This window comes from Narcine bancroftii, chromosome 7 (assembly GCF_036971445.1).
Source record: "Narcine bancroftii isolate sNarBan1 chromosome 7, sNarBan1.hap1, whole genome shotgun sequence".
Classification (NCBI taxonomy): Eukaryota; Metazoa; Chordata; class Chondrichthyes; order Torpediniformes; family Narcinidae; genus Narcine; species Narcine bancroftii.
Window position 1 is genome coordinate 12,355,757 of NC_091475.1, and position 72,089 is coordinate 12,427,845.

General features: G+C 43.7%; 1 protein-coding gene across 1 annotated transcript; it reads right to left on the bottom strand.

Moving 5' to 3' along the window:
* Window positions 1-8,662: 8,662 nt before the first annotated feature.
* Window positions 8,663-54,152, bottom strand: bace2 (beta-secretase 2). Its single transcript, XM_069888855.1, has 9 exons — window positions 53,783-54,152; window positions 43,911-43,999; window positions 30,067-30,283; window positions 29,699-29,836; window positions 26,042-26,176; window positions 22,721-22,822; window positions 16,668-16,817; window positions 15,595-15,763; window positions 8,663-11,019 (listed from the first exon to the last, which is right to left on the bottom strand). Exons 1-9 carry the CDS (start codon window positions 54,038-54,040, stop codon window positions 10,778-10,780), a joined length of 1,500 nt encoding a protein of 499 aa, XP_069744956.1. The 5' UTR covers window positions 54,041-54,152; the 3' UTR covers window positions 8,663-10,777.
* Between the last annotated feature and the right edge of the window lie 17,937 nt (window positions 54,153-72,089).

Consider the following 72,089-nt stretch of genomic DNA (forward strand, 5'->3'; position numbering starts at 1 on the left):
TCAGATAGAAAGTACGGAAGCCTGAAGTCCAGCGCTTCCAGGGTTAAGAATAGTTTCTTTCCGACAGTTGTTGAGCTCCTGAACATCACTGTACTACCCTAACCTCATCCGTCAACTACCCCAGGACCACCAAAACATCTATCTACACTAATGAAACATTTTTTTTGCACAAACTGCAACTATGATTTTGTTTTAAATTCACGTGTCCTTTTATATTTACTGTCTATTTTTCTGTCTCATGGCATTTTGTGGTCATTTACCTTGTTCTACTGCTGTTCCCGTGGGACTCCAATAAGTAAGTTTCCATTGTAATTATGGATATTACAATAAACTATCATCAATCCCTCTGTGGATCAAGGCAGAGCTGTGATAAACTTGCCTTGATCACAGCATATGACTTCTCTGAATCTACCCCAACAGATCTACTCTTTTAACATCACAATAGGGTCCTGTTTTGCGGAAACTGCCAAAATGTTTGGCCTGGAAGTCAGCCTGAAGAAAACTGAGGTCCTCCATCAGCCAGCTCCCCACCATGACCACCAGCCCCCCCACATCTCCATCAGGCACACTGAACTCAAAACGGTCAACCAGTTTACCTACCTCGGCTGCACCATTTCATCTGATGCAAGGATCGACAATGAGATAGACAACAGACTCGCTAAGGAAAATAGCACCTTTGGAAGACTACACAAGAGTCTGGAAAAACAACTACCTGAAGAAACACACAGATCAGCGTGTAGAGAGCCGTTGTCATACCCACGCTCCTGTTCGGCTCCGAATCATGGGTCCTCTACCAGCATCACCTACGGCTCCTAGAACGCTTCCATCAGCGCTGTCTCCGCTCCATCCTCAACATTCATTGGAATGACTTCATCACCAACATCGAAGTACTCGAGCTGGCAGAGTCTGCAAGCATCGTATCCATGCTGCTGAAGACCCAACTGCGCTGGGTGGGTCACGTCTCCAGAATGGAGGACCATCGCCTTCCCAAGATCGTGTTCTATGGCGAGCTCTCCACTGGCCACCGAGACAGAGGTGCACCAAAGAGGTACAAGGACTACTTAAAGAAATGTGCCTGCCAGATCTCGCCTCCAACCGTGCATCTTGGCGCCTCACAGTTCGGCGGGCAGCAACCGCCTTTGAAGAAGACCGCAGAGCCCACCTCACTGACAAAAGACAAAGGAGGAAAAACCCAACAGCCAACCCCAACCAACCAATTTTCCCTTGCAACAGCTGCAACTGGGCCTGCCTGTCCCGCATCGGACTTGTCAGTCACCAGCGAGCCTACAGCAGACGTGGACATACCCCTCCATAAATCTTCATTCGCGAAGCCAAGCCAAAGAAGAAAGGGTGCCTTCAAATCTCATGTACTCAAGTGAATACCAGCTGATGCTTCTTAAGACTTTGTTGAATGTGTGCTCATTTGCTCCAAGGTTGATTTATCCTTCATGAGCCAGTGTGTAAATCTGACTGGGTTTACTCCCGTCAATGGGGACAAGGCTTTTTCTCTTTTGCAAAACAGGTCACCTGCTGCATCCCCATCACACCCTGAGCTGAAAGTAGATGTCTTACTCGGAAGAAGACAGAAAAGAAAGAGCCTGCCTTTGTCACCATTGTAGAAAATTCCAAAACTGCATCATACTCAATAAATATTTTTCCAATCCCAACGGGTCGAGTTTAGAAATTAGGCCTTGAGTTGTTTGCACAAAATGAATATGCTTATTATTCCATGCCGTGGCCTTTACTGCAGTCTCTGCTCCTTGTATTGTGCCAAATATTGGCAAAATGAAAGCTGACATCAGGAGCACTCTGGATTTACTCCTGTAATGCACGTTCAGTGAATATACGGAGGATGATTTTCTAACCTTGGTCTCGTTGTTCAGCCAGAAACATCCATCTCACCTGTCCCCAAACCCAGAAACTTTCTAATCACTTGTGATCCCTTCAATCGGAAAACACACCTGACAGCTGTTGTTATAAGTTTCAGTTCTGCCAAGTAAAACTAGCATTTTGTGCCTTGCACAATCCTCACCCACCCACAGAGATAAGCATCTCAATTAAAGCTGTAAATATAGAAGTGGGCGTATAGATCTGCCTCTCCTGCTGCTAGGTGATGCCATGTGTAAATATAGACGTATAATTCCCTAACTAAATAGAAGATCAACTTCAAAAACCTGTGGCTGAGTTTTTAAAAAATTGTGGAAGGATAAATGACTTTAATTATTTGTTGGAAATGGCAATTTCAGATTTTTATATCGCAGAAAAGGCCCTTCAGCCCAATTCATCCATGCTGACCCATTTATCTACCTGAGCCAATACCACTTGCCCGAGCTTGGCCCATAGCTCTCTAAAACATCAGAAGGCATGTGCATTTCTGGGTGGGAAATTGCTTAAATGATGTGAAGATTTCTTTAATTTTATGAACACCTTTCTATCAGTGATGTTCCTTTCCGTACCCAACTGTTTTTTTTTGCTTTACCATATACATTGCTGAGAACCCTGAAATTCATTACTCCAATTCAGTAAGGTGACTTAATATTGAATTTCAAGCAACTGTATTTTCATTCCACAGATATATTTGCCAGTTATTATTACGTTGACACTCTATCATACAGCATTTTAACTGAAGTGGCCGCAAGAACGGGAATAAGTCACAATCTGGCCAACCATGGCAGAGGCTTGCTATTGTGGATTACCACAGTGTTACAGTCGAAATGAGGAGAGGAGGCCTGGGTTAGGGAGGAGAAAAGACATCAGGGCAGCAGAAGGTTAAAAGACATCAGGGCAGTTCTGGTGTACGCTGGGATGGAGGCATGCAGAATACTGGAATCCAGAAATACAGTAAAATCCCCAGTAATCAGCACCTGTGGATGCCAGATATGCAAATTTTCCACTTGCCTGAGATAAATACCATTAAAAATAAAAAGCCTTGAAGACAAAATATAAAGTAATTTGAAAAAAAATTGTTATTGTACCCCTTAATTATGTGAAGTTCACTTTAATCAGGTAGTTCCCGTAATTAACAAAATTTAAATACAAACCCTGGTCGTTGGCGCTGTAACTGCATTACACTAAACGCCACACTAGCCGTGCCACCATCATAATTCTCCTATTGATCCATTATGTGGATAATGTAACATTATTGAAGCTTCTCTTTTCCACGTGTTTTGGTAATGCCCAAACTTAGAGAGATTCTGAAAAGACATTTTCCAAAGTTTATCAAGGATTCTTAAGATCAATTTGGATCCTTGTCCGTTAATTGCTTTGCTTGGTTTTTCTCATGAGTCAGATAAACTTATAATCGGCGTCTCAGGAAAACAGTTTTAGCTGATACCACCTTAATAGCCAGACAAGCAATTTTATTGAAATGGAAAGATGATTCATCCCTTACTCATACACAGTGGTTATATGATATAATGCCCTATTTAAGTTCAGAGAAAAGTTCAGATATAAAAGACAGAAAGTTTCAATTTATGAAATGGTGGGGCCCATTTTTAGAATTTAAAAAATAATTAAAAGAATTAACAATTACTGTATGTTCCGGTCATTCAATGCCTGTTCTCTGAGGGTCACCAGTGGTTCCACATTACTGATTTTTAAAAATAAAGTAACCTTAATTAGAGGGAGGGGATTATATTAGATTTAGTTTTATTTTTTCCCCCTTATTTTATACAAGTTATTTCAATAAATGGGTTTAACATGATTGAATAGATCATTTCAATTAAATGTTTTTGCGGTGTTATCAGCAATTATTGATGTAGTTTTATCTACTTTTTATTGGCTTTTTGTGTGTGCTTCCTTATATACAAATGAATTATTATGTAATTGTCAATTTATGCTTTTATGTTAAACTCAATAAAAATATTTTAAAAAGAAAAATAGACAGGTAAAGATGAAGACTCTTACCAGGTAGGGAGAGGGAAAACTTTTGGGAGTCGCCCCAGCCGTGAGCGGCATTGACCAGCTCTTCATCCTGGGCGCTGCCATTTTATTCAAATATAACTTTATTGAAACAGCTGTTGCGAGCGGGACCCAACTGGGGAGCTCTGCTGTCTGAAATGTTTGCTCCCACCTTTACAATGTGGTTGGGTGCTGCTTTGGAGAACATTTACAATTTTAAACTTTTATTTTTATTTATTTATTCATTTCCTCAAATTTTTTTTGCTGGTTGCTTAAATTCCAGATACTGGGGATTGTACCGTAAAGGTGCTTTCTAAATTCACTTTGGTTTCTGGACATCTCCAGCAAAGCCAGCATTTATTGTTCATCCCTAATTGTCCTTGAGGAGATTGTCATGGGCTGTCTTATCATGCACCTCATCTCACCACCATTCGGGGGCCCCAAAACAGTCCTTCCATGTAAAGCAACACCTCACTTGGGAACATGCATTTGGTGCTCCCGCTATGGACTCCTATTCATCTGCCTGCTGCATCAACCATCCTCTTCAATTCCACGAGCTGGAAGTTGAAGGAAAAACACCTATTCCATCTCAGCAATCTCTAAACAGATGGCATCCGATTCTAGTTAACACCCCCCCCCCCCCCCCGCCCCCTGCCCTGGCCTTTCTTGTTCCTCATCTTTCTGCCTCCCTTACTCCAGTGTCCAAGCCCCATTCCCTTCCTTCTATCAGAGAGCTATCTTTCTTAGTCCTCTGATCCCTCCCCATCGCCTCCTAGTTCTTCTTCCCCTCCCTCCCATCTGAATCCACCTAGTACCTGCTTATTCTGTGCTCCCTCCCCACCGACCCCCACCGACCCCCGATGCATCTGCCTGATTTTAATCACTTCCAAAGAAGGGCTCAGGTGTGAAACGTCAACTGCCTTTTGCAGGAGGATGTCTCCAGCACTTTTGTGCACAACTTCTTGAACTGTTGCAGCCCCACAATGTCATTGGGAAGTTCCAGGATTGATGAAGGACCAGCAGTATTTTTTTCAAATTATGATGATGTGTCACTCGAAGGGGAACTTACAGGTGATGGTCTCCTTTTTGGTGGAATAGGTGACGAGTTTGGGAAGTGCAGTCAGAGATGTGCATTGCCTCCCGCAGACTGACATCTAAAGTGAGGACTGGTCTGTGAGAGGTAACAGAATTGTTTTGTAATCCAACCTCTTGGTTTGAATGGGGACACCAATACCCCTGAGTGTAAAGCCCTGCAAAAGGTAGTGGAGACAGTCCAGGACAAAATTACTGAGAATAGCCACAGGGAACACTGTAGGAGAGGAGCAGCAATCATCAAAGATCCACACCACTCAGCACATGCTCTGCTACCATCTGGAAAAGGTATAGGGGCCAGAGGACTCACACCACCAGGTTCAGGAACAGCTGTTTAACTGGGAAAGGGTCCAGTGGAAAAGGACGTCATTTCACGCCGGGGATTAACCATTTTTACCCCTACACATATCGCCCGCATTTTCTGATGCCGGCCTGCTGATAAAACCAGTGGAAAAGCGACAGCAGAAAGTCACCAGTTTCCATTTGAAGATCACGCTGATCCCCGGGGATGAGTGTTTTCAGTGGAAAAGAATGTGTCCCAGCTCAAGGTGGCCCAGTGAAAATGGCACAAAGGACTTCCTATCCCGGGACACTGCATGGCCAATTAACCGGGATGCCAGTGGAAATGGGGCTAAGGGACTCATTTAAGGACTCTTATATTTACACGTTATTGATTTTTTTCCCTCTCTGTATCGCACAGATTATTTATTTATTTACAGTATACTCACCTTCCTGAGGACAGTTTTTTTTGGGTACTACAAGTGATAATTCTGCCTCACCTGAAGAAAAAAAAATCTCAGGGTTGTATGTGATGCCCTATCAATAAATCTGAAATCTGGAAAGGCAATGGATATTTCTTGTGGCAACAAATACAGGAAACACTAATAAACCAACAATCAGAAGTAAACTATAACCCTGTCCTTGGCCACATTGCACACAATCTAAAATCGAAGGAAGAATATGAATTTACTGAGACTCCCATCCCCAATGACCAAAGGGCATAGTGCTGACAAAGTAAATCAGTTTCAATGGTGGCAACTTTCCAAGAAATCTTTATTGAGTATGTTGCAGGGTTACTTAATCAACAAGGGTAGGTCACATTTCAGTCCATTGGTTGATCAAGTCAACTGAGCCAAGACTACGTGGATGATGAGAGACTTATTTCCAACAGCAAACATTGAAATAACCTTCAAACTGCTCAGATCTTTGATTATATCAGGATTGCCCAATGATTGGTTGAAATATAAATAGGTGGCAGTGAACTATTCCTCGCAAAGGTGCAGAGATGTCAGGATGGACATGTTGAACTCCAAGAGCTAATTAAAAATATGCCTTGTTCAACCCTTCGATATGTGTGGTTGTGGTGAAGAGTCAAGGTTTTTTTTGTCAAAGTACGGTGACTCAGATTTCCGATTTATTATCAGCGTACTTACATGACATCACATATGACCCTGAGGTTCTTTTTACCTGCGGGCACGGCCGAATTACCACTAATTGGTAGTGCAAAAAATAAACTGTAGATATTACCAACATGTAAACAAATAAAATAACTAAACAAATAACAAATGTAAACAAACTGACTGTGCAATACAGACAAAACAAAAAGAATCAATAAAGTGCACAAGTAAGAGTCCTTAAATGAGTCCCTGATTGAGTTGGTCATTGAGGAGTCTGATGGTGGAGGGGGAGCAGCTGTTCCTGAACCTGGTGGTAAGAGTCTTGTTGCACCTCCACCTCTTTCCTGATGGCATTGGCATGTTGGGTTCAGGAAAGATCATCCGAGATAGTGACTCCCAAATTTGCTCACCCTCTCCACCTCTGATCCCCCAATGATCACTGGATTGTACACCTCTGGTTTTCCCTTCCTGAAGTCAACAATCAGCTCCTTAATTTTGGTGACATTGAGTGCAAAGTTGTTGTTGGTGCACCATTCAGCCACATTTTCAATTTCCATCGTGTACACTGACTCATCCCCTTCCTTTATACAACCCACTATCGTGGCATCGTCAGCATTCAACCTCAGAATTTCTTCTAATTTGGACTGACAATTTTCTGTTGCTATACTGGTTGCCTTTGACTTCTGAATTTGGGGCAGGATTGAGCTATATTTACATTTTTCACTTCAATACCCCAAGGAGTCATACTTTGGATGAAACAGTGGAATGACTGCTATTCTGGAAAAAAAAACATTCTACACATTGCAATGCAATCTAAAATAGTGTGAAGGCAGTAAGTGCAATAGTTTAAGATCTTATCTAAAAGGGGCAACTTCTGCCCAGCGTTCCTTACATCGCACACTGGGGTGCCAATTTCATTCACGTGCTGAAGACTTGACGGACTTGAACATGCAACAAAAATGCTGCCCTAGTTGACGCCCTCTATTAACTTCTACATTTACTTCACAAAATCTTACATCAGTCCTTATCTTATTTCCATTAGTGGTTGACTCTTTGAAGGCCCTTTGTCAGTTCTGAGCCACCCCCCCACCACCCCAACTGCGGCCACTTGGCCAGCAGATAATTTCTGGCATTTTCTTTTTTAAAAATAATCAAATTTTAATGAGTTAGTGCAAGAATCGTGGAACAGATCCCATAAGGGATGGCAGAATAGATACCATTTGTACAATAGATTTCTTTCCAAAAATAACATTTAGAATGCAGCATGCAGTTACTTTAACACAGAATGTAGTGATCAAGGCTGGCTCCAGAGAAATTGGTGATTTCATACAAGACCCTCAAAGATTCCCTGGACATCAGAACCAAGGGTATCTCAAAATCAGCTGTTGTACTTTCTGGTTGCTCCAGTTAGCTGATAGTTCCATGCCTTTGGAAACCCTACTGTCCCTCTCTCACAGATCATCCTGGCTGACTCTTAACTGCTTTTCTTGGGTTCACCAATCCAGTCAATCACAGGCCAAGTGTTAAAGTCTCCCCCCACCCCACCAACTCAGAGAGGTAAAAGATCAGTTAAATGATGGAGCAGACACTGAGGGCTGACTGTCCCATTCCTCCCTCTTCATGTTGTGATAATCAAGATCAGGAATGTGAACTTACCACTGCTCATCTGAACCCCAATCCTCACTTCCATCCTCAAGAGAGGGAGGAAAGCAGCAAATTTGCATTTCATGTTCTTGGGACTTAATGATGAATGCAGACCACCTGCCTAAGGTAGGAGAGCTACCAGCCAGAGTTAACACTGCAAGATTCTTTGTTACAGAGCCACCAACAAATCTGCATTTTAATTTAAAGAAAGACTCCAATGTCAGTGCATTCCCACTCCATATAACCATATTTCTTTGGCTTGGCTTCGCGGACGAAGATTTATGGAGGGGGTAAAAAGTCCACGTCAGCTGCAGGCTCGTTTGTGGCTGACCAGTCCGATGCGGGACAGGCAGACACGATTGCAGCGGTTGCAAGGGAAAATTGGTGGGTTGGGGTTGGGTGTTGGGTTTTTCCTCCTTTGCCTTTTGTCAGTGAGGTGGGCTCTGCGGTCTTCTTCAAAGGAGGCTGCTGCCCGCCAAACTGTGAGGCGCCAAGATAAATTAATAACAAATCTCCCATTGCTGTAAAATAGAAATCGTGTGTCCACACAATTACATTTCATACTTGTCTCAACCACTACCACTCTAGTCTCCAAAAGTGGTTTGCAAATACAAAATAATTCAAACAAGTTCTTCTACTTAGGAATTCCACCTTAAATTTAATTCAAACAAAAATCACCAACAGCTTTTTTTAATTTAATGTTTCTTAAACCCTTGGGCCACATCTTGAACTTGATTGTTATCATGTTAAAGTGACTGTTTTGCCTCTTGCAGACACCCACAATGGCTGGAAATTTAAAAAAAAGATTTACAATGTACCACAACAACCCATGGGGGAAAAAAATTCAGAGGTTTCTTTAAGAATGAGGTTACCACAGTCTGCTGTGCTATACTGAATAATTAAATCCTTCATATATCAAAAGCATTTTAAGACACCGCCTTATTTCTCATTTTAGAAGCACTTCAAGATTGTATTCATTAATGGATCAGTCAGAAAGATAGTTATTAAAATATATATTTGGCTTCATATTTGATGAGCTCCTTGATTTCCACAGAACGAAGATCTGGGGTCCCAAATGAAACAAGTGGCATAAGTTTTGTAATTTATTTAATTTTGGAAGGCATAGATCAACTGGTGTTACCAAATGAAAATATAATGGAGGAGTGCACGTCTAGAGTTTGGCACAGTACAGAGAGAGGTTTCCTGCCTGCGTGTTTCTATACTACAGGCAGGTCTGGGAGAGGACAGATTACCCGAGGAATCATGAGGAATGCTGAGCAGGCGCCAGGTGGGGGGAAGGTGGAGTGAGGAGATAGAGGTGGGTGATGGGTGGAAGAAGACAAGGGAAGTGAGAAAGGAGGAGGAAGGAGCCAAGTGAGACGGGGGATTCGGAGGGGGATGTTTGGTAGTAGGTGGATGGACAGGGGTGGGGAGAGGGACAAAAATGAGTTGGAGGGGTGGTACAGACTGAAAACAAACAGGTAAATTAGAAGGACAGTGTGAGATGAGAACATGAACAAAAGAGGTCTCCATCTGCCCTTCATCTCATCCTTAAATATTTCTCATTATCACCTTCCATAATTATCAGATTCAAGCTTTGTGCTCCATCTTGTCATGCTCTACTGCCTCCACCGTCACCTTCCCTGCTCAACTCCAACTGCTTTTATTTTACTATTGCTTCCACCCATCACCCACCCACCTGTCTCCCCATTCCACGTCATTCCTTCTACCCACCAAGCCTCAGTCCATCTATCTACTGGCCCTGCCTCACCGCTTCTTTATACCAGCAATCTTCCGTCTGCAGTGCAGGGTCTCAACCAAAAACATTGATGATTCCTACCTTCCCAAATTACGAGGCTACAATTTCACTTGCTGGCTTTAGATGGCACCAGAACCCAAGGACTGCTCTTAAAGTGTCCCACCAGCTGAAGAACTGCATGACTAATTTCCAGCATTAATCCACTCGGGGTTAGTACAGGAACAGGTTTAGTGCAAATGTAGGATTTAAAAACAATGCAGTCCTTGGAACATTGCAAATAGTTCTGGGCAGCTGAAAAAAAACCACACACTAGGTGGAAACGCCAAGCAAGACAGTTTTAAAGTATCAAGAGTTTAGCATTGGCTTAACCTTGGCGATTGACAGTAAAGAGAAAAAAAATAACTTTCAATTATGTGGAAGAATAAAAACATTCAATTGAATTCTTGTGATCCAAAAATGGAAAATGGATGCATAATCGAGCAATATTACCCATTTTTCCTTGATTCAAAATGGCCACGGACAGGAATTCTGTGACACTGACACTCTTTGCAGCTCGAGCTGTTGTGATGTCATTGGACAAGGGACAAGATTCCACTTTGAAAATCCACCCACAAGGGCTCATCACGCAACTCCTGGCCCCACAACCCCAACTCATATTCTTTAGAGCATAAGGGGATAGGAAAACACCATTAAAACTGACAGAAAATGCCTGCTTTCAGCATTATTCAGTCCAGTCTAAGGATGGTTTGGACAACTGATGATTGCCAATTGGTGTAGAGAAAGGTTACTCCTCTGCAGTCTGCATCATGGGAGAATACATTTTAAGATTTAAGGTTCAGTTTCCACCACTGGCTGACATAATCATCTATATAACATTTTAAAATCACCATCATCGTTTGTCAGACACCAAGGTACACTGGTGCCATTAGTGCAAATACCGCAGCATCTGCTCCAATGTGCTCTGGGGGAAATAAAGCGCATGGCGCTACTTCCAGCGATGCCTAATCAGTGACGAGTCATCAGTGAGACCATTGCTGTGGCGCTGGCCGCAGGGGACCACCAGCAGGATGATGGAAATGAGGAGGGTGATGCCACATAATGCAATGAGAGAGTAGGAAATAATCCAGAGTGCAGGCTCTGTCCTTGTCCGCTCCCTGAAGCAGTTGGTTGAAACGTCAGTCGCCGAGAATGGACCGGCAACTTCAGAGACCGCGAAGCCATCAAAGACTGCAAGTAGACAAGAAACAAAATTGGCTTTAGCGTTCAATGACTGAACTCAGTTGTCTAAAGAGCCTACCAAGTTTCCCAATAACAAATTCCTGAAACAATTCCCCCAGGAAGCATACCAGCACTTCAAATATTAGATTATATGGTCCCTGTTATATCCTCATCTTAATTACAAGAAAAGAACACTACAGCACACTACAGGCACTTTGGCTCTCGATGAGGTTCCAACCCATACATTTCTAAAAGAAAATAAACCCATCCTACTTCATAAACCTCTATATTTCTTCCATCTATGTAGTTATCCAAGAGTCTCTTAAATGCCCCTAATGTTTCAGCCTCCACCACCATTCCTGGCAAGGCATTCCAACCACCCACAGCTCTCTGTGGAAAAAAAAAACTTATCTCTGATGCTTCCCCTAAACTTACCTCCCTTAATTTTGTGCATATATCCTCTGGTGTTTGCCATTCCTGCCCTGGGAAACAGGTGCTGGGTGTCCACCCCTCTAATAATCTTGTAGACCTCTATTAAGTCTCCTCTCATCAGCCTAAGATCCAAAGAGAAAAGTCCCAGCTCTGCTAACCTTGCCTCATAGACCTGGTTTTCAAATCCAGGCAACATCTTGGTAAATCTCCTCTGCACCATATTTTTCCTTTAATGAGGTCACCAGAACTGAACACAATACTTTAAGTGTGGACTTACCAGAGATCTGTAGAGTTGCAACATGACCTCTTTACTCCTGAATTCAATCCCCTAATTAATGAAGCCCAGCATCCCATTGGCTTTCTTAACTCTCCTATCAACCTTGAGAAATGTATAGATTTGAACCCCAAGCTCCCCCTGTTCATCCTCAATCGTAAGTAACCAAGCTTCTGGTTTGTCCTTCCAAAATGCATCACCTCACACTTATCTGGATTGAACTCCATCTGCCACTTCTCTGCCCAATTCTGCATCCTGTCTATATCTTCTTGTAACCTTTGACAATCTTCAGCTCCATCCACAATTCCTCCAACCTTTATGTCATCCACAAACTTATTGACACATCCTTCCGCATCTTCATCCAGATCATTTATAAAAATTACAAAGAGCAGGGATCCCAATACAGAATCCTACGGCACTCCACTAGTCATCGACCTCCAGGCAGAATATTTTCCTTCCTCTACTACTCTCTGCTTTCTTTTTGCCAATGCACTACATTAGGCCTTGCTCCATGTTGTGGTTACTGGTAATTAAGTTTCAATGGCCCCTTTCCACTGGCACCCTGTCCCAGGAAATAACTGGGAATTTACTGTGACAGGGTCCAGTGGAAAGGGAGCATTGTCTGAACATCAGCGTCAAATGACCTTATTTCATGCCTCTACCCCTATTCATACCTACGGCGTGCTGATAAAACCAGTGGAAAAGGGACAGCAGAAAGTCACCCGTTTTCAGTTGAAGGTTAAACACTCCGATCCCCGGCAATGAGTGTGTTCAGTGGAAAAACAATTAGTGTCTGAGTTGAGGGTGGCCCAGTGGAAACTGCACAAAGGGCTTCCTATCCCTGGACACTGAACAGCCAATTAACTGGGATGCCCAGTGGAAAAGAGGCTAATAAGAGTAGAACACAATCAGATATTTTGGTGACCTGTGAGAAACCCCTTTTGAAAAAAAAATTAAATCTTTGCAGAAATTGATCTTCTGATTGAGTGTGTACAGACATGCTCACTGAAAATCCCATATGATTTGGATTCAGGAAGCAAATTTTGGTGCATATAACAATATTACATGGATAGCACATTTGACAAGGATTGAAAAGACATTTACAGTAATAGCCAAGTAGCTGAGTTAGTCAGAAGCGGGTGGGGTAGATTTGAAGGACACGTCAGGACGTTATGATAGAATGAGTCTCCAAGCTGCCGCAAACCAAGGGAAAGGAAAATGCAAATACTAAAAACAGACCAGTTATTTGGACATTGTTCCATTTACAAAACCTGTTTGAGAAATTTATTCTGAGATAATCAGCCAAGCATGATTACCCCATTTAGTTAATATGCCTTGAACGACTTCCTCTCCAGTTTTGTGGGTTCCAAGGTGACTGGTGAGGCCAATATAGGAACCACATACACAGATTGAGCAAGAGGTATAATACATAATACTTCATTATATAATTTACCCTTTGGTGAATGGTCCTCCCATTTCACTTTTCATTAAAGTCAGGAAAAGTATTGGAGCTTTCTCCTACCAGCTGTTATGCTCCAGAAACAATGTTAACCTGGGCTGAGGGAGTCTAATTTTTCTACAACAGCCCAAAGTGGATGCATCATTAGCACTGCCTCACACACCAGGCCAGAAGCAGCAGTGGGAGTGCTACAAGAGCTGGGGCAAGTTCCTCGACCTAAGCCTTGGGATGACGTCAAGTCAATTTTGTTGTCATCCAATTGCACAAGTACAGCCCTGATGATGCAGCGTTCTCTGGATCTCTGTGCAAAACCCACAGGCACACTTACAGACAAACAACACTTATGTGGGGCAAGTACAGACAGTCCCTGGGTTACCTATGTCTGTCTTTAACACAAATTTGTATCTAAGTCAGAACAAGGACATATGGTTCTTATTTAGTGTCAGTTAAATGTTTATCTTAGTATATAGTTAATATTTTACCTTCCTATGTATATAACACTTCCCAACACTAATAGACCATAAACATAATACAGCACATAATAATACAGGTAATAATACAGTACTGAATGCAATAAAAGTAACTGCGTATGGTCACAAAGTCCTGAAGTATTAACTATTATTCCCTTCTTTGCTTGGCCTGACCCATTTCATGCATCGTAGGTAAAATGACAGCATACATGCTCACTGACTGTGGTTTTTGTGTTCCCCCTCCCTCTCACTGACTCCCCTTCCCGACCCTCTCCCCTCCTGCTTGCTTCCTCCTCCTTCCCACTCGCTCTTTCCTGCTCACTTGCTCCACTTGTCTGGGGGCGGGGGAACCGGATTAGAGTGAGCAGTTGGGGGGGGGGGGGGGGGGACACTGCATCAGAGTGAGGGGGAGGGTGGCCATAATCGGTGTTTTGGGGGGGGGGGGATGGGGGAAGGAGTCACTTTTGAAAAAAGAGGTTGAAATCAGATTGTTTACTCTTTAAGAAAAAAATTTAAATTAGACTCAACCACGCTCGAACCGGAAGTTGACACCATTCTACTTCCAGTCAGTTTGTAGGTTTGTAAGTACAGGCTGCTAGTAAATTGGATGTTTTCAACCCGGGAACTGCTTGTATTCATATATACAAACAAACAAATAAATAACTAGATATTGGTTTGTATATATGAGAGCCTGGGATGGTTAGTGTGAGCAGTTCCTTTTGTCGTTCAGCATTCTCACTGGCTGTGGGAAGAAGCTGTTCCTCAGCCTGGTGGTGCCGGCTCTGATCCTCCTGTATCTCTTCCCTGATGAGATCAGCTGAAAGATGCTGTGTGCAGGGTGGAAGGGATCCTCAATGATTTTGCACACTCTCTTCAGACAATGATCCCGGTAGATTACGTCGATGGGGGGGGGGGGAATTGACCTCCAATCCAATTCTCTATAGTCTCTGTATCACACTGCGATGTAGCATGCCAGGATGCTCTTGACAGAGCTTCTATAGAAGGTTGACATGATGGTGGCTGGTGGCCTTGCCCGCTTCAGTCTTCTCAGGAAGTGCAGTCGCCGTTGTGCCTTCCTGACAAGTGAGGAGATGTTGAGTGCCCACAACAAGTCACTAGTTACGTGAACTAGTTACGTGTACTACAGGTAGTACAGGTGGAGGGTGGCTGCTCCTGGCCCTTTTGAAGTCCACAATCATCTCCTTCATCTTGGCCACGTTGAGACTCAGGTTGCTACTCTCACACCATTTCGTAGGATTTTCCACCTCTTCTATGACACTGAGAATGGTCAATGAATGGAAATGGGGTAATATCAAAAAGGATCCATGATAATACAGCAAAACCCCTCGTATCTGGCACCTATGGGGATTGGTAGATGCCGGATAAGTGAATTTTCTGGTTGCGTGTTGTTTGATTGGCGAACTAACGGTGAGGTGTGCTAATTGTAAACCTGTATTTTTTTTTAAACCAATCGGTATTTATTCTCACAATTTTTTTTTGCTGGTTGCTTGAATTCTGGATAACGGGGGTTTACTGTATTTGGTGCCCTTTCTATAATCATTCAAAAGCAGTTATCAGTTTGCAAACACATCTTTCCAATGAGAAATGAGCTCAATTATGCCATTCAATTTTAATTGCTCCTCTGTTCCATTGTCCTTTATGCATTGCTAATAGTTATAGCATTACAGAGAAGGCCCAGTTATACCATATAACAAAAGGAATGTAATAAGAGGCTTTCAGCCAATTCCTCAAATAGAGGGTAGTGTTGCAAAAACAAGCATCATATTCTTTTTAACAAAACCAAGGGCCTTTCAGCTCTGTTTTAAGGACTACACACCGTTGTCGTTGAAACACCACGGCCTGCTGCAACTTGATGCAGGGCTCGTCAAACCAATGGGAAATGTTTAGCATGCCAATGTATCGAAAACTAACCAATGGCAAGCACCTACCTGCACAAGAGCTGATAGCAAATCCAACACGTTTCTGTGCTCGATCAAAGATTACATAGAAACCTTCCATCACTGTGGCACCCAAAACCAATCCATTGGATGATGAAGAGATTCCAAATCTATAGCACTCTACCAGAGTACCAATATCTGCCATTGGCTGGATATACAACTGCAAGATAACGTATGCAAGCTCAGCATGAACAGAATACACAGAGAAGGAACATTAAATAAATAAATGAGCAGCAAACATAATAAATTGGTATTTATTATTTTGGACCAGTGGCCTGTGAAGATCAAGTCAAGTTTACTGTCACTGGATTGCACAAGTACAACCCAACGAAACAGGTTTTTCCAGACCACAGTGGAAAACACAACCAGGCAGACAACGCTGTTGCTAGAAAACGTACAGCGATTACAAGGAAAATTAGATTGATCTGAGTTTTCGTAGATGGCTCATGGAATTGAGATCTTGTATTCCGTTGGAAAAAGTAAGGTATAATTCATGTGATAATTATATTTTTTTTAAAAATTGGAATGTTTGGAGCCCTTATTTGGGTTTAAAATTGTGATTTCTCTGGCCATGCTGTGGTGGTGGTGGTGTTCTATTACCTAATTATGTTATTGTGGGCTATATCTCCTTTTCTTTCTTTCTTTAGGTTATATGCAGGTGGGGTGTATGGGATTGGTATGGGGAGGTTAGGGTGGTAGGGAGGGATTTATATATATATATTTTTACTAAGTTTGTAATGTTTATCTTTTTTGATTATATGCATCATGGTTTTCATTTTAAATAAAATATTTAAAAAACACACACATAAGTACGACAATTATTCATTCCTACAAATAAATAAATGAAAATTGTTTTGTGAATATGAGAGTCTTGGATGGTTACCGTGAGACAATAAACAGTTCTTTAATTCTTCTCTGTAACTTTTGCATCCACTTGGAAACCAGACTTGACTCATTTGTGAACTCTCTCCACACAGTGGCAGCATTTACCTCTGGTTGAATGAATGGAAAGGGGACAGAGTGGATGAAGATGTTAGAGATGCCTGCTAACTCAGCTGTCTTACCTGTGGCAAGATAGTGATGCGGAAAGACTGGGTAGAATTCTCTCCTCGTAGGTAGATGGAGATTTTCGGGAAGAAAGACCAAGGCTTGGTTCCTTGTGGCCAACAGGCCAGCTGACTTCCTGACCAAAACCCATCAGCAAATGCATCAATCTGCCAAAAGGAACAAGTTGCGAGAGGAATTAAAGGCTGCAATCTTTGGTCACACTGATCAAACAGTCTGCTAAGTGAAGGTGGCCCAGGTAAACCCAATTTTAGTCTTCACTCACTCTTCAATCAAGTCATCTAACTGCACATTTTTTTCTCCCACAGTGGTAAACGCAGAGGTAATAAAACTCAAGGAAAGAGTCATTGCATTAAACCTTTTTCAATTCAGTTACATCCTACACGGCAATACCCAATTCTGAAAGTCAATATTTGGATAAGTCAACAAGTATTTTGCAACATATTATAATTTAATGTATGGAGGGACTTGCCTGCAACCTCTCAGAGTTGTCGAACATTTTACAATCTATAATCTGGAGTCACCATCAACTTCCCAAAATTACACCACCCAGAACATTACAGCGTCAGAGATGAAACAGGTAAAAATAAATAATTGGGAGCCATGTTGAACAAGGAGGTAAGGGGCCTTCAAGTGAGGTGTGGTGGGTAAGTGGGCGGTGTTGCGGGAGGAAATTTCAGTGGAGTTACTGCGGCAAGATGGAAAGATGGATAGAGAGATCCAGAGTTTGAGGGCTGGAACAGACCATGGAGTACAAAAGTTGAGCCCCGTTTTACAGCTGGTACACATTGGTGAGACTATATTGGGGTATGCCCAGCTTTACAAAGGGTATCGATAAGAATATAGAACACAGCACATGAAAGGCTCTTCAGCCACAATGTTGTGCTGACCAATATTAACCTACAAACTAAACCTTCACTACCTCACACCCATCACCCTGCATTCCAGGCACCCACTCTTCTTTCTTCTTTGGCTTGGCTTCGCGGACGAAGATTTATGGAGGGGGTAAAAAGTCCACGTCAGCTGCAGGCTCGTTTGTGGCTGACAAGTCCGATGTGGGACAGGCAGACACGGTTGCAGCGGTTGCAGGGGAAAATTGGTTGGTTGGGGTTGGGTGTTGGGTTTTTCCTCCTTTGCCTTTTGTCAGTGAGGTGGGCTCTGCGGTCTTCTTCAAAGGAGGTTGCTGCCCGCCAAACTGTGAGGCGCCAAGATGCACGGTTTGAGGCGTTATCAGCCCACTGGCGGTGGTCAATGTGACAGGCACCAAGAGATTTCTTTAGGCAGTCCTTGTACCTTTTCTTTGGTGCACCTCTGTCACGGTGGCCAGTGGAGAGCTCGCCATATAACACGATCTTGGGAAGGCGATGATCCTCCATTCTGGAGACGTGACCCATCCAGCGCAGCTGGATCTTCAGCAGCGTGGAGTCGATGCTGTCACCCACTACTCCCTGTGTAAAAAGAACCTACCCCTGACGTTTCCCCTAAACTTTCCTTCCCTCACCTTGTGCAGATGTCCTCTGGTGTTTTCTTGTTTTGCCTGAGGGAAAAATTGCTAGTTGTCCACCCGATCTATACCTCTTATAATAATCTTGTGTAAGAGCCATGGATAAGTTGGAATGATCACAGAGGAGATGGGAGTCGGATGTTCCAGGTTCCGGAGAGGGTGAATTATAGTAGGAGGTTGGATACGTTGGGTTTTTAATTTCACGAAGCCTTAGTGATGAAATAGTTAAACTGAATGCTCAAAGTCTTTTTCCCAGGGTAGTTGAATTTGTAACTGGAAGGCATAGGTTTAAGGAGAGAGGGACTTGAGGACCAACTGTTTCCACTCAGTGGAAATGAGCTATAGAAATGGCTACAATTACAAAGCTCAACCAACATTTGGACAGATGTATGGTAAGGAAGGGCTCAGAAGGATATGGAACAAATGCAGGCAAATGGGACTAATCCTGGATGCCAACTTGATTGGGATGCGCGAGTTGGACTGAAGGGTTCAATATTTTAATTTTTTTTTTGATTTTTCATTAAAAAAAAGATACACGCCCTTCCTGCCCACAAGCCTGTTCCGCCCAAATATACGAATTAATCTTCAAGCCAGTACATTTTTGGAAGGTGCGAGGAAACCCATGCAGACATGGGAAGAACGCACAAACTCCTTAAAGACGGTGCTGGATTCAAACTTGGGTCGCTGGCGCTGTGATAGCGTCGTGTTAACTGGTGTGCTAAGCGCCCTGCCACTTGCTCTGTGCGGCATGACTCTGCAGAGATTTAAATCGGAGATGTGCAATTTTAATTTGGAAGTGTTGGTGAATGTACATCAAACGTTGGGGCAACCTGCTTGCAGAACTCAATGTGGGATAGTGCAATGAGTAGAGATTAGGATGAGCCCTGTCGTTAACAGACTGGATGTCTGCCTGAAGCAGCTGTCAACCCCCATTTCAAAAGCCTTCATTAAACCAAATTGCAAAGCCATTCTCTGACTGCTAACTACAGTCTGAGAACCATTTCAAAATATGGAATGTTTAAGCTTTTGCAGGCATCACTGCAGAAACAAGTGAATACATAATGCACTTTATGCTAATGAGAAAATGACTCCTGGAAGGTTGAAAGGTCACATTTGCATAATATGCTAATTATATACATTGCAGTTGACCCAGCACTCAACCAAAGGAGTCATTCTGCTAATGAGGCAAACATCACATAAGCAGCTGGCTTTCAGAAATGTAGTGCTTTAGGAATGGTTTGCTGCAAAGATACGATATTACTGAAAGCTACACTGTAAATATCCCGATTAAAATGCTGGCACATTTAACCAGTGCAATTTACAAAAGGGCTGGAGAAACTCAGCAGGTCCTGAAGCATCTGTAGGACGTAAAGGGTAACTAACGTTTCAGGCGAACCTCAACAACACTATTTTCAGTTGTCAACCTAAAATTTGGTCTCGCGTATGGATTGGACGGTGAAGCAATCATGTCAAGCAATAACGAAGAGTGTGAACTGGAAACTTGTTGCAACACGTTGAACACGCAATGTTATTTCAACGAATAATTACTTAATTACGATGGGGGTCAGGAGGGGTGGTGGTTCTTCTCAATCCCATTCCCATGGCAACCACTCTTGGGCAACAAAAATACAACATTGAAGAGATTAGTGCAGTTCTATCACACAGTGACCCGTGTTCAAATCTGCCGCTGTCTGCAAGACGCTTGTATGTTCTCCCCATGACCTGTGGGTTTTCCCAGCCACTCCAATTTCCTCCCACTCTCCAAAAAGTATGGGGCTCGAAGGTTAAAGGGGCAGAAAGGGTCGGGATCAGTTTCTACCATATTGTAAATAATTTTTTTAAAACTGCTCACAGTGGAAATGAAGTTAAGAAACCCTCCACTTGGTCCCAAACTGATTCCTCATCTCAAACCTTGGTTGGGTTCTTTCCACTTTTCTGTTGGGTGTTAATTTCCAAAACATGGAATATCACATTTTTTTCGTCCTTGTTCTGATCAAAGGAGAGCCACTCAAGAGGTTAACAATCCTAGTTTTCATCAGAACTGGCCAATTTTGATGAGAGGTCATCAACCAGTAACATTCACACTCCATGGATGTGGACTGACCAACTGAATATTTGATGCCTTCTTTAGAATTTCAGACTTCCTGCAACTGCAATGTGTCGCATCTCTCAGTTTCAACATTGATGTGATCATTGCTTGTCTTGAGGAAGGGTACCAACCAAAGATGTTGGCCATTCTTTGTCTCCCAATGACGTTGCTGAGCTCCTCCAGCAGATTGTTTCGTTTTAGCTCTTGATTCCAGCATCTGCTCGAATGTTGTTTTTTGCTTTATCCTCCACTGTTCTCGTTCATCACCTATTTACACCTCCTCCAGGCAGATGAGCTGGAATTCTAAACAGCTTCCCTGCTCTCTTCCATCAGACATCATCATTTATGGTTTTTAGACTGCAGGCACAATCAACGAAATTTGCCGTTCTGTGGGCAGTCTAAAAAGGGAAGTGCAGGAATTTTTAGTCAATTCCTGCACCACAATTTGTCCTGCAGGACCCCTACTACTTTTTGGGGGAAGCCTGCAGTCTAAATAGGCACGGCAAAACTCACCTCACGAATTCAACGTCCAGCTGGTGACGTGGGCCATGTTGCTCCATGTAAAAACATCGGGACTAATACACATGGGAACTTAAGGCTGGCAGTGTAAACAACCATAAGGCGAGTAATTATGTTAATTTATGTTAGATTTTTCTGACACTGGCACATGTCACTCCATCTTTGGTCTCCAGTCGATCACAAACAGTTCTCTATTCTCTAAATGCCTCCCGCTTTTAATTAAAAAAAGTACACATACAGCATGGTAACAGGCCATTTCAGCCCACGAGCCCATGCCGCCCAATTACACCCAATTAACCTACACCCCCGGTTCTTTTTGAACGGTGGGAGGAAACCAGAGCCCCCCGGGAAAACCCACGCAGACACAGGGAAACTGTACAAACACTTTACAGACAATGCCATTCAGGAAGCCAGATAATAGATACTGTTGTGTACTGTGAGCAACCCTGCTAGACTTCGGTTTTTTTTATATATACCAGAAGGATGTTGTTAATTATAACTGGTACACAAGATTAAATGACCAACAACAAATAATTTCCCTGTCTTTAGGAAGAGGATATGCAAAATGTAAAACATAAGCTGTAGCTTATGCAGGGAAAAGCCTTAAATATTGTACCCTGCAACTGTGTTCTTTGAATGAGACCAAACAGTCTTCGTGAGGTGACCTTGTCTACATAACACTAGACTGCTCATTCCTGCTCATTCAATTAGGGACGATTAAAACAGTAATTTTCAACCTTTTTCTTTTCCACCCACATTACACCTTAAGCAATCCCTTACCAATCACAGAGCACCTATGGCATAGGGAATACTTAAAGTGGAATGTGAGTGGAAAGACAAAGGTTGAGAACCACTGCTGTAGTTTTTATTTCCAGGAGCTGGGTACCACTGGCAAGGTCAGCTTTTTTGCCAGTTCCTAGATGTCCAAGATATAGCAAGCTGTCCTCTTTAACTGGTGCTTGGGAATTTCAGGATTTAGATTCCTTTTGGAGGCCTTTTATTTTCTTTACCTGCTTCTGTACATCACCTACCAGCCTCTGTAAACCCCCACTTCCCATTTTGACCCCATTTGTCCATCATTAATCACCAATCAGCCTCCATCTCATCCCTCCCTCCTTTACCCCAGCTCCTCTTTACTCTGCACTCCATTCTGAAACAGGGTTTCAACCCAAACCTTTGAAGATCCCCCTGCCTTCCCAGATGCTGCTCGACCCACTGAGTTCCAACAGCAACTTATTTCTTTTGCTCCAGATTCTACCATCTTCAGTCTCATGTCTCCATGGTGATGGAGCAGTCTGTATACCTCCAAGTCTGGTGGATGTTGAGGTTCGAGAGGTGTTGCTGCTACAATCATCCAGGAAAGCAGAGATTATTCCATCTCAAAATGGAATGTTCTTCTCAAAGTCTCCTTGTAAACGTGGAATGTACCGACACGTAGGAACGACTGGCCAAAGATTACTCCAAATGGAGCAGAAGCAACGTTTAAATTTAGCCATTCAACGTGGTAACGGGCTCCACCATCCCCTGACCCCTAGATACACAAATTAACTACAATCCTGGCATGGTTTTGAAGGGTGGGAGGAAACCGGAACACCTGGTGGAAACCAAGCAGACACGGAGAGATCATACTAACTCCTTATAGACAGTGTTGGATTTGAACCTGGGTCACTGGCGCGTTGCACTAACCACTACGCTAACCCTGCTGACCAATGTGAACTCAAGTCCTTTTACCAGGAAACCCAATGTAAAATAGATAGAATACAGTGCCCAAACTGCCCACCCACCTGCCCCATGAAAGTGTCTTGAATCCAGCTAATTAAATGTTGTCCCTACAGCAGGGCCAGGGGCTTGAGTGGCCAGGTACGTGATGACGGAGGAACAGACTTATTTGGATACAAGCGGCACCTTCTCAACTGCCAGGACTTGGGTGAGCCTCTTACCTGTGAGGTTTCTTTAATGGCCATCACGACTGCAAGAAAGACGTTCACTGGCAGGCGCAGGAGGGTGGTCCCACTGTCCACAATGGCCTTGTCAGTGTTATACTAGGGGGAGAGAGAGAATAAACAGATAAACCAATGTTAGCTCATACTATTACCTCCATGAGCAATAACAGGTCCTAATGAATATAAAAAATGAGACCTAAAATGGTAGTCTCACATCATCTGATATATCGACAACAAGCCAATACAAAGTCTGGAGATCCACACACCCTTTGCTTTTCATTTATGCCAATGGAACCAAACCCTAATCCAAGAATGATACTGATCAATCTAACATTTGCAAAGCTCTGCCCATAAGACTCCCCTTTTGAAATTGCATGCAAATAGTAATAGCTGGTGTATTTGAACAGCCTGCCTAGGCGTCATAGTAGCTAGTTTTGTTTCGGCATCAGTGGGTTGTGGGTTAACACCCTTCTCCTTGGAATTAATTTTAGCTTGGAAGTATCTTCAGGTCAGAAGGCACCTTACTAGTGAAGCTAATGCGCTTATAGGTCAGACTGGGCAAGGACAAGACAGAATTCCGTTCCTGAAGGACAGTAGTGAAATTCACTGTGTAGCTACTGTTTAAATCAATCAGGTTTTAAAATCTCTCCATACCCACTTTAGTTTCTCCACTAGTTTGCAAAGTTAGGGGCAATTTTAGAGTGGTCAGTTAACCTGCCAACCGGAACATCTCTGAGTTTCAGAGCAGTACAGGCCAGTACGAGGTTTGCTGAGATGACCTTGTGGAAGTCTTATGGATTCTGCTCCTTCGAGAGTCATCACATCAGACGGAGAGAAGCCACATAGTCACAGGGAGAATGTACACAGTCCACACAAGCAGCTCTGGAGGTCAAGAATGAACCTATACCACTGTGCCAACCCAACTGGAGGAGTTCCAACAAAGGGTCTTCAACCTGAACCATTGCTCCTGCTTCCACAGTTGCTGCCTGAATCCTTCCCATATTTTCTGCTTTTATTTCAGATTTCCATCATCTGCATTTTCAAAAAGAAATTATCGACGGGCTTACACGACAGTTCACTATTTTCACAGATAATAATATTTTAAACTGTCTTTTTTTTTAATAACTTGAATTTAAAGTTCCTAGTTGTCACAATGAGATTCCCAATTTAGCAATTTAATCTCAGAACAAATAACACGCAGGGAGTGCTGAGATGCCAGTTTAGAATTTTTGGCTGCGCAGACAGAATTTGTGTTAGTGTGGGAATAATTAATTTTGTGCAGATTTTTGTTAAAGTTATCGCCAGATGTAAACAATGTAGAGTCTTTTTTTTTGGCTCTGGTACCTAGTTCATCCAGTGTTACACTTAAAATTCCTCTCCAGCTAGTTTTTCCCCAATCACACTGGTCTATGTGTAAAAAAAAAACTATTGTTCATTTATGAAAGTAATTGCTTGTCAAAGAACTACATCAACGTGGGTGAGAAACATTCCAACACATCCTAAGCTCTACATAAAAACAAACTGATCTATTTAAGGAAAGCAAATAGTTAAAGCATGCCTCAATGTACATGCTGCAAAAGAAAGATTACATGCAAATACTTTCATTCTTTTCACTGGGCAGGAAGTGGGTGTGAAATTAAACACATTAAATTCATTAACCTCTTCCCATTCCAGCAACACCCTACATACATTCCTCGCCCCCATTTAAAGCCTGTTTGCAGGAGGAGAAACTGATCCAATTTAAACCGTGACCCATCTCGCTTGCTGAACTCTTTGGAAATGAAGCCAGTTTGCAGTCGGGCAGGTACCTGTATCGAAACGACGTCAATTATTTTATCATCTTAAATCTACATTCCTGTGGCTTCCACGGGTTTATGGCCAACGTCAACCTCACGGAACTGCACAACTTGAAATCAAATTGGCTGACTGGATTATTTGCCAAGGAATATTCCTGCAGTTGATCAGCCACTTTCTCCAGCAGTTGTGGAGGTCTGATGTCGATGTTGGCAAAGTTATTGGCACTCTTCTTTCCTGAAGAACCAAGTTCACACTAGGGTGTAATATTGTTTATCAAGCTGTTCTTCATTGTCAAGTCTTCCCAGCTGATCAACTTAGTGGAAGTATCAGTTAAGCTCCATCTTAGCTGCCATCAGTGACTGTACAATATTACGTCAGCAGGAGTAAAGGGCTGGCAGCAGTTTTGCTGGCAACTCTTCAGCTCTCCATCCAACCCCCGCACAATGGAGAACTCCTGGACTTGCGCACAAGCATGTCCGGAATTTGATAAGGGTTGTCATTCCACTTCCTGGTGGGTTATGAGTGCACTCCAGAAACATTGAAGTATGACATTCATTAATGGGTGATTGATCACAATAGACAGGACCCTATAATATGCATAGGGAAATTCTTCAACCAATCTGTGGGCAATGTTTATCGAATAAAGACACACGCAGATGAGCACTGACGAGAAGCTGTATCATTGGAACTTAAAAAAAAGTATAAAAATACACTTGTTTAAAACCTGTGGCAAACAAGCCCCTTTCCCCCTTTGCTTCTTCATCCCCCAAACTGCTCAAGTTTTCTCAATATTTAAAAAGTTATCTATGGACCCAGATCTATGGCTTTTAGCCAAGAGAAAAAAAGTAGATCTTTCTGCTTGGAAATTCCCTTGAACACAGTTTCACTCCTGTAATACAATGGAGAGGAGCAAACGATAAGCAAGCAGGTTTGGCCGGCAGTCTTCAAATGTGTCACCTGCAGCATTAGGAAAGTAATGAATTTACAGTTTTTCCCCCCACTGATTAATCGTCAATGCGGAGATTTAATCAGTGGAAAAATATATAATTCTCACTTTGGGGGAGCTTTATGGGATAAAGCCTGAAAAATTCAAGACGGAATAATGACATTATTACAGTTACTCTTCCTCATTCTCAACTACTTGTGTAATTGTCGATATTGTGTAATAATCAACCCCTCCATTTTTGGCTCTGACCGCCCATCCATCTGAGCTCCTGACACCCCGGCCACCTACCCATTTGAGCTCCTGATCCCACTGCCCGGCCTTCTCTCCATAACCTTTGATGCCATGGCTAATCAAGAACCTATCAATCTCTGCTTTAATTACACCCAATGACTTGGCCTCCACAACCACCTGTGGCAACAAATTCCACATTTAACAGCCTCTTTGTTCCAAGTATTGTGGGGGGAGGGGGGGGAACCAAGGAGTGTTGATGAACAGAGGTCCATAATCCATAGTCCCAACTGGCTTGCCCCTTAACCTTAGACAGTGATCCTTTTGTTTTGGAATACCATGCTTACCTCTGTGCAATCCAAGTTCAAATTTTCTCCTCCGACTTCCAGTTTAAGAACCTCGATTTGGTAGTACCATTCTTCTTTAATAGGGGTATACCAAGTTTCCCCCTGAGAAAGACTTGGTTCAATTCCACCCATAATCTAAAAGAACAATAAATAAATACTATATTCAGCATTTGTTTTGTAAGTGCACAGTAATTAAAATAATATATCAAGTGTTCTGGGTCAGCAGTTCCTAAAACCACAGCCTACATTGCAGGCTCAGCCCATCTCTATACTGACCAGCATGAAGTGAAGCATAGTGGGGGAAGGGGAACTCAATGATAGTACAGGGAATGTCACTAAGGAATGTCAATGAACAGAGAACCAAATCCATAGTCCTCTGAAAGTAGCAACAGGGGTAGACAGAGTGGTCTTCAGCATCTGTGGACTTTCACGTTTCACTTGGTAGGGCGGTCTTCAGCATCTGTGGACTTTCACGTTTCACTTGGTAGGGCAGTCTTCAGCATCTGTGGACTTTCACGTTTCACTCGGTAGGACAGTCTTCAGCACCTGCGGACTTTCTCGTTTCACTCGGTAGGACGGTCTTTAGCATCTGTGGACTTTCACGTTTCACTCGGTAGGACGGTCTTCAGCACCTGCGGACTTTCTCGTTTCACTCGGTAGGGTGGTCTTCAGCACCTGCGAACTTTCTCATTTCACGTGGTAGGACGGTCTTCAGCACCTGCGGACTTTCTTGTTTCACTCAGTAGGGCCTTCATCATTCACGGCATAGATTGTAAAAATTGGGACGTTGTGTTGCAAGTTTATAAAACTCTGGCTAGGCTGCACCTGGATTATTGTGTGCAGTTAACTGTTGCCACACTATCAGAAGGACGCGATTGCGCTGGAGAGCGCAGGGGAGATTCAACAAGATTCAACAATATTGGAGGACCCTAAGTCATGGGGAGAGATGAGATTGGCTATTATCCCTGGAGCGAAGGTATATGAAATTATAAGAAGCACAGATCAGGTGCTTAATCAAGGCCTTTCCCATGGCATAGGTATCAGAAAACAAAACGATGATACAGGTTTCAAGTGAGAAAAGTATTTTTTTTTTAAAAAGAGGGTTAGAGGGACAAATATGTTATTTTAAAAAAAAAATATAGAGTAGTTGGTGGCAGAGGCCGACAGCATCGAATCCACGCTGCTGAAGATCAAACTGCGCTGGGTAGGTCACGTCTCCAGAATGGAGGACCATCGCCTTCCCAAGATCGTGTTATATGGCAAGCTCTCCACTGGCCACCGAGACAGAGGTGCACCAAAGAAGAGGTACAAGGACTGCCTAAAGAAATCTCTTGGTGCCTGCCACATTGACCACCGCCAGTGGGTTGATATCACCTCAAACCGTGCTTCTTGGCGCCTCACAGTTCGGCGGGCAGCAACCTCCTTTGAAGAAGACCGCAGAGCCCACCTCACTGACAAAAGACCAAGGAGGAAAAACCCAACACCCAACCCCAACCAACCAATTTTCCCCTGCAACCGCTGCAACCGTGTCTGCCTGTTCCGCATCGGACCTGTCAGCCACAAACGAGCCTGCAGCTGACGTGGACATTACCCCTTCATAAATCTTCGTCCGCGAAGCCAAGCCAAAGAGAGAGATAGAGTAGTTATCTGAAACAGAGTGCCAGGAGCTGTTGTGGAATCAGATGTTTGGAGGCATTTAGACAAATTGGCCAAGCATGGAAGTACAGTCACAATGTGGGCTAATGGGATTGGTGTAGGTCAGCAAATAGATGTGGTGACCCAAAGGGCATGGTTCTGTACCTTATGACTCTATGTTTCACCCCAACTTGGAAATAATTGGTCATATTCTGCAGTCCTCTCCTAGCAACACTGCTGTATAACAAACTTCTTCTTTCTTTGGCTTGGCTTCGCGGACGAAGATTTATGGAGGGGTAAATGTCCACGTCAGCTGCAGGCTCGTTTGTGGCTGACAAGTCCGATGCGGGTCAGGCAGACACGGTTGCAGGGGAAAATTGGTTGGTTGGGGTTGGGTGTTGGGTTTTTCCTCCTTTGTCTTTTGTCAGTGAGGTGGGCTCTGCGGTCTTCTTCAAAGGAACTCATAAACCCTGATCTTTGTGGCAGCATTTAGTGAAAAACAATAAAGACTGGGCCTTGTTTCCAAGGCCCAACTTTCTTGAGAATGAATAAGAAAAAGAAAAAGTTCAGTCACAAGATTGCCACAAAAATTCAGTCTAGGTTTACATTCTCACCCAGGTATAGCAGAGAACAGTTGGTTTTCCAAGCCATCTTGCGGGGTTGTTAAAAGTCAACCACAATAGTGGTCTGGGGTTACAGTGTTAGCTGCCTCTCAACTTCTGCTTCGATTCTGACCTCTGATGCTGCCCGTTTGCAAGTTCTCCTTGTACCCCAGGTGCCCTGGTTTCCTCTTCACCTCCGATTCCCCCATGATCACTGAACTTCCCTCCTGAAGTTTACAATTAGCTCCTTGGCTTTGGTGACGTTGAACGAGAGGTTGTTGTTAGTACACCATTCAGGCACATTTTAAATCTCCCTACTGTATGCTGACTCATGGCCCCTTTGTATATAGACGACTAATGGGATGAGTGGCACCCTTCGGTGTCGAAACATGGAGTTGCTCACAATAGGCCAGAAGAGGATGGCAGGTATCCTCGCCTGAAGACCATTTAGAGCAGTGAATTCCATGGTCTTTTTATACCATGTGTATTCAATTACAAATTTAAATTCAGTGGTGATTTGAACTCCATCGTGACCAGATGAAAACCTCTGGATAGCTGTTTAGCTTGCCCGGTTTATTTTTATTGGGTTAAAGGTTTGTTCTTACTTCTACCTCACAGATTCCTCAATGTTCAGTCAGATCTTTTGTCATTGGCACTGTGTAATATACAGCAAAACCCCTGGCACCCAGAATTCAAGCTACCGGCAGACTCAAGCAACCAGCAAAGAAAAAAAAAATTGAGGAAGGCCAATTTTAAAACATTAAAATTAATAATAAAATAATAGGTGAACATTATGCAAGTTTAAAACTACAGAAGTAAATATTCTCTGAAGTAATGCATAGAACTTTGGTGAAGATGGGAGCAAATATTCAGCCAGTGGAGTCTCTTGGCTCATTTCAGCTGTTTGAATAAACTTGTGCGAAACAACAATGGCATCGCCCAGGATGAAGAACTGGTCGATGCTGCTCACCGTTGGGATGACTTGTTATCTCTGCTTAGCCAGTGTCACCCAGATCAGAGGCTTCATCTTTAAACTTGGGGGAGGGTGGGTTTAATTATCTAAGGTTATTGTTCATCTTTCGAGCAGCTCCATGAAGGGCAGATGCAGTGATGGTTAAATGGTTTCAAAGAATTGACTGAAAATGAAATAAAATGCTTTTATGCAAGTGAAGTTTGTTCCGTGCAAGCACAGTAGAGTATCTTTGTCTTGTAAACAGTTTATTCTTTGTGTAGGTGTAGACATTGTAAGAGCAAGTCTCAAACAACCAGAAAATTGGCATCTATCAATCCCCATAGGTGCTGCATTCCAGGGGTTTTACTGTAATTGGAATAACACTGCAACAGTCAAAGAACTTCCAATGCTTGTAGCATGGTCAAGGTCATGCATGCGAGCCGTAGCATAATAGTTCTCCACACTCACCAAACTCCCTTCCACTGGGCTGGACTGCTCTTCAGCTCTTAGTGACAAGCCTGCACCACACATTTGCAGTGAGAATACATCAGGAATCCCCATGTGTTTCACGACAGAGTCAAAGAAAGGCTCCACGGAACTGGATGGCTGCAAAAAGAACAAATAAGGTGGAAATTGAAAGGAGCCCAGTTCAAAGCAGAATTTTAGCTGCTGAGATTTTTAGCAATGGTTTTCTTTCTAGTAATACAGATTTGGATATAACCATATAACCATTTACAGCACGGAAACAGGCCATGTTGGCCCTTCAAGTATCTTCAGGTTGGACAATTGAATGATAATGGAAATATTTTTTCTGAATTAAAATAACTCCAACTTACTTTAGCTAACTTTTTGTAGGCCATACCCAGGATACCCTGCCATTTAATTCCAGGCAAGAAGAAGTCCTCTGATTGAAGAATAGTGGCAATATTGATGGGAACGGTGGCATTGAAACCTTTTGGGATGGCAATGTAATCCATGCCAAGTTTACCCACCCAGCTTCCCTGGGTATACCTGACGGAGACTTCCAAGTTAAGAGGTTTGTAGGTGGTTGATCTGAGCAAAGAGGAAAAAAAAGACGGCTTTAGAATCCCTCAAATAAACCAATAATACTCGAAATTTAAAAAAATCACCTTAAAATCAGATAGTCTTATATGCCAAGTCTAAAATCTGAACCTTGACAGAAAAGTCTCAACACCACTGCCATCTTCCCACCAGCTCCAACACAATCTCGCGCATGTCCAGTTAGTTATCATCAAAGTTTCAGTGCATCCCTACAGGGTCCATAAACCCAGTCCGACATTCGTCGACTTTGTGGAGGCTTTAAACACCCTGTTACAGGAACCGACGGTGGTCTATCTTAAAACACACTAATAAAATCTTGAAAATCAAAGACGCAGAACGCAATAAAAGCCATGGCACGGAAAAGAAAAAATTCTCGTTCAGCACATCTCCACAATGACTATGAGTTGTGTCCAAACAGATCAAGGAACAAAAGCCGTAAAACACAGTAAAGAGACGTACTGGAAAAGTAGCATTGTCCCGGTTGGCTTCTCTTCAATCTTCTACGTACTCCAGTTGCTCCAAAAGAATCTATCACTGAACTTTAACAACAACGTTCTAGCGAGGGATGGGTCACATTCAACAGCAGATTGGTCGCAGTAAATTAAAATTGGAATGTGAGCATAACTCCCCTTAGACCATTGGGCCTTTCAGCTAATGTTCTATTCCTTAATGTGGAACTCTTCAGGATTTGGCATGGAGACGCTGACCACGTACGGGCTCGAGGAACTACAGAGAGGACTGGAGGCCACTGCACGCGTCCCTTGAGACACGTGTGCACACCGGGTGATACTGCAGAAAGTGCGTGTAGTTGGGAATTCTGAAGAGGTCAACAAGAGTTCTTACAGAGTCAATTTTACAAAGTGACCTCTTCCACCGAGTTACCGCACAACCATTACTTTACTGTGCAGACTCTCGATTACGACAGATTTTTAGTATTTTACGCCCCAGCAAGCAATAGTTTTTCAGGCTTACTTAATAATTACCAGATAATAGACCTCCCAATGAGTCTGGCAGACAGCCAAAAAGCAAGGAAAGACAAGGCTCAAGCTTACTGAATTGCAAATGAAAATGATTAGTAGCAATGCATGAGCGAAAAAAAAATACCTTCAATGCCATCAGAATTCAGATGCAATGTCAGTACACTCATGACATCACATACAACTAAGATTCCTTTTTGCTGTGGGTGCAGTAGAATAAACTGTACACAGCGTAAACATGTAAACAAATAAGAGAACTGTAAACAGGTAACAAATGTAAACAAACTGACTGTGCAATTCAGAGAGAAAAGATGATCAATAAAATGCACAAGTCAGAGTCCTTAAATGAATCCCTGATTGTGTTTGTCATTGAGGAGCTTGATGGGGTAGATGTTGAAATGGTTTCACATGTGGCAACGTCTCCAATGGGAATTTAAAACCAAGGGACAAAAAAATCTTCCTATGGAGAACAGTGAATGTCTGGAATGCTCTGCTTCACAGGTTGGCAAACGCCAGATTTAAAGTGGCAGCCGATAGGCTATGGGAAATGGCCTAAGGAAATGAGGCCTCAGGCAGATCAGCCATGTTCATACTGAATGGAGAGCAGGCTTGAGGGGCAAGGTGGCCTCTACTTGCTCTTGTCCGTTTGTGCCCTTGTGCACGTCACAACTCAAAGTGCTTTAACAGGCAAGAGTACTTTTGTCAAGTAGTCACAGGAAACACAGCAGCCAACGTAATTGCATCAAGGACACAGAAAGAACAATAACTGATTTTGAATGAGCAATAAACAAATGAAAGGACCCCGAGATCATTCAGAATTATACAGCTCAGGTACAGGCTTCAGCCCTTTGAGTCTTTGCATACCACGAAACACAAATGCACCAATTCTATTTTTCCCTCTCCCCACAAATTCCCCTGCTTTTCTTTAGAATACTGACAATGTATACTTTAAAATGAAGCATTTCACAGAGCATGTCCCTGAAGATCCTTCAGCTGAATAGCCTGTAGGATCGCAGAGCTCCTTCCTGAAACAGCTCATCGATAAATGAGCATTCACACAGATGATTAATTAATCAGATACGAATTCCCCAGCAGCTTTTCTGGGGAGTTGAACCCGAGTTTCTGACTCATCGGCTGGATTGCTAATCTGATCATTTATATTCAATGCTGCTATACCTTACTGAAGTACTGGTAGGACTAGTTTAGGCCCCTCATCCACAAGGTGAGCATTGCTCAGAGTGTGGGTGGCAACCTTTCTGTACTGTAATTAGATGGAAGCCCGGATTTCAACAGCCAGTGTTGGTCTGTTGATAGAAGTGTGACCAGTGCTGTCAAGGATACAGTGCAAGCCTACCTTGGAAGAACTGAATTTACCACATGGTATAGGTTGATACACTATTGTATCCACAACAGCATTTTTAACTTCAGAATTTACTGTTTTCAATAAAATGTGTTCTCTTAACATCTCCAATTTGGTTATTTAGCTTTGCAATCATTATAAATGGAACAGATACAGTGTTTTGATACATCCCTTCTCAATTCTCCACGTTCCTAGCTATTGACTTCTTAGTCTCTGCTGAGGGAGATGCTAAAAGATGCAAGTGAACATGAAAGCACAATCGATTTGAATAACCAATTAGTTATTTGAGGAAATCAGAGGAATCTTGCAAGATGTTGGGAGCTGTTTGGAAAGCATAAAGAACAGAGAATGAACTTCAATGAAAACTTAGAAGCAATTTGGAACAAGCTTCAAAATATTTATTTAATTTTAATTTAGGCATACAGCCTGGTAACAGGCCTTTTCTGCCCCATGAGCCCATGCTGCCCTAACACTCCAATTTACCTACAACCCCTGTATGTTTTGAAGGGTCGGAGGAAAAGCACACAGCTATAGTAGGGAGAACGTACAAAAACCACAACAGCTGAAGCATAATGAAAGGAGGTATATCGCAGCCAGTGCTGCTGCCTCACGGCTCCAGTGACCTGGGGCTCAAGGTTAATTTCCTGTGCGTAATTTTCACATTCTCCCTCCGACCCCATAGGCTGCTTTCCCGACATTCCACCCCAGTCCCCAAATGCCTCAGTAGCCTTTCACATTCTGAAGACCTGGAATGTTGGTAGTTAACTGGCCGTGGTAATCAAGTTCTGTGCTGGTGCGCGGTAGCAGAATCGGTGCGGGAGGATGGTAAAATGAAGAAGAGGACAGGAAGTAAAATGGATTCCATGCTGGCTCATTCAATAAGGAAAAGCCTAAACTTGTTAACTTTTGTCAGGCCGGATGCCAAGCACTGGTAGTACGCAGCGCGCATTTGAAAGAATGAATAGAATTTCTAAACGCATTGTGCAGCTGTCCCACCAACTATGTTAAATGCACAAAGTCCTGCACAAATTGTCAACCCACTTCAGAGCAAAGAAAGACATTATTTTTCCCCTGCTCTGGAAAAAATGTTTTGAGTCATTGTGTGTAACTTGAAAGTCTTCAACACTCTCAAATACTGATCTAAGCAAAATAACTTGCTCCTGATGTCTTCCCAAAACTTTCCTCCCTTCACTTTATACAGATGTCCTCTGGTGTTTGCTTGTTGGTAATGTCCAAATTTCCGTAATTCACAAAAGGGCCGGAATGTGAACCAATAGAACTTCTGCTGAGGATCCTCAGTGTACGTTTGGGAGCTGTTGAGATTTACAATGCAGCTCTATAAAACACTAGAGAGACCAGACTTGGGGATAACGTGTTCAGTTCTGGTCACCTCGTTATCGGAAGGATGTGAAAGGTATCAAGAGGGTGCAGAGGAGATTTACCAGGCGGTTTGCTTGGAGGGTCTTTATGAGGCAAGGTTAACAGAGCTGGGCTTTTCCTTTTGGAGCGAAGAAGGATGAGAGGTCTACAAGATTCAGAGAGGCATCAATAAAGTAGACAGCCACACCATTTCCCCAAGGGTAGAAGGAGCAAATGCCAGCGGAGATCTGTATAAAGTGAAGGGAGGAAAGTTATTTAAAAAAAATACAAAGGGTATTGGGTGCCTGCAATGCATAGCAGAAGTGTGGTGGAGGCTGGAACAATAGGAGCTTTTTAAAAAAGTCACCCAAATGAAAGAAAAATAGAAGGTTTTGAGGTGGTGAGGGTGTTGTTTTTTGGGGTAGGTCTATATAGGTTGGCACAACTTTGTGGGCCAAAGGGCCTGTACAATGCTTTAATATTCTATGCATCTTTAATTCCAACTTGCTAAAAACATAGACTATATTTCCAGAACAGATACCTGCTACGGAATGTCCTCATTAAAGCCTGCACCATACAGTGATCTCGACATTGCATTCACTGCATTTACCAGCAGGCCCCATACGACTTTGTACCGGGCAAATGAATCCCCATCAATCTTTTGATTTTGACTGCTCTGTGGAAATTCCTATCTCCTTGGGCCCACTGGTTTAATTTATTTTTGGCTAATGTACAGCTTTAATTTTAAAACGCTGCAGGACTGTAATATACAGTATAATTAAAGCATCATCCAAAAATAATAAATCATGTAAGGATTTCAAGCTTGGGGGGGGGAGCTGGTTTGGAGAGGGTGTGGAGGTGTTTAAAAGAGAGGTTGGTCATTTTTTTTGTTGCATTCCTGGCTAATGGAAAAGGTTCTGTGCTGGAAGAGACCATACCCCATGTGGCAAGACAGCAGTGGTGAGTTGTTCCCTTTCACACCTCTGCAATCTGTGGTGGTGAAGCTGTTCCTTGATGTTTGGACTTTCCGGGAACTCAACCCAATAATGAAGCCCAGACCCATGTGCGGCCCCAGACATAGCAGTACGATTCTTAACGGACCCTTGAAGTGGCCCAACAGAACTCTTCGGTTAAGGGACAACAAATGGGACACCTTGATAGTTTTGTCCACCACTTGTGTTAAATTTTAACTAAAAGGCTTCCAAGTTGGGATGCCTCATGATGTGAAGCTAATGCTGTTCCATCTGTTTACTCTAGGGTGGTAAAGACTGGGAGAGGCCATTGTGTTGCCGGAGTGTATTCTGTACACAGGATACATGATGCACTCATCCCTTTGATGCCCATGAGATCCAGATTTCACAAGGTTTGAACAAAGAATAATCCTGCGAAATGGCAACGTCCTGGTGACAATACCTCGGGCCTTAAACAAAAGCTTGCCACATTTTGATTTAGACACAATTTAAGGCATCAAGGAAATAAAATCAACTGATCTGCACTAGCATTTACACTCTGCGGAGCCTCCTCTCGTTTCTGTCAAGTCTTATCCGATTACTTTCATGTCATTATTAGTCTTGCACTATACACATTTGTCTACATTGATGGGACAGAGCTGGAGAGGGTTAGTACCTTCAAGTTTCTGGGAGACCAGGCATCAGAGGACCGGCAACATCGAGGCAACCACGAAAAAGGCACACCAGTGCCTGCACTCCCTTCTTCCTGACCACAGCACTCATTGTTGCTCAGTTTTTTCCAACAGCATCTAATTTTTCCTCATTCACCCTCCACTTTGGAAGAACAAGTTTAGGGATCAGTGGCTAGCCCATAACTAGCTGTAATGCGGTACAGCTTTGAGCCATTTGAGCCATTTGAATAAGCAGGCAAGGAATATTTCTATGTTCAACAGGACTTGTACACACCAAACAGAAACTCCTTTTCAAAGGTAAAGGTAGCAAGTATAAAATTTGCATTCACCTTGCCAGAAGACGGGTTACGTAGATTTGAAGTTGTAAACCACTTGGGAGCTTAACTAAAGGGATAATCAATGGCTTGCAACTAAACAATAATTCTAACACTTTATTTGTACTTGAAGTTCCACATGACATTTGCCCCAATGATTATAAAATGAGATAAGTTCTCTCAATTTGAAGCAGACTTCCTCATTAGTTCCTTCCACATGAAAGCAAACTTGACCACATTCAAGTAGCATTTGTACTTCCTGTAAATACACAAATATAAGCGTGTACAGAGCCGTTGTCATACCCACACTCCTGTTCAGCTCCGAATCACGAGTCCTCTACCGGCATCACCTACGGCTCCTAGAACGCTTCCACCAGCGTTGTCTCCGCTCCATCCTCAACATTCATTGGAGCGACTTCATCCCTAACATCGAAGTACTCGAGATGGCAGAGGCTGACAGCATCGAATCCACGCTGTTGAAGATCCAACTGCGCTGGGTAGGTCACGTCTCCAGAATGGAGGACCATCACCTTCCCAAGATCGTGTTATAGGGCGAGTTCTCCACTGGCCATCGTGTCAGAGGTTCACCAAAGAAGAGGTACAAGGACTGCCTAAAGAAATCTCTTGGTGCCTGTCCAATTGACCACTGCCAGCGGGCAGATATCGCCTCAAACCGTGCATCTTGGCGCCTCACAGTTCGGCGGGCAGCAACCGCCTTTGAAGAAGACCGCAGAGCCCACCTCACTGACAAAAGACAAAGGAGGAAAAACCCAACACCCAACCCCAACCCACCAATTTTCCCTTGCAACCACTGCAACTGTGTCTGCCTGTCCCGCATCGGATTTGTCAGCCAGAAACGAGCCTGCAGCTGACGTGGACATTTACCCCCTCCATAAATCTTCGTCTGCGAAGCCAAGCCAAAGAAATATTACCAGAGAATGTCAGAGGGGAACATTGTTAGTTCTGCAAGGAGTGGAAACACTCAGTTTGCAGTTGGCAACCTCACCTAGAGGCTGACAGGTGTCCTTAGAAACTAGCAGCTATTTTCCTATTTAGTCCTGCATTATAGTCATACAATGAGTTTCTTCATAATGGTAGGTGTAACAAGCCCAGAGGACCCCAAAACCCAGCAGCAATAGCTATTCACCAAGACAAATGGTTACTGAAACAAAAGTTGCTTTTAATGATCTTTAAACATGAAAACAGAATCACACTTTAACTTATCACTATGAACTTAACCAACCTAACTTAACCCCCTTCTAAATCTAAGCACACATGTATGTAATGTGTGTGTAAGTTCAGAAAGGTTTTTTGATTCACAGTCCAATCTCACTTCTCATGCCTCCAAGTTCACTGGTTGCAGGCAATTCTTATTCTGTGCACAAAATTTAACATTTAAAAAGTTCACAAGGCTTGGGTGCTTGAAAGGTAAATGGTTTCCACTCAGGAACTTTCTTGTCAGTTTTCAGAGAGAGATTTGTTGTACCTTTACTTCCATCAGCCACTTCAGTGTCTTGCCAAAGAAACTTGCCCCCTCAAAGTTCTCCAGATGATGACCTCTTTCTTTCAGGTCACCACAGAGTGTCTTTTTGTTTCTCTTATTGCAAGTGAAACATTAGACAGCTAGTCCTCTCCTCTTCCATGAGGGCTTTGACCAGGCTGAACTAAGCACTCATAACCTGTCTTCCAAATGGGGTTTTCCACAAGCTTGCCAGATTGTCCTGTTCCAGTTCCTGACTGTAAAACTGATCGCTGTCTCTCTCACACACACACACACACACACACAGAAAGCCTGTTTTACTCTCTCTGCTTGCAAAAACCACATGACCCTCTTAGAACAGCAAGTTCCACTGCAGACAATCTGCGTCTCCGACAATCTCTTTCACCGTTGCCTTTTTGTAAACAACAATCCATTAGTGAAGTCTCTTGGGCACTCTCCAAAGCTTCTGCAAAGAACGTTGGCCCCCAACACATCTAGCATGGGGCAGAGCTCCAGTATTTTAAACAAGTTTTAAAGTGTTTGTATGTGACCTACACTAAAACCTGCCCCAATTCACCTCCCAAAAATATATATCTATATTTTGAAACAGAGGCAACATATAAAACCAAATTAGAACAACTAACTAGACGAAGGATCTTAAATATTTAACAAGGACACACCTTTCCTGCTGCAGCATTTTATATTTCCACCTGCTTTCAAGTCCATCGAGGATCCACTTTAGGGAGACTGGGTAATAATGTTGGGGCACCCGATTTTAATCCACAACTGTAGGAGCTGTCTTATCACCAGCTCAATAGAGAAGGTTGCTTTGACATAGTGATCAAAATATGACAGAAAACCCTCCCCCCCAACCAATTTATACCATGTGGGATTGCTCTTTCAGCATGCATCCTTAAGTTGGGTAGGTGGGGGCATGAGGTAAGGGAGTCATTGAAGAGATCTCAGGATGAATGTTACAATTTCCCAAGCCCCCAGAAGGTATCCTAATGTCACTTTGTTACAAAAGAACCAATTATTGCCTTTTGCAACTCTGAAGTACTGCAAACATCATTGGTATGAGCAGTAAATCCTTGGCCACAGGTGAGGTGCTGGAGGATTGAAGGGTAGCTCACATTGTTCTTTTATTTATAAAAAAGGCACCAAAAGTAACCCTGGAAATGATAGGCCGATGAGCCTGATGTCAGTAGAAGGTAAGTTACTGGAAGGTCTTCTAAGCGATTGGAGGTGGAATTATTTGGATAGTCAGGGACTGATTAGAGGGAGGGTCAACATGATTTTGTGCATGGTAGGCCGTGTTTAACGAATCTTATAGAATTTTTCTAGAAGGTTGCCAGGAAAGTTGATGAAGGAAAGGCTGTAGATGTTGGCAACATGGTCTTTAGTGAGGCCTTTGACAAGGTCCCACATGGGAGGTTCAGACACTGGGCGGGAGAAGCCAGAGAGTAGTGGTGGATGATTGCTTCTCAGACTGGAGGCCTGTGACTAGTGGTGCGCCTCAGGGATAGGTGTTGGGACCACTGTCGTTTGTCGTCTCTATCAATGATCTGGATGATAATGGGATCGGCAAATTTGCAGATGACACTAAGATTGGAGGGGTTGTGGACACCGAAGAAGGTTTTCGAAGCTTGCAGAGGGATCTGGACCAGCTGGAAAAATGGTAGATGGAGTTTAATGCTGCATTTTGGAAGGACAGGAGGCTGTGCAGCTGCAGGTGCGTCTATGGACACTCTGGAAGGACTCTCATTTGCCTCCCTTGCTTTTATTGTTGGGGTGCCGGGCCATGCTCATGACACCCCTGTGTTCCTTTACAGCAGACAAAGATTGGGCAAAATAGGTTTGCAAAGACTATAATAGTATGCATTAATTAAAAAAAAGAGATAGACAAGAAACATTCACATTTATATATTTATAGTAGTGCAGACAGACCTTTTTTTGTTGTGTCAGAATAATTTATGATTAGTGTCATACTGGAAGGCTTCAGAGCTTGACAGCTGTTGGAAAGAAACTTCTCTCAAACCGAGACTAGTGGATTTCTTGCCAAAGGCATCTACAGAAAGTGGTCGTGACCAGGGTGATGGGGGTGGGGGGTCTTTTCCGATGTTGAAGAATCGCCTCATATGGATGTCTTCAATGGACGGGAATCAAAGCCTGTGATGGACCTGGTTATGTCTGCTACTTTCTGATGTTGAAGAAAGCCTCAATGGATGTCTTCAATGGACGGGAGTCAGAGCCTGTGATGGACTTGGTTATGTCTGCTACTTTCTGCAGTCTTCTGTATTCCTGGGCTCTTGAATTCCCAAACCAGGCCGCGGTGCCACCAGTCAGTATTCGTTCTGATCCATTTATTAAGGTTTTGAAAGAATCTCTGAGATATCAGAACAGGCAAACTTTGAAAAAAAGATTGTACTCTAGGCAGCACATTCATTTTAATACAGTTGACCCTTCCAAAATTATTGGGAGGGTCATCCATTTATTAAGATCATCCTCAATTTTCTGCAGGTTGTCATCTACCTTGATACCTAAATATTTAATCCCATCGAGTGGCCACTTAAATTGAGAATTTCTCTTAATTTGTTTCAGAATTCCCACCCGTAAGCACCTGTAGAACTTTGAGTATCTCACAATATGCCAAATCTCCTCAGATTCCTGAGAAAGTACAGGCATTTGCATGCTTTTTTTGTGGTTGCCTAGATGCACTGGCTCCTGGAGATATATGGACTCCCAGGAACGCAAAGGTACTAACCCTCTGCACCTCCATCCCATTAATATGGATGTCCAGGAGTGATGAGGGAATGGTCTGATGTTGTTACAAGGCGAGAACACAATCAGTTCTAACTTAGATCAACTGTCATGTTTCTCTAGTGCAAAATGTTGATATAATATTTGCCCCTAATGCTCAATTCTTCCTTCAGTAAAGCTAAGAGGGTTTTATGGCATCCAGCTAAGTATTTAAGGCCACCTGGTCCAGTTCATCCGATGCTTCTTGAAAGAGAAAGGAAAGAACCACACCACAGAATTAACTTGCATCGACCGACAAGTTTCAACTGCTCACTGCTTGAAAAAAAGTAATACCAATCATTTTCTCCAATTTAACAGTGGTAAAAACCTTCAATTCTCTCCCGATAAGGGCAATGGACTTCCAGACAATTCAAGACTTTTGTGAAGCAGAGCCTTTGAACATCTTCAAAGCTGAGGTATACAGAATCTTAAAGTGGGAGGTGAATTGAAATGAGGTTACAATTAGCCATGCCATCATTTAATACCAGTGCAGGATCACTGGTAACATACAACAGATAGATGAAAGCCAGAGGGATGCTTGAGAGACTGTGCATCTTTTTTTTAAAGATTAGAAGCAGCAAATCTGACAACAGAAGTCTTTAAACCCTGTCCCTTTCAAAGGGGTATGTAGAAATGCAATGCCATCCCTTGGGGAAAAAATACAGTGAAGCCCCCAATTTTACACGCCCCGATTTAATGTGAATTCAGAAACAAAATGATGAGTGATTGGACCTATTGATCAGCCTGCACTGTCTGCCTGGCACCTGAAGAACACCATCTGGCCCTCGGCCAGTGAATGGCCAGCTCCCTCAGCTTGCTGAAGGTTCTGCTTCTCTAGGTAATGCAGCCAGAGCATGGCCAGGTTGTGGACAGGGATTTGGCTGAAATGGAGAGGAGGCAGGTTGAACACCGTATATTATGTAAGTAACCTCGATTTAGCATGACTGCTTTTGTTGCGATGACATTTTTCGGACCCAAATGATTGTGTTATAACAGGGTTTCACTGTAGCAGGTTAGGCTGCCAATATCACATCAAAACTCTATTAGCACAGGCAGTGGTCCATGGGTCTTGGTGTACACAAAGTACATTCCCATGTACTTCATTATCTATGAATTTCTTGTGGGAGAGAAGGCTCAGAAGAATTGAGAAGCAGAGAATTGTTGTGGCAAGGAAGGAATCCTCTCAGTCCATCTAGTACATGGTGCACTGTGAAGTCCGCAAGGTCACGTGGACAAGCCTAAACCACCAATCCTCTGACTTAGAGTGCAGGTGTGCTACTCCCTCAGCCCTAGCTCACTCCGAACGAGTGCTACATTACCTTCTTCCTTTCATCAGCCCACTGGCTTACATCTAGTGACTTGAAGGACAATCTGGTCTGTCAGAAAATAGCTTCAGATTTATTTTGCCTGCAGTCTGGTTTCATGTTCACAGTTAGTCAACAAATTCAATAATCGAGTTTATATATGCATGTTATCCAATATATGTCCCACATAACACTCAAAGAATTTGACTAATAGAACCACTGACTCCACATCAATTCCCTCCCTAACTCAGTGTAATAAAAGATTTTTTTTAAAGCAATAGAAATACACAACTTCTGAAAAAGAATGTAAAAGCATTCAGCAAAATAATCCCACATAGAATACTTACGAGCCATTGGGAATTCTTATATTTCTGATAGATGGGAGCAATTGCCTGGAGTATTAATTAATCCATCAATCCCTCATGCATAGGCCCAGCACAGTGGGGCTGAAGCTCTTTGATTCAAAACAGCTAATCCTTTGAAGGTCCAGGAAATAATTATCTGGAGATTCTATCCCCTTTCTCCATGCAGTGGTTCAATATTCTTGACAAAATAATCTCGAGAAACCGTTGGTTCACATATTAAACATTTTGGAGAATTTTTAGAACTGTAGCAGATTCCACCCAGTTGAACTTTGTGACTTCCATTTTAATATTGGCTCATTCCTGAATTCACTGAAATATTTAGTTAATCTAAAACACAAGGCTGGTTGGGGGAATTATCTAACCATCCAGAAAAATAAAAGGAATCAAATAGTCATAGCTGCCTTCCAATGAGCCAGAACATATTAAGTGGATATCCATAATTGAAATCCAACAAATGCACAGCAGTATTTCAACTTATAACAGTAACCCCTACTGTTTATACAAATACTCAATTTATACAAACACATGGCACCACAAAAATTGGCAAGGGATAAGGATCACGTGTGCATTGTTGCAATTCCCATCTCACTCTATTAATGTTTCTCCACATTTACTGTAGTATTTGGTTAATTAGGGGAAAAACAAGACTCACCCAAATATTACATTCCTGCAACAGTCCAACATGGATTGAAACAACACGGTCAGAATGAACCTAACCAGTAGTTTTAATCCTCAAACACAGAGAGTGGTAATCGATCATTTGGACCCAACTGGTATAATAAACAGATGGAATCAGTTGGTGGTTCCCAACCTTTTTCCTTTCCACTCACATGCCACCTTAAGTGATCCCTTACTAACCACCGAGCAGCTAGATGCCAAAAGTGCTCTGTGGTTAGCAAGGGATTTATTAAGGTGGCATGTGAGTGGAAAGAAAAAAGGTTGAGGACCACTGGAATAGGTAGATCGACTCTGTTTCTTGAACATGCTCTCCTCTGTTACACAGGCTTTTTTAACACTTCAAAGGCCACCACTGAATAAACAGATTTTCCTTTTTTTTAAAAAAAACAGCACCAGTATCTTGAACACATCATCTGAGTGCACTGATGGAGAGCAGCCCTGTTGAAAGTACCAACTTCCAAATGAAGAATCAAATACGTACAATTCCAATCATCCTCAATTGTCCAAGAAATCAATTATCAGAAATAAATCTAAAATCCTCATTTATCCAAAGGTGTCTCAGGGACGTCGGGCTCCTGGGGGCAGCGGTGACTCAGTGGGGAGGTATTGGTGATCGGCGGCGGTCAGCATTTTGTTTTTGGTGAGAATTAAACATGTTTTTAGTGTTTAAAACACCTTCCCTTGTAGATTTGCTGCTGTTGGAAGCTCAGTGACAAGTGATTTGCGGTTGCTACTGGGCTGTTTTTCTTAAAAAAAAATGACCAGTTCTCCAAAAAAATTTATCCAAAATGGGCCCGGTCCCGACCATTTTGGATAATCGGAGTTGTACTGCAATCCCATAAAGAGGAGGAAGAAAAAGTGTTGGTATGGTTTAAGCATTTTCAGGAGGTGGGGTGGGAGAAAAGCCACAGAAAAGCATGGATCCTTCCCAGTGTTCCACACTGGAGTTCACTGTCCAAACCCAACTAATTAATTGTTAATCGTAAGCTGCTTGTGAGACATACAGCACACAAATCACCAAGCATATTTACCCTCTCAATAGAGTGGTGGGACATTTTCTGGACATAAAAGCTCCATATCATTGCACACACTCTCACTCCATACCAATGTGTTAATTTCTGTTACATAACTCCACATTAATATTGATAAACATAGCCACAATTAATTCATTGCTCCAGCCTGTGTTAATCTTCTCACACAAGACAAACGACTTCACGTAACAGGAACAATCATTTTGCCAGCTCAGGATGTGCCTCTCCCTCGCATGTAGGTGCTCACCTGCCAACTCCCCACCAGGCGGGCCTTCTCCCTCCCTCCCTCACCAGCGCATGTGCACTCACAGTTCTGGGTTGAAGTAGGTGTCCACATTTCTCGATGGTGCCCCAGCCACAGCAAAGTTACTGCTCCCGGTATCAACCAGTATATTCATCTGCAAGTGAAGGAGGCAAACATGAAGTAAAAGAGAGAAAAGAGGAGGCAAAGACACTGGTAGAGGTCAACAGCTCGGTGCAGCCTGCAACCTTCGGAAGAAGACTAGGAGTAGTATAAGAATCAGAATTTATTGTCATGAACATGTCACAAAATTTGCTGTTTTGTGGCAGCATTGCAGTGCAAACGTTCATATAAACCACCGAACAAAATACATTTTTTAAAAGTGCAAGAAAAAGTCAAAGCAAAGCAGTGTCTTTGGTTCAGTGTTCATTCAGGGATCTGATGGCAGTGGGGAAGAAGCTGTCCTTGTGCTGCTGAGTGCTCGCCTTTATGGTCCTGTACCTTTTATCCCCCCCCCAATGGTGGAAGAGGGCGTGGCTTGGGGTGGTGGGGGTCCTTAAGGATAAAGGCTGCTTTCTTAAGGCACCATCTTGTGTAGATGTCCTCAATGGAGTGAAGACCGGTGCCTGTTATGTCACAGGCTGGAGTTTTTCCTGTCCTGACCATTGGCACCTCCATGCCAGCCAGAATGCTCTCCACAGTACACCTGTAGAAGTTTTGGAGAGTCTTCGGTGATGTACTGAATCTCCTCAAATACTTTATAAAGTATAGATGCTGGTGAGCGCTCTTTGTGATTGCATTGACATGGAGGCTCCAGGACAGATCCTCGGAGAGGTTGGTACCCAGGACTTTGAAGTTCTTGATCAGCTCTGCTGCTGAACCTTCGATGAGGACTTCCTCCGGAAGTCCAAAATAATTTTCTTGGTTTAGTAATGTTGAGTGCAAGGTTGTTGGTGTGACAGAGGGTACAGGCGGGAACAGAGGCACGGGGTTTGGAGTTTGTTGACCAGCACTGAGGGAATAATGGTGTCTGAGATGCGCTGTAGACAATGAAGAGCTGCCGTATGTACGAGTGGCTGTTTTCTTGGTGATCCATAGCTGGATGGAGATCCACAGTCTGCTGTGGAGTGACCAGCATTTTTTCCTCATTGCCATCTGTATGACTCTTTCCCATCCGCCAAGACTATTCCTCTGGCTTTTTCCCTTGAAAATTCTACGAACATAATATTGACCATCTCAACTCTTCTAGTGCACTTACTCAATGCCAAGCTCCTCTGAACTGTCAACACTCTCTTACTGATGACCCAATCCAAACTTTGTCCTCAAACCTGCGTGGCTTGGTACAACAATAACATCATCTACCATTTTGCCGATGATCCTACGGTAGTGGGTTGTATGAAGGAAGGGGATGAAACAAAACACAGGATGGAGATTGAAAACTTGGTTGAATGGAGCACCAACAACAACCTTGCCCTCAATGTCCCCAAAACTAAGGAGCTGATTGTTGACTTCAGGAAAGGAAAGCCAGAGGTTCACAATCCAGTGATCATTGGGGGATCAGAGGTGGAGAGGGCAAATTCTTGGGAGTCACTATCTCAGACCATCTTTCCTGGACCAAACATACTGATGGCATCATGAAGAAAGCTCGTCAGCGCCTCTACTTTCTCAGGAGCTTACAGAGGCTTGGCAAGATGCCAAAACCCTGACAAATTTCTACAGGTGGATAGTGTGCTCATTGGCTGCATCACATCTATTCCTTATTTTTGTTTAAGGATTTTAGCTTTTATTTCACATATATAACATCAGTAGCTTTCAGTCACTTCCAAGCAACGCGGAACCACAGCTATTGCTTATTGATAACCAAGAAAACACTGCTGTAGTACCTTGTTGCAAAGTGTTTTGGGACATCTAGAGGATGCAAGGAAAGTGAGATGTTCAACAATGCTCACAAAAAGCAATTAAACATTAATGCTATTTGTCATTGATTTCTGAGACCACATACTGAACTCTTTCATCGGGTACCGACCTTCTAATGAAAACCTCTGATTCGGGAAACTATGATGGCCATCGTACAAAGAAGATGGAAATCAATCTTGGCACGCAAAACACTCTATTCTCTTTGAACCTGGAGTTACTTCGCCAGAACTTTCCACCTTAAATTTATTAATGCTACTTGTTAGGAGGCAAAACAAGGGGACAGGCTCCGAGAAGTGCATGGTGAAGATCCCAGTCATATGGCAAACACCCACTATAATCACAAGGAGCCATGTGAGGCAAGCTTACTGAAAGCGTGCTTTTATTCAGTAACGCGCTCATTTAAAACTCGAAGCCCGAAGGCAAGATTTTATGACATCTGTAAATCGGACAGAAGCTTTGTATAATGCAAAAGAAACAGAAATTCGCAGAACTGCAGATTAGAAATTTTAAACAGGCAATTCAGAGAGGTGTTTGAAGAGTCTGGTTGAATTAGGCACAAATTGTACTACCACATTATAATTGGCTTCCCGCTGTGTTGTCCCCTGTGAATCTGAGATTATGTTGTTGCAGACTTGTTCTTGTGTCAATGTGTCCATAATTAAGCACAAGAATTCATTCAGCTTTAGTTAAAATATACATTTCAGACAACTTCCATTCCTATTGTGCATCTAAAGCAGTAAAACCTATTGAGACACTCCACAGGAGAACAATCAGACAGTCACACAAGAAAATGCCAGCATGATAAATACTATGGGATCACCAACCGCATCATCATAATGAGACCCAGATAACATCACTGTGAGCCTGAAAGAGGGACAGGGAATACACACAAGCAAAAAAAAGGCACTGATCAACTAGTTTGGGACAATGGTGCAGCTAATAGAGCTGTTGTCTCACAAGGCCTTTCCACGGTGGAGAAAAGAGCAAGTGTAAAGACAAATGTTATCCGCAACTACCTCGCTCCACTTACCTCCATAAATGTGGCGCGTCTGCATTCGGCGCGCCTTGAGCGATCCTCCCTGGCCCCAGTGTCAGGGCCGAGACGAGGCCCTACTTGGGATCTATGAACGGGGAAGCCATTTGGAGTGGCTCTAAAGGGACGGGCTGATGACGTCGTCAGCCCGCGACCCAGGATCCACCACCCAACTGCTGCAGGGCATAGAAGGCCCGGCAGCAATGGTGTCCCGCTCAGGACCCAATCCCCCCCTAAACCGCTCAGCAACCCCCAACCACAGTCCTCCCCATCACTCAACAAACCCCCCTGCCCTGCTCAGCAACCCCCTAACCACAGTCCTCCCCACCACTCAACAAACCCCCCCAAACTGCTCAGCAACCCACTAACCACAGTCCTCCCCACCACTCAACACACCCCCCTGCCCCGCTCAGCAATCCCCTAACCACAGTCCTCTCCACCACTCAACAAACCCCCCCCAAACCGCTCAGTCACCCCCTAACCACAGTCCTCCCCACCACCCAACAAACCCCCCCGCCCTGCTCAGCCACCCCCTAACCACAGTCCTCCCCACCACTCAACAATCCCCCCCTGCCCCGCTCAGCAACCCCCTAACCACAGTCCTCCCCACCACTCAACAAACGTCCCCCCCCGCCCTGCTCAGCACTCCCGCCCCCCCCCGCCCTGCTCAGCACTCCCGCCCCCCCCCCCGCCCTGCTCAGCACTCCCACACCCCCCCCCACCAAACTCCGGCAGCCAGACACAGACCAAACACCGGTGCTGTCGTGCGTGGCCTCTCGGCAGCCTGCTTCGATGAGCAGACACACGACAATGTTTAAATTTATTGTTGCTGACGTTGGCACATCTTGCGCATTGAACAACCCTGGAGCTTCGGGACCGTGCTGAGTAATGGCCGACTTCATTACCCATAATCCCCCAGGCAGCTGGAATCATTGGCTGACAGAAGGGTTCTATCTGCATGGGGGATTATGGGCAATGAAGTCCGCCATTGCTCGGAGCGTTTGTATGGCGTCATGGCACCCAGTAGTAACGCCTCCTGAATGTCGCATCAATGCCCCAGCCACCTCCAGGCTGAAAGGGAACATCGGAGATGCCTTTTCATTCGGCTTGTTGCCTCCATGTGAGGGCTAACTATGGAAAGGCCTCAGCCACCCTGGCCTCCCATGCTGTCTGTGTGAAGTGTGCAATGCCTAGCCTATCTCCAGGTGCTCCAGTTTCCTCCCACCATCCAAACATTGATATGTTGATACGTGGACTCCGTAAATTGCTTCCAATGTGTGGTTGAATGGGAAGAATCACTTGTTGACAATAAGGAGAAAATTAAAAATAAATTGGGTTGAGTGAAGACGGGGCAAATGGGAGCTTCATGGCCAGCAGACTCCGTGAAGCAAGGGGCCCAAACAGGCACTTTTGCAGAATTGTTCTTGCACAGAAATAGAATTAGTTACTTGAATCAGCTCAGAATACATTAATTATTTCCATGCTGCTACACCTGAGAGAGAAACATCATTAAAACTGATCTCTTTAAAAAAAATCTTGTCGTTTAGATTACCGGTATCTTCTAAATTAGCAATCTCAGTTTTAATTGGAAATCTTTGGCAAGTCCTGCTTTTCTTCTGGATTGAGAAGCAGCCTTCAGCATTTAAAAAAAAATCCTCATTCATCCCCCATCACATTCCTGGGAATAAATATTTCTACCAAGAAGGCTAATACCTTTATTTAACTGCCCTCAAGAAGCAAACATCTTAATATGGGACGAGAAACAATAAAGAAATCCAGGCACAAAGAAATGAGCAGAAAGGGTGGGGCAGAATTGTGGAAAGATTGAGTTAGAGTTTTGAGATTAATGGCAAACTGCACATTGCGAAAATCACTGCCTCAGGTCAAGTTCGAAAGCTATACAGTCGTCCAACAAAATGTACGGGGGCTGTAGGTTAATTGAGGTATTTGGGTGACACAGGCTTTAGGGATGAAAGGGCCAGTTTACCGTGGCGTATGTCTACATTAAAAAAAATTAAATACTGCCCATCTAGCCTTAGCTAGTTCTGCCTTGAAATGCAATGTCTGAGATTTTGTAAATTTTTGTGGACCGATTGTGGGTATCTCACCAATTAAATTTGCTGTTCATTTATAGGAGATCTATAAATGAATTCAGACAATTAAACATAAATCACACATTTTAAAATATTTTTAAAAAATGGTTTCAATAAGTGAATCTCTAGCCCTTTTTCCACTGGCATCCTAGTTAATTGGCCGTGCAGTGTCCTAGGATAGGAAGCCACCTGTGCTGTTTGCACTGGGCCACCTTTAACTGGGACACTGCTTTTCCACTGAACACAACTTGTCCCTGGGGATCGTAGTGTCTACCTTCCAATGGAATGGATGGAAGTTGTCCTATTTCAACTGGTTTAATCAGTACATCAGTATCAGCTGGCGCAAAGGATTTGATTAGGGGTAGAGGCTATCAATCCCCAGTGTGATTTGACGCCGGCGTACTGATTGTTTTCCTTTTCCACTGGACCCTTAACCGGTTAATTCCCCGTTAATTTCTGGGAACAAGATGCCAGTGGTAAAGGGGCTCCTCTCAAGTTTGGGATCCTTCAAACCCAACTCCCAGCCCCAAAAATACATTATTCCCAATTTCCCAGATCTTGCAAATCCAGAAAAAGCCAAGTCACAACAATAAATTGTCATATTCTGTTGGACTGTGAAATAAAACACAGAAATGCTGGAGGATCTCGGCAGATCTCGCAGCGTCCATACATTACCGAAGTTCCGGGACAAGTTTACCTTTAGGAAGGGCTCAGGCCCTTACATTGATGCTGTGAGACCGGCTGAGTTCTTCCAGCATTTTTGTGTTTTTAACTACAATGCAAACTTGAGTGTTTTACGACAACGAGATAGACAACAGACTCGCCAAGGCAAATAGTGCCTTTGGAAGACTACACAAAAGAGTCTGGAAAAACAACCAACTGAAAAACCTCACAAAGATAAGCGTATACAGAGCCGTTGTCATACCCACACTCCTGTTCGGCTCCGAATCATGGGTCCTCTACCGGCATCACCTACGGCTCCAAGAACGCTTCCACCAGCGTTGTCTCCGCTCCATCCACAACATTCATTGGAGCGCTTTCATCCCTAACGTCGAAGTACTCGAGATGGCAGAGGTCGACAGCATCGAGTCCACGCTCCTGAAGATCCAACTGCGCTGGGTGGGTTACGTCTCCAGAATGGAGGACCATCGCCTTCCCAAGATCGTGTTATATGGCGAGCTCTCCACTGGCCACCGTGACAGAGGTGCACCAAAGAAAAGGTACAAGGACTGCCTAAAGAAATCTCTTGGTGCCTGCCACATTGACCACCGCCAGTGGGCTGATATCGCCTCAAACCGTGCATCTTGGCGCCTCACAGTTTGGCGGGCAGCAACCTCCTTTGAAGAAGACCGCAGAGCCCACCTCACTGACAAAAGGCAAAGGAGGAAAAACCCAACACCCAACCCCAACCAACCAATTTTCCCCTGCAACCGCTGCAACCGTGTCTGCCTGTCCCGTTTCAGACTTGTCAGCCACCAACGAGCCTGCAGCTGACATGGACATTTACCCCCTCCATAAATCTTCGTCCGCGAAGCCAAGCCAAAGAAAAGAAGACCCAGTTCATACATTATTTTAAATGTCTGCCAAGTTGAATATTGCCACAGTTCATCTGGGACCTTGGTGAAGCATGTAGGCAATTGTCTCTCACAAGCATTGTAGAGCTACGCTGAGGGAGGGATGAAAAGAATGCTAGACAAACAGAGTATTTAAAAAAACTTCTTTAGAATGTGAATATTGATCGAAAATTAAAAATTTGTTGCCCATTTGTAAGCATTGAGGGTGGTGTGTATATGGAACGAGTAGCCAGAGAAAGTGGCTTAAGCAGAGACAATTGCAACATTCAAAAGCCATTTACACAGGTGCAGGAAGGTTTAATGGGATATGAGCTGTATACAAGCAAACAAAGGGCAGTGCGATTGGCATCACATTGTCTCAGCACCAGCGAATGGGGTTCGAATCGGTCGCTGTCTCTAAAGAGTTTGTACATTCTCCCCCTGTCTGCATGGGTTTCCTCTGGGTGCTCCACCCTTCAAAACACACGGCAGTTGTGGGTGTAATTGGGCGGCACAGGCTCATGGGACAGAAGGGCTTCTACCATGCTGTATGTCTAAATTTAAAATTTAAAAATAGGACTAACTTGGTAGGCTGAAGGGCGTATTTCTGTGCTGTAGAACTCTACGACTCTGGCCTACCAGGCTACGCAGAGTCAACCACATTATTGTGGATCATCCCTTGGCTAAACCAAATGAGGGTAGGCCGATTTCCTTCCCAGAGGGGTGACTAGTGGACAATCAAGCTCACCATTACTGAGCTTAGCTTTTGACTTAATTACCATCTGTGACGGAGGAATGTCCCAAGTTCAAAGGTCCAGATCTCTTTCCATTGAATAAGATTTAAAGACACTGAAAGTATTGAAAGTAAAATAGGGATGGTGAGGGAAAAAAAAACCCAGAAAAATACCAACGAATTAAAGTGAGGAGAGAAATTTGTTGAAGTACTTTGCAACTTGAAGGAGCTATTTCACACTTACTTCCTGGATAAGAATTAATCTGAAAATAATTATCATATTAAACTGTTCTCTCACTGTTAGTAGTTTTCTAGGAAATGTCATAGGGATTTTAAAGTCATTGCAACAACTTTATAATACTCCCAAGCAGTTCGCAGAAATATTTTAGACAGTAACAGCAAACAAAAAAAGAAAACAGCTAGAGGTGATTTGCAAACCACACTCTTGCACGTTGCAAACTGCTGGCTGATTTAGACATTAATCATTATATTTTTTCAAGCAAATTTTGGCTCAACATAGTGCTTGTATTTAGAGGGCAGAATTTTAAGGAACAATGATCGTTAATCAAAATGCCAGGTACATGGGATCCTAACTGTGTATTTTGAGAAATTCTATTTAGATAACACCATTCACAGGTCGTTCAAAAGCACTATAAAGCATTTTTTTAAAAATCATGTTGGGGTGTATAAATAGAGCAAACAATGTACCAAACGATCTTTCCAAAAACCAAGGAAAAAGATGCAAGCAAAACTCAGCCGATCAAACAACGTATTTTATATAGCAAATATACATAACCAACGTAAAGGGTTTGGCCTCATGTACTGTCAGGTCAGGGCACCTATAAATTAGAGGAGCAACACCTAATATTTAAACTGGGCATTCCCCAACCAGATGGCATTAACATTAAATTCTCCAGTTCTTCCCTCATCTGCCTTCATTCCTCCAGGTTACCCTCACCCCCGCCCCCCCCCCCCCCCCAATTCCCTTATATACCTGCTGCCTGTGGGACTCTGCTCCTCTCCCTCCACCATTTTGTTCAGGCACCTGCCTACAGTTTGTTCATGAAGGGGTCCAGCATGAAATGTTGGTTATGCATCTTTATCTGTTACATAAAGTGCATTGTTTGACCAGCTGAGTTTCTCCAGCGTTGTGTTTTTACTTCAACTACAGAGTTTGCACACTCTGCTTTGCTTCTTTCCAAAAAAAAACCACAGTGTGTCGACGACCAGATGCCCCTTTCACACTGCCAACCCACCAAGGAAGCAAGAAAGCTTACCGGGCGTGCTGCACTTGGGAGCCATTCCCACCGCATCACACCTGGTTGATTGGCAACCTGGCACTTCAAGCGACGACAAGGCGAGAGCAGGTTGCGCTTTCACCCCACCAGAAGGCAATTAGTGAGTTAACTCGGCCTGGGCTCCGACCCTCGCCAAGTGCCGGTTGGATTTAACTCGTCCAGCCAGGTTGGGCCACTTCGCACCGTATGATTACCAGGGACGGAACCGCTTGGTCAGCCCCCATGGAATCGGTGGTGCGAAAGGGACTCTCGGTCCTATTGATTAAGGCCACTGGAGGTAACTGCATTGCGCTGGGGATTAATGGCACAGGACCTTCTATCATTGGTAGGTGTGACCAGGGTTGGGTTTGAGGGCTCCTGCACATTGGCTGCCATGGTGTCAGCCCAGAAGAAGCTGGGAGTAGGGAATTGGACCCCCTTCAGCTGCTGATCTAACCCAACATGGGAAACACCGCCTATTGATTAAGGCCACTGGAGGTAACTGTACTGCGCTGGGGATTAATGGCACAGGACCTTCTACCATTGGTAGGAGTGACCAGGGTTGGGTTTGAGGGCTCCTGCACATTGGCTGCCATGGTGTCAGCCCAGAAGAAGCTGGGAGTAGGGAATTGGACCCCCTCCAGCTGCTGATCTAACCCAACACGGGAAACACCGCCTATTGATTAAGGCCACTGGAGGTAACTGTACTGCGCTGGGGATTAATGGCACAGGACCTTCTACCATTGGTAGGAGTGACCAGGGATGGGTTTGCGGGCTCCTGCACAGAGTCTGCCATGGTGTCAGCCCAGAAGAAACTAGGAGTAGGGAATTGGACCCCCTCCAGCTGCTGATCTAACCCAACACGGGAAACACCGCCTATTGATTAAGGCCACTGGAGGTAACTGTACTGCGCTGGGGATTAATGGCACAGGACCTTCTACCATTGGTAGGAGTGACCAGGGTTGGGTTTGAGGGCTCCTGCACAGAGGCTGCCATGGTGTCAGCCCAGAAGAAACTAGGAGTAGGGAACTGGACCCCCTCCAACTGCTGATCTAACCCACCACGGGAAACACCGCCTATTGATTAAGGCCACTGGAGGTAACTGTACTGCGCTGGGGATTAATGGCACAGGACCTTCTACCATTGGTAGGAGTGACCAGGGATGGGTTTGCGGGCTCCTGCACATTGGCTGCCATGGTGTCAGCCCAGAAGAAACTAGGAGTAGGGAACTGGACCCCCTCCATTGCTGATCTAACCCACCACGGGAAACACCGCCTTCAAACTCATCCAACAGTGAAAAGTTCAGGAAGTTTTTGTTTTAAAGCTCTTCTCACCTTCTGTGCGGGGAACCCGATGAGGATCTCCAGGTAATAGCCTCTGCCAACGTCCCCCTTCAGGTTATTGACCATGTCTACGAAGCTGACCGAGCCCGCGGGCTGAGAGGCGAGGGCAATGCCCTCGAGCAGGGGGGTCCGCCCGGCCCACCCTGACGGGTCGGAGGCGGGGGAGACCCTCAGCGGCAGCCGCACGTAGCCGGCGCGGCCGCAGCCCAGCGCCCACAGGAAGGGCAGGATCCCCGCCAGGAGCTTCATCTCGACCCCCCCCCCCCCCTCCCTTCTCCCGCGCAGCTTCGCCCCTTCAGGTGGGGGGATCGCGGGGACTCCGCCGCGGAGCAAACTTTCTCCTTTCTCAACGACGTCCTCTCCAGAACTTTGGGGCGGATGTGACGAGCAATTCATTGGAATGAAGGGGCGGGGCGGGAGGGAGGGAGGGAGCCGGGCGTCGGGAGCTCCCTGCTGGCCCGGCCGCTGGCCGAATGGACACTGGGCCCTTCGGGGATGACTGGCCACGCCCCGGGTCAGTGTGGCACTCTCTCAGCACTGGGCTGGACAGTGAAAACACGATGCTGGAGAAGCTCAGCAGGTCAAACAGTGTCCCTTATGTAGCAAAGATCCATAACCAAAAGCCCGAATGGTTGGTCATGCACCATGCTGGACACTGGGCAGGGCAGGGCGCCAGGATGGGGAGGGAGTCATCACCTATCCGAGATGGTGCTGTGTTGGCCAACTCTCCTCTGGCCACCGTGTCGGAGGGGCTCCGAGAACGAGGACTCCCTGAAGAAATCCCTTGGTGCCTGCCACCCCGACCGTCGCCGGGGTGGGTCTGCTCTGGCCCGGCGGCTACACCTTCGAGAACGCAGCAGAACCCACATCAGAATTTCCCTTTGCAGCCGCTGCGGCCGAGCGTGGTTGTCCCGCGACGGCCTCGCCAGCCACCAGCGAGCCTGCAGCAGACGTGGACGGCCCCCTTCCTAAATCTTTGTTTGCGCAGCCAAGCCATGATGATAAAGTACGCTGTTTGCCCTGCTGAGTTTCTCCAGCATTGTGCTTCTACTTCAACCACCGTGTCTGCAGACTTTCGTATTTTACATTTCGTTTCGCACCGGCAACACAGACAGTGAAGAACTTCTACAATGTGGCAGCGGCATCAGGGGGCCATTGCCAGTCTGAGACCACCCGCGAATTGTTTTTAAAAAAAAATTTAGACCTACAGCACAGTAACAGGCCCTTTCAGCCATGTGCCCATTTTGCCCAAATACACCAGATTGACCCATAACTCTCGGTATGTTTTTGGGGCAGGAGGAAGCCGGAGCACCTGGAGGAAACCCATGCAGATACGGGGAGAACGTACAACCACCTGACAGACAGCGCTGGATTCGAACCACACGGTAAAGATGGGATAGCATTTCTCCAGGACCACGGAGCATATTTACATAAATATAAGTTAGACTATAAGTCAAACACATTAGAATATTAGGACATATACAGTAGCAGTCCACAGTACCCTATCCACCAATGTTCTGGGAGTTCAGGAGTCTGATAGCTTGGGGGGGAAAAATGTTGCCCAATCTGGACGTAAGAGCCCCGAGTGCTACGGTACCTCCTGCCAGGTGGCAGAAGGGAGAACAGTTTCCATGAGGGGTGCGTGGAGCCCTTCACGATGTTTGTTGCCTTTCTCCTGCATTGAGTGTTGTAGATGTCCATCATGGTAGGAACCCCCAGTGATCTTTTCCGCTGACTTCACTATCCTGTGCAGGGTCTTGTGGTCCGAGGAGGTACAACTTCCAAACCAGGCGGTGATGCCGTTGCACAGGATCCTCTCGATAAATCCTCTGTGGTATGTAGTGAGGATGGAGGGTGGGAGATGAACTTTCCTCACCCTTGGCTATGGAGCTCGTGTTAAGGGACCACGTGAGGTTCTCTGCCAAGTGCACTCCAAGGAACTTGATACTCTTGATGACCTCAACGGGGAAGCCGGCAATGGTCAGTGGAGTGTGGTCACCTCGGGTCCTCCTGAAGTCAACAACTATCACTTGTTTTTTTGAAGTTCAGATATAGGCTGTGCACCAGTCCGTTAGCGACTCCACTTCATCTCTGTTCACTGACTCGTCATTCTTATCAGGCCCATCACGGTCGTGTCATCAGCGAACTTGATGATGTGGTTCAAGCTGTGTTTAGCTCCACAGTCGTGGGTCGACAGAGTGAACAGCAGTGGCCTCAGCACCCAGCCTTGCCCCATGCTCAATGTGATGGTCTAGGAAATGCTTTTACCAATCCGGACTACCTATATTGTACTACGTACTACATTGGCTGTAGGTCAGTAGGGTCTACAGATTTCTGACTTAGCCCATTGCATCTGAAAACAAGTACAGTATCCTGTTAATTCAATATCTTGTACGCCAATGGATTTCAAAGTCCTGTTGTTAAAATGTTGTCTTATACAATAAAATGTGTAATCCAACAATATCTTAACAGCTTGTTAGAGGACACCAAAGACCTTGTGAGGCACATGCTAAAACATTTTTTTGTATACAAGCTTCATAGTGCCAAGGAGACAATTGGATGCATTGCAACAGGTGAATGGTAAAACCTCCTCTGACAATGCACTGGAGGATCTTTCCTCGACGCAACACACAAATGGCATTGTGAAGAAAGCAGTGCCTCTACTTCCTTTCTTTCCATTTTAAATATTTTTATTGAGTTTAGCATACATAATAAATGACAATTACATAATGAATTAATTGTATACAAATAAATACATACAGAAGGGAGAAAAAATAGGTAAATAAGAAAATATGCATAACCATTAATAGTTACTTATAACTCAATCTTTTTCTTCTTTGGCTTGGCTTCGCGGACGAAGATTTATGGAGGGGGTAAAAGTCCACGTCAGCTGCAGGCTCGTTTGTGCCTGACAAGTCCAATGCGGGACAGGCAGACACGGTTGCAGCGGCTGCAGGGCTGTTGGGTTTTTCCTCCTTTGCCTTTTGTCAGTGAGGTGGGCTCTGCAGTCTTCTTCAAAGGAGGTTGCTGCCCGCCAAACTGTGAGGCGCCAAGATGCACGGTTTGAGGCGATATCAGTCCACTGGCGGTGGTCAATGTGGCAGGCACCAAGAGATTTCTTTAGGCAGTCCTTGTACATTTTCTTTGGTGCACCTCTGTCACGGTGGCCAGTGGAGAGCTCGCCATATAACACGATCTTGGGAAGGCGATGGTCCTCAATCTAGTAATAAACATAATGTATGCAACCATGTCATACCCATTTATTATCCTGTTAAAATAATAAAGATTTCAAAAAAGGAAGAAAAAACCCAAATGGATTAAACTAATCTAATCTGTCCCCTCCCTCTAATCAAGGTCACCCTTTCTTTAAATGAGAAAAAAAGTCAATATTGATGTGGATTCAGTGGTGACCAGCACCTCTATTGCCTCAGGAGGTTTGGAATGACAATGGAAACCCTGGCAAATTTCTACAGATGTGTGGTGGAAAGTGTGCTGACCAGCTGCATCATGGTCTGGTATGGCGACACCGTTACCCCCGAGCGTAAAGCCCTTCAAAAGGTACTGGATGCAGGCCAGGTCAAAACTCTCCCAACATCGAGAACATCTACAGGGAACTCTGCCGTCGGAGAGCAGCAGCAATCATCGAGGATCCACACCACCCAGCACACGCCCTGTTCTCGCTGCTACCATCAGGAAAAAGGTCTAGGTGCCACAAGACTCACACCACCAGGTTGAGGAACAGCTGCTCCCCCTCCACCATCAGACTCCTCAACAATAAACTCAATCAGGGACTCATTTAGGGACTCTTACTCTTGTACTTTACCATATTTGACAGTATATAAGCCCCACTTTTTTATCCTCAAAAATATCCCCTGGGTCTTATATACAAAGTTGAAATTTCCATTGCCATGTCACAGCTCCTGTATGACAGCCCAGTTGGAAGATGAGGTTTTGTTCCTCCAATTTATGGGTCATCTCAGGCTGGTAGTAGTTGAGACCAAGAACACACATGTGGGCAAGGGAATGGGATGGAGAATTGAAATGGGTGACAGACATGTCAGCAAGGGAATGGGATGGAGGAACAACACCTCATCTTCCGACTGGGCACCCTCCAACTGGATGGCATTAATATCGACTTGTCAGACTTTCGTTAAACCCCCCCCCCCCCCATCATCTCTCCATTCCCTGTTTCCTTTCACACAGACATGATAAATTCTACCTAGTCCCTTATCATATCCAATTAACACCTTTTGTTGGTCAGGATTCCTGCCCCATTGTTTGAATTCTGAGACACACTCATGTATCCTGCTTCTGCATTTACTAATTTTTCCTTGAAGAAGGGTTCAGGCCCAAAATGCCATCAACGTATCTTTGTCTCTTATGGATGCTGAAAAGACCAGCTGAGTTCCTCCAGCATTTCAGTGTGTTTACTAAATGGAGGTGCACTAGATTGGAAGAAGTGGTTCACTTGGAAGAAATGCTTGGATCCTTGAATGATGGAAATGGAACAGATTCAATGTGTTACTAGAGAAAAAGCCATGAGGTAAGGCATGGTTGGTTCAGATGGAAGAGCAGACCAGGAAGGGATTCAGGGGGCAGTCACTTCAGAATGTTGAAGGGGAAATGGAAGGGGAGATACGTCTGATGGTAGAATCTTGTTTAAGGTGGTGGAAATTGTGAAGCATGCCCTCAAGAGAACCCTGTCTTCACCCTTTCAGAGTTATCCCCTTTCATCTACCCATCTTCCCCATCGTTCTCTCTCTCACGCACACACACACTCATTTTTTTCTTTTTCTTTATTTCTTCTCTCATGTTCTTTCTTACTCTCTCACTTTCTCTCCTCTCTTTCTCTTCCTTCCATCCAGAGTGTAATGAGAAGCAAGATTCGAAATTGCTAAGGGCTCTGACAGATTTTTTTTCATTATTTAGTCATGGGTAAAGTGCTGGAATACTGGTGAATAACTAACATTCCCGCTTTAAAGAAGGGTGATAGGGACAAGCAGGAAATTACAGGCCAGCGAGCCTGACATCGGTATAGGGAAATACTGAGGCATTTCTTAGAGATAGGAGTGATCATTTTGAAAGGCAGGGACTGAATAGTCAGATTCAGTATGGTTTTATGCATGGGAACTCCTGCCTCTCACAAATCTAATCTACTTTTCTTTGAGGAGGTTACTAAGAAAATTGATGAAGGCAAGGCAGTAGACAGTTTCGTGATATTGATTAAAAAATAAATAGACACACTCAGGGCTTTGATGGTGCTGGATGGGCAGATTTTCTGGTCTACTTGATGTGATTAACACCCCAACACAAATTTAATTCATCTTTCACAGTGTAGTGAATACATTTCCAGTTAACCCATTCGGTATCAGGGGAGCTGGGGGTGCTGTGAGTCCCAGGCCCCAATAAATAGAAAGGGAACATGGGAACCAGGCTCCTGGGGAGTTTTAAGAGAACACAGGAAACATCACCTGGAAGGTAAGTGCTGACCATTGGGGCTTTCAAGAACTGAGAAAGCTGCTTATTGATGTTTTAAGGAAATGTGCAGGATTCGAGGGAAAATTGTTGCACTTTTCTTCAAGATAGCCCAATTGCATTTTGTATACCTACCTGAGAGTGTTCTTTGAAAGATTGACATTCAGATTTAATTTTTTACTTTCCTTGTTTACTTCTTTCTATTCCATTGTTTTATTTCCTCCTTGTTGGCTTTACAGCAATGCAACTGAAGGCTCCTCACACCCTGGTTTGGTAATTGCCCAGGAATGCAGACGACTGCAGAAAATAGCTAACCTAGCCATGGCTCTGACCTCCCAACCATTCGAGATATCTGTGTGAGTCTCTGCCTCAAGAAGGCAGCCAACATCACAAAGGGCCCCCATCACCCTGGTCACTGCTACCTTCGAGACGGAGATACACAAACCCTAAACTCTGGGTTCAAGAACAGTTTTTTTTTCAAATGGCTATCAGGCTCTTGAATCTCCCTTTACTTTCTCAATCACAAACTATTCTGGCACTCCAAAAAAAAAACCCGTCTGCACTGCTGTAACACCACGTTTTTCCTTGTGCTATGATTTTTAATTTAATTTAACTTAGATATACGGCATGACTACAGGCCCTTCCTGTCAACGAGCCCTTGCTGCCCAAATATGTCCAATTAACCTCCAACCCCTGTATGTTTTGAAAGGCAGGAGGAAACTGGAGCCCCTAGAGGAAACCAGCGCAGACACGGGAAGATCATACAAACCCCTTACAGGCAGCGCTGGATTCAAATCCAGGTCCCTGGTGCTGTAACAGCGTGGCACTGACTGTTACTCTACCCACGCCACTCTTAAGTACAAATATTTATTACCCATCTATCTTTTATATTTATTATCTCCTTCAGCATGGAAATTTAATGCGCACTATTGCAATTTTTTTTGGCGAAAGAAATTTGGTGCCATATGCGCATTGTACATTATCCCTATGAACCTGAGGTTCTAAAACTGCATTGTTATTTTCCTGTGCACTTACACTAGCTTTGGTCCAAGGTTGGTTCACCATCTATCTAAACCACTGTAGGTTACTTACTGGGTCCTTGTTCCATTGCTCTCTTCCATTAACCTTTGCTCTCTGTTCAATTGAAATTGCAAACCAACCAGTATGTCCCCACACCAACTCTATGTATAATCTGGAATTTCAGTTGCATGATTTGGTTTTGGATGGAATAGTTGACCTCCATTTACTGCATTAAAACAGAGCATCAGATATATATTAAGTGCATAATTCTTTTCTGAGACACTGAACATCTGCTCTCATTTGTGCTTGGTATTGGATTCACTGTAATTACATTCAGGGATAGATGAAAATCCTGGATTAAAGCAATATTCCTTAATCCTTGACCACATGTTTCCAATTTCAGTGCCTCGTAATCTTTTCACATTGAGGACTGTACTGTGGAGCGCCGAGGAGGGCATGGAAAATGAAACTTGTGCTGTTGACTTGTAAGGATGATAAAAATGTATAAATCTGACATAAAAAGACATGAAACAAATTAGGGTATTAGAACTAGTACAGGCAGTAACTAGTCTTTAAGGCTCTGATCATCTTTGTTGAGACACTACATTATTTTGGATGTTAAAGCTCTTTAAAATAGTCGCAAATTACTCATTTATATTAAACTGTATTAAAAGCAATTCTCCTGTTCTATCTAATCCTACCTAATCCAATGACCATCTTTTGTCCATTGGTCTGTACTCCTCCCCCTGTCTTTTCTTTCCTTCTCCCCAGCCCTCTAATTTAGGTGCCTTCCAGCATTTTACTCATGCCTTGAAAGCCCAGAGTGTCGGTAATATATCTTTACCTCCTATGGCGCTGCAAGACCTGCTGAGTTCCTCCAGCATTTCTGTGTTTTACTACAATCACAGAGTCTGCAGACTTTTGTGTTTCACTTCAATTAAATTGTGAGAATAAAACAAAAATCCTGGATTCATGATGGTGCACGGTAAATTAGGGGCTAGCAAGATGTTCATTCGTATGAAGATTTTCTAATTATATTTGCAGGATGTAGTTATTGCAAGCAAGGGTATTGTTTATTACTTCCTTCAGAAGTTAACGTTTAGCAGCTCTCTTAAACCACAGCAGTTTGTATGGTAAATGTACTCCCAAAGTGTGACTGGATAGTGAGGAATTTTGTTTTGAAGTAATGGTTTAATCAACTGAGTGTCCTGCTACATGATGCGGTGAGAGCCCTAAAGGCCAGGTGAGGTCAATATTGACAGATTTCCAACTCTATTGGGCATTAGTAAACCAGATGGATTGCTATAATTATCAGGTAATCCAAGGTCACCATTACTAACACGAGTTTCTTTTTGCAATTTTATTGCAGATTATTCTATTAACTGAATTTAAATTCTGAAATTGCTGTGGTGAGATTTGAATTTGTGTTCCGGCCCTTGGATATGATGATATAACTTTCAGGTGAGTGCAAACAAAAATCCTGCAATCATCTGTTCCAATGGATTCTAAAATTGGTTTGGCTGGAGAGATCTCTACTTCCTGGTTAATTAAATGAAGATTGTTTCAAGCTGTGTCATCTGTAACTACATTATCGAGTTGGGCTTGCAACATAGCATTCTTTTTTAAAAAAAATTATTTAATTTCAAATATGCATTAAAAACATTACCATAAATATCTTATTCAAAAATAATGAAAAAATTAATACATAGTGATTTTTAAAAAATTTGCCCCTTCCCAACCTTCCCCTCCCCCCAACAACCCAATAGAAAAGAAAGAAAACATCTGGATAGTAATTATAAAAACTATCAAATAAAATCTAACATTTTTTTGATTTTAGAAGTCAGAAGGTTCAGGTTGGGCAATTACAATTTAATTCCTACAATTTGTAAATAAGATTCCCAATTTTTTTTCAAAATGTTCAAATTTGTTACATAAATTATATGTAATTTTTTCAAGTGGTATCCAACGACCTATTACAGACTGGCCATCTACCCATTCCCAAATACACATCTGATTTCCAAGTAACTGCCACACATTTTCTAGCTAGGGCTATTTTAACATATTCTTTTTGTAATTTCAATTTCAATTCTTTGTCAAAAATATCTCCAAGTAAAAAAAAATTAGATCTTGAGGAAACTTAACTTTTGTAACTTGTTCCAAAAATAAACCCAGTTCTGTCCAAAAGGGTCTTAATTTTGAACATTCTCAGATAGAATGTAAAAAAAAGTACCTATTTCTTTATTGCATCTAAAACACTTATCTGAAACATTAGAATTTAATTTCTGTGGAGTAAGACAAGGTTGATTTTAAAAAAATATATTGTACCATTCTATACCGGACATTAATTGTGTTATGTCACACTATCCTGACAAAGGTCAAACCAAGCTTCCTCTTGAATATTTAGCATTCTTTTCTATTAAAGATATGAACTCTCTTTATTTTCTTTCCTTCTCACTTATTGCTGAGAGGATGGGAGGCCCCCTCTGCTCACAGACCATTGTAATATTCCCTCTCCAAGGACCACCTCTGGATATTATTCATCTGATTCCCCTGTTTCACCAAGGGAAAAGTAGCCAAGACCCTTTGTCACCTATAATACAGGGTGTCGATGATGAGGGGTGTGTCCCTGAATCAACTTCTGCGGTGGGGTTAGGTACCCCAACTTGCTGGATGTCCAAAGCATGCCATCAAGTCAAGCCATCACTGTAAATTTCAGTCTCTCCTGCACTTGTCACACTCGCAAAGCACACATCTCATTTTACTCTTCTGGATTCAGAATTTCTCCCCATTAAGGGTTCTAATAGGAAAATGGATCTCTTGACCTCATTGTTCCAAACGTAACCTCTCCATGCGCATTCACTATAACCTTGAGCATAATTTGCCCCCTGTTGCACATTATATTGTGCAATTTCCACATGGCCTTCTGAAATTCAATGTCATTAACTTTAATGAATCACAACTTATTGTCATAAAATTCATTGTTTTGTGTCAGCATTACAGGTGCAAAAATTGCTGTAAATTACATGTTTAAAAATAAATTAATCAGTGCAAAATTAAAAGAAAAGGTGAGGTAGCATTTGTGGTTCATTGTCCATTAGAAATCTGATGGTGGAGGGGGAAAAGCTGTTTGTAATGTTCGACGTTCATCTTCATTTCTGATGGTAGCAGTGGGAAGAAGGGATGGCCTGGGTGGTCCTTGATGATAGAAAGTACTTTCTTGAGTACCTCCTCTGGTAGATGTCCTTTGTGGAACTAAATATCAGAACCAGAGATTTGTAACACACAAATCCATTGCATACTTGCTGCTTGCCATATTGGACAAACTTTTAGCAGATATAATTTACTCTTTCAATTTTCTCCCAGTCCTTTTCCTGTCCCTTTCAATTTTACTTCTCTCATCTGCAATTTATATTACCGTGCAGGTTTGCAATCATCTATTTGTGAAGTAGACTGCAAGAGAGAATTAGATTGTTCAAGAAGCAAATATCTGATCTATAATATTCGAATGAAGATCCAAAATTCATCTTCAAGTTTATTGTAATCTGGTTGCACAAGTTCAACCCAACGAAACAGTGTCCTTGGTGCAAAACATGGACATGCAACCAGCCAAAACACACAAGCAATACATATGCAGGACAAGTAATCATCAATAGAAATAAATAAATAAAAAAACTTTTGTTTCTCGAGTCTTGGATGGTTAGTGTGAGCAGATTCTTGGGTTGTTCCGCTTTGAATGAGGCTCTCTTCTTGTGAACCTGTTAACTTGACTGATTAAAAAAAAAACAACTTGCATTTATATGGTGCCTTTAATATAGTGCACCAAAGAAAAGGTACAAGGACTGCCTAAAGAAATCTCTTGGTGCCTGCCACATTGACCACCGCCAGTGGGCTGATAACGCCTCAAACCGTGCATCTTGGCGCCTCACAGTTCGGCGGGCAGCAACCTCCTTTGAAGAAGACCGCAGAGCCCACTTCACTGTCAAAAGACAAAGGAGGAAAAACCCAACACCCAACCCCAACCAACCAATTTTCCCCTGCAACCGCTGCAACCGTGTCTGCCTGTCCCGCATCGGACTTGTCAGCCACAAACGAGCCTGCAGCTGACGTGGACTTTTACCCCCTCCATAAATCTTCGTCCGCGAAGCCAAGCCAAAGAAAGAAAGAATATAGTAAAACACCCCAAGATGCTTGAGGAGATGACCATCTTTACATCTGTCTCATGTAGCCAGTCCTTCCTTTGATCGAATGATAGGTGCCTCCAAAGGGTGAACATGGACTGTTAAATGATTATCTGTCAGATTGATTGATTTTTTTCTCTGTAAATAGAATCTGTGAGTATTAACAGGCCTGGTGGAAGAAATTCAAGAAATCTTATTGATTTGTACTCTTCATATAACTCATTCTTGACAGGGATAAAGCCAGAGATTTGTAACACAAGGTTGCGGACTGAGATTAGCAAGCACAATTGCATTATCAGTGTATTGCACTGTAAGGGCACCCCTGTGAAGCAGATGGGAAAGGCTAAACTAGAGATTTAGACCTTCCAATGACATGACCAAATCAGCTTTAGGCCACACTAAACCTCCAAATTAATGGCGCGTTGTTATTCCTGAAAGGAGAATTGACCAAAAGCAACAATGGAGTGCAGTTCATTAATTAAATCTGCTGGACAAACTCTCATTTCCAGCATTTCCACGATCTTTGTTATTTCGAGAGATACTGAAAGGAACTGTGGTAAAAATCTCAGCTGGATAAGGATCATCTGTGCAGCAAAAGGTAGAACTAACTTTGCAATCCCAGAGCTATTTTCCTAGGTGCTGCCTGATCCATGAGTCATATAGCACTGAAACAGGCCCTTCAGCCCATGGAGTCTATGCTACCATCATTGCCTATGTATGAGAAAAGCATGTTCCTGCAGTAATTCCATATCACTCTGTGCCTTGCTTGTTCAAGTACTCCACCTATCCAGGTGGCTGTTAAATGTTACTCTTCCACCACCTTCCCAAACAGCTCATGGTGGATGCCTTTGATTAAGCTGCACTTGGCGTATTGTGCGCAATTTGGAGGGTTACATTATGGGAGGGATGTGGAGACTTTAGAGAGGGGACAGAAGAGATTACCAAAATGCTGCCTGGTTTAGAGGGTATGAGCTAGGCACGGCGAGATGTTGGGCTGGCTTCTCAGGAGCGTCAGAGGCTGAGGGGAGACCTGATCGAAGTTTATAGAATTGTGAGAGGCATAAAGAGATGAGGCATTGAGTGTCTTTGTCGAGGGTAAAAATGTCGCGTATTAGAGGGCGTGCATTTAAGGCGATGAGAGGGGTGGAGTCTAAAGGAAATGTGCAGGGTGAAAATTTTTGAGTAAAATACGAATGCTGGGATTGTATTGAAAAACACAGAAATGCTGGAGGAACTCAGCAGGTCTTGCAATGTCAATATTAAGTGGTAAAGATATATTACCGACATTTCGGGCCTGAGCCCTTCCTCAAGGTGCGAAAAAGCAGACAGGTGTCTGTGTTAAAAGCTTGGTGAAAAGAGAATAGAAGGGGAGGAGTCTTTCACCGGTTTTCACTCCTTATTATGGGCCTCTTGCCTGCTTTTTGGTCACACCCTGAGGAAGGGCCCAGGCCCAAAGCGTTGGTAATAAATCTTTATCTCCTATAGACATTGCGGGACCTGCTGAGTTCCTCCAGCATTTGTGTGTTTTCACTTAGGGTAAGATTTTTACACAGAGAGTGGTAGGAATTTGTAATGGGCTGCCAGGAGCAGTAGGGGATGCAGATATGATAGGAGATATTTCAGAGGCTTCTAATACACAGGGTATAGAGGAATATACATCACATAAGCGGCAGTGTTTTAGTTTAATTAAAGTATCATATTCAGTGCAGATTTCATGGGCCGGAGGGCCTGTTAGTGTGTTGTAATGCTCAGTGTCGAATGTTCTCTACCATCAACTCTTTGAGTGAAAGATTGACACCTCTGATCCCCTTTCACTCGCATCGCTGAAGGCTCAAGTTTTCTTATTGTCAGGTACACAATTACACAGAATTTGCTGATTCCCGTCTGCCCGTAAAGAGGCTGCCCTTGTCCAGCAGCCTGACTAAGCAGAGAACAAGGCTGTCTCTTCAGGGATATCGTGTCTGTGGATCCACCTCCTTCTCCACTCCTGCTGCCTCATGCGCTGCCGTAACCATCATTGTTCCACTGCCCTCTCTCTGCTCCAGTGGTGAACCCTAGCTCCAGTCCCCAAGTCATACACCAAGCTGTGAACTCCTGAGCTCCTTGGGGAGCTCCACTCATGAGTTCCTGATTCCTGTAGCAAGGTGTGAGGCCTTGGTCAGTCACCCATTCCCGATATCTGGTTCCTGCAGCCTTGTATGGTCTCTCAGACCCTATACCTGGTTCTTGTAACTTGGTGTGAGGCCTTGAGCTGTCTCCCTGCCCCTGGACCTGGTTCCCGCAGCCTGGTGTGAGACCTTGAGCTGCCAAGCTCCTCACTGCTCCACTGCAGCGGTCCCTGAAATTGAAGGTTCTTTTCCCAGGTTTCTCCTCAACAGAGCGGTGTTTTTCTGCTCTGGTGCCCTGTGCCAGTCAGCTGCTTCGCTGGAGCCCGCATCCTTCTTGGCCTGGGCATGGGTGCTGCCATCTTGGGCATGGATCTCTGTGGGTTCTCCATGGTGAAGAGAAATTCCATCAGCCCTGTTCTCCTGGCGGCTTAAACCTGTTTGGCGTGACGACCGACCAGTAGGATCCTTTGGAGGAGGGCAGGAGGACATGTCTCCCAGCTCCCAGATTTGCCCCAGCAACAGCGCTGCCCCGACCCCAGCCCCTGGGCTGCCCCGATCCCAGCTGCAGCACACCTTAAACCCTTGCCCTCTAGTTTTAGACACCCCTTGGGAAACGGATCCTGTCTCTACCTTTAATAATTTGTAATCTGCCAGGGTTATCCCATGACCTCACTTTGACTTTCTGAATCCCTTCTGAATGAATGGCAGCGCGGTTCGAGCCAATGACCCAGTTTGCAATCCACTGCTATCTGTAAGGAGTTTGGACATTCTCCCTGTGACCGCGTGTTTGCTCCGAGCAGAATGAGAGTTAAAATATTTCCCTCCTGGCTACTGTACTGTTGATTAACTCGTAGATGAACTGTGGTCTTTGAACAGTCATCGAGCTCAAAATAGTTTCCAGCATTAATGAGGTGGGGGGTGGGGGTAGTCAGGCGTGTGCTTGCATCTCTTACACTCGATAGCAACACACCAGTGGTTTATGAATGTAACACGATTAGTATTATTGCACTTTTTTTCCCCCTTCTCCTTACTTATAACCCAAGTGCAGTGCAAGGTTGATGTCAATATTTAAAAATTTTAGATTTAGACATACAGCATGGTAACAGGCCCTTTCAGCCTATGAACCTGTACTGCCCCTAATTGACCTACAATCCCCACTCTATTTTCATTTGAACGGTAGGAGAAAACCGGAGCCCCCGGGTAAAACCCCTTGCAGGCAATGCAGGTTCCAACCCTGGTCCCGATCGCCTGCACTGTAACAGCATTGCTTTAAACGCTATGCTAACTGTGATGGGCATCCATTTCAAAATATCAGAAAAGCTGACATTTTAGAAGGCAAGTCATCATTTGTTCAATGCAAGGAGGGATCGAGAATAAATAGTGGCTTTGTCAGTGATGGCAACGTCCCACTTCCCTTTGCTAAATCAGATCATTTCTAATAACCTAAAAACAACGATAACTTCTGTAACCTTTCGAGGAATAATACTGGACGTGGACGAGAGGGTATTTCATAATTAATTGAGACCCTCCAGGTGGCAAAGTGGAGATTCACTGGCCAACGTTGCTTTAAAGCCTAAACGTAGCCAAAGGATTATTGACTGTGATACGAGAAAATAGACGGATTTTGTTCATAGTAACTCAAAGGCGACTGACGATTGAACGTTTCTTTCAGGGACAAACCTGTTAGTCAGTAGGAGGAACAGTTACTTAGCTGTTGAGTTGTTGAATGAGCAGCTGAAGTTCTAATAGAGATGTGAGTTTGAGTCCCACAATGTGGTTTAAGGGGGTAATTTGGGACGGATAATAAATACATGATGCAGCACCAGTGGATGAATAAATTTAAAAAAACCAGATCTTACAAGCAATATCAGCCCAGACCACCTGCCAACTGAAGAAGGCTGCTCAGCCCACGGCCTTCTCAGAATTCCGATTTATTGTCAGAGTACATTCCTGATATCACAAACAACTCTGAAATTCTTTTACTATGGGGGAGGCAGAATGATCACTTATTGGCAGTGCAAAAAAAAACTGTACACGTGTCAACGGATAAAGAAATGTAAACAAACCATGCAATGCAGAGAGGAATAAAACCAATAAAGTGTAAGAGTCCTTTAAATGAGTTGGTCGTTGAGGAGTCTGATGGTGGAGGGGTAGCAGCTGTTCCTGAACCTGGTGGTGTGAGTCTTGTGGCACCTAGACCTCTTTCCTGATGGCAGCAGCGAGAACAGAGTGTGTGCTGGGTGGTGTGGATCACTGGTGATTGCTGCTGCTTCCCTCCCATGAAAACAAAAATATATTAAAGAACAAAGAAACTTTCCTGAGTTGATATTTAGTCACAACAGGGATCAGTTGAAATTCATTCATTTGTTAATGACAGCAAATTTTTTCGCAAGTTTTGCTTCCTGAAAAAGCTAAACACAGAAAAAGCTAATTTCAGATTTTCTGCATCAGGTAGGAAGTTGGAGAAACATTAACTTTTATGCGATTAAACTATGTTTAATTGCATAATGACGCTGACTCACTACGTTAGGTCAACTGACCTAAAACTGTTTTGTTGCTGATTTTCTTTTGTACTCAGCATCTGATGCCTCTCATGTCAGTGTCCAACAATTGTCAGCCAGCACTGATGGATTCCAGTGGCACTGATACCACTTTTCCATGGTTGCAATGTCCTGATGAAACTTTCACACCATGTTCATCACAGACTGCACCAAGATCAGGAGGGAAAATGTCCAAGTGCGAATACAGAGAATGAATTTTTAATGACATGTTGCATTTCATGGTTTTGTCTGTTTGAAACATGTTGTCAATCAACGGCATGTAGTTTGGTTCTCTGCAGTTACCAAGAAAATTCTCATCAACATTTTTAAATGCCTTCCATGCTTTTTTCTCTGGCCTCACTAGCAGATCTTTGAACCACCTGTCATTGATAACGAGTTTGATTTGTGGACCAACAAAACTGCCTTCCTTAATCTTGGCATCAATTATTCTTGGAAACATCTGTCTCAAATAGCGAAATCCATCACCTTCCTTGTTCATTGCTTTCACAAAGTTTTTCATTAATCTGAGTTCTATCTGAAGAAGAGGCAGAAATATCTTTGTTGGGACGAGAAGTGATTTATGTGGCACGTGTTTCCGAACTGGAATCAAATCCGATGGAGTGGTCAGTTCGTTTTAATGTAACATGACTCTTTAGCACAGCTACAAATAAAGCAACAGTACTCAGTATATCTGAGCGGCATTCGAAGGCCGAAGATAATATTTGCATAGGACCTGACTGAGTGTGTGGTTGGACTGACCAAAACAACTTGCTTTGTGGACAATATAACTAGCAGACTTAAAATATGACAGGAAATCACAAAAATAGGTCATATCTAAAAAACAGTATGTGATAGGAAAGTTTTAATGTGATTTTTTGTGATCAGCAGTCCAAAATGCATAAAATACACCCAAAAGTATTAAGGAAGCAAAATCTTCATTGTCCAATGTTATTACTGTGCTATTTGTGGATGGTTTCTGCTGCATTTCATTCATTACAACCCAGTCTTCAGAATGTATTTGGTTGACTGCAAAACATTGAAACATCATTTGGACAGGAGAGACGTTTTGCACAAACAATAGTCTTGTTCTTTCCCTTCGAGAGTGTTAATTTACCAAATGTTCTGCCTTGCCATACCAAACCAGTCCAGAAGAAGCACTGGACAAAATAGTCACAAAAGGTTGAGAGGAATTGCAAATTGCAAAAATCGTTTATACTGGTTTGGCATAAAAATAAACCAAAAAAGGTGACTCAACCGTGGATAACAAGGGAAATTAGAGACAGCATTGGGTCCAAAGAGAGAGCATATCAATTGGCCAAAAAAAGTACCGCAACCGAAGACTGGGAACAGTTCAAGATGCACCAAAGGAGGACAAAGGGATTAATCAAGAGAGCAAAAATAAATTACGAAAGTAAGCTTGCGGCAAATATAAAAACCGACTGCAAAAGCTTTTATAAATATGTCAAGAGGAAAAGATAGGTGAAATCCAGAGTAGGTCCTTTGCAGACGGAATCAGGGGAATATATAATGGGGAATAAGAAAATGGCAGACCAATTAAATTCTTACTTTAGTTCTGTTTTTACAAGAGAGGCTACAAATAACCTCCCAAGGATGTTGGGAAACATAGAGACTAATGCAAGGGAGGAACTGAAAGAAATCAGTATCTCTAAGGACATGGTCTTGGGGAAATTGATGGGATTGAAGGCAGATAAATCCCAAGGGCCTGATAATCTACATCCTAGGGTACTCAAGGAAGTGGCCATTCAGATAGCAGATGCTTTAAGAATTATTTTCCAGAACTTGATAGACTCAGGATCAGTACCCATGGATTGGAGGGTAGCTAATGTTACCCCACTATTTAAAAAGGGGGGTAGAGAAAAAGCGGGGAATTATCGGCCTGTGAGCCTTACATCAGTAGTGGGCAAAATGATGGAATCCATTATTAAGGATGTAATAGCGGAGCATATGACTAGCAGAGAAGGGAACGGACGGAGTCAACATGGATTTACAAAAGGTAAATCGTGCTTGACAAATCTATTGGAATTCTTTGAGATGGTGACAGGTAAAATAGATGGGGGAGAGCCAGTGGATGTGGTGTACCTGGACTTCCAAAAGGCCTTCGATAAGGTCCCGCATAAATGACTGGCTTCCAAAATCAAGGCTCATGGGATTGCGGGCAAAGTATTGATGTGGATTGAGAATTGGCTGGCAGGTAGAAGACAGAGAGTTGGGATAAATGGCTCGTTTTCTGAGTGGCAGGCGGTGACCAGTGGGGTACCACAGGGATCTGTACTGGGACCCCAGCTGTTCACAATTTACATTAATGATCTGGATGAGGGGATTGGATGTAATATCTCCAAATTTGCAGATGACACTAAGCTAGGAGGGGTTGTGTGCACGGAAGAGGGGGTCAGGAAGCTCCAGTGTGATTTGGATAAATTGAGGGACTGGGCAGATCCATGGCAAATGCACTACAATGTGGATAAATGTGAAGTTATCCACTTTGGTAATACAAGCCGGAGGGCAGATTACTATTTGAATGGCAATAGATTAAGAGATGGGGAAGTGCACAGAGACCTAGGGGTACTTGTACATCAGTCTCTGAAGGCGAGCATGCAGGTACAGCAGGCGGTTAAAAAGGCAAATGGTATGTTGGCCTTCATATCAAGAGGGTTTGAGTCTAGGAACAAGGATACCTTACTGCAGCTGTACAGGGCCTTGGTGAGACCCCACCTGGAGTATTGTGTGCAGTTTTGGTCACCTTATCTAAGGAAGGATGTTCTTGCAATGGAGGGAGTGCAGAGGCGATTCACCAGGCTGATACCTGGAATGGCAGGAATGACTTAGGAGGAAAGATTGCGCAAATTGGGATTGTACTCCCTGGAGTTGAGAAGATTGAGAGGGGAGACCCATAAAATTCTGGCAGGACTGGACAGAATGGATGCAGATGATGGGAAAATCCAGAACCCGGGGCCAT

What these genes read in the sequence shown, in the direction of transcription:
- bace2 (XM_069888855.1), bottom strand. Translation starts at nt 54,040, where the DNA reads ATGAAGCTCCTGGCGGGGATCCTGCCCTTCCTGTGGGCGCTGGGCTGC. An exon ending in TCGGGTTCCCCGCACAGAAG is followed by an intron (nt 44,000 to 53,782) that starts GTGAGAAGAGCT and finishes CTTCACTTGCAG; the next exon opens with ATGAATATACTGGTTGATAC. An exon ending in GCATCACTATCTTGCCACAG is followed by an intron (nt 15,764 to 16,667) that starts GTAAGACAGCTG and finishes GTTATCTTGCAG; the next exon opens with TTGTATATCCAGCCAATGGC.